This window comes from Saccopteryx bilineata, chromosome 5 (genome assembly GCF_036850765.1).
Source record: "Saccopteryx bilineata isolate mSacBil1 chromosome 5, mSacBil1_pri_phased_curated, whole genome shotgun sequence".
NCBI classification, from domain to species: Eukaryota; Metazoa; Chordata; class Mammalia; order Chiroptera; family Emballonuridae; genus Saccopteryx; species Saccopteryx bilineata.
Genome location: NC_089494.1, coordinates 236,778,889 through 236,845,127, shown reverse-complemented (window position 1 = coordinate 236,845,127; position 66,239 = coordinate 236,778,889). Strand labels below are relative to the sequence as shown.

Here is a 66,239-nt window from a genome sequence, read left to right as displayed (position 1 = left end):
GCTTAGTGCCTATGTTTTCTTCTATGTATTGTATTTTGTTGTTTCAAGTCTTACATTTAAGTCTTAATTCATGTTGAGTTAATTTTTGTGTGATATGTCAGATAGGAGGTTAGTTTTATTCTTTTGCATGTGGCTATCTAGTTTTCTCTTTTTAAAAAAAAAATTTTTTTTTTAGTGAGAGGAGGGGAGGCAGAGAGTCAGACTCCTACATGTGCATTGACCAGGATCCACCTGGAAAGCCCACTAGGGGGCGATGCTCTGTCCATCTGGGGCCGTTGCTCCATTGCAACCAAAACCATTTTTTAGAGCCTGAGGCAAAAGCCATGGAGTCATCCTCAGCACCTGAGGCCAACTTGCTCAAGCCAATTGAGCCATGGCTGCAAGAGAAGAAGAGAGAGAGAGAGAGAAAGGGGAGGGGAAGAGGTGGGGAAGCAAATGGTCACTTCTCCTGTGTACTCTGACCAGGAATTGAACCCCAGCCGCTCCACATGCTTGGCCAATGCTCTATCACTGAACCAACTGGCCAGGGTCTAGTTTTCTCAACATCATTTATTGAAGAGACTTTTTTTTCTTCTTCATTGAATGTTTTTGGCTCCTTTGTTGTAAACTAGTTGCCCATGTATGTGTGGATTTAGTTCTAGCTTTCACTGGTCTCTGTGTCTGTTTTACCGGCAATACCATACTGTTTTGATACTATATCTTTGTAGTATAATTTAAAATTAAGGAGTGTGATACCTCTAGCTTTGTTCTTTTTTCTCAGGATTGCTTTTGCTATTATAGGTCTTTGGTGGCATCCTACAAATTTGAGAATTTTTTGTTCAACTTCTATGAAAAAATATGCCTTTGGAATTTTGATAAGGATTATATTGAATCTGTAGGTTGCTTTAAGTTATATGGACATTTTAACAATGCTAATTCTTCCAACACATGAACATAGGATATTTTTTCATTTCTTCTTCAATTTCTTTCAACAATGTCTTATAATTTTTAGTATATAAGTCTTTTACCTCTTTTGCTAGGTTTATTCCTAGCTATTTTATTATTTCTAACAACTTGAATAGATCTTGAGGTATTACACTAAGTGAAATAAGTCAGATGGAAAAGGACAAAAACCATGAAATTTTACTTATGTAGAATATTAAAAAAGTAACAAATTGGCCCTGGCTGGTTGGCTCAGTGGTAGAGCGTTGGCCTGGCATATGGAAGTCCCAGGTTCAATTCCCAGCCAGGACACACAAGAGAGGTACCCCTCTGCTTCTCTACCCTTCCCTCTCTCCTTTCTCTCTCTCTCTTCCCCTCCCACAGCCAAGGCTCCATTGGAGTAAAGTTGGGCTGGGCACTAAGGATGGCTCCATAGCCTCCAACCTCAGGCACTAGAATGGCTCCGGTTGCAATGGAGCAACACCCCAGATGGGCAGAGCATCGCCCCCTGGTGGATATGCCAGGTGGATCCTGTCAGGCACATATGGGAGTCTGTCTGTCTGCCTGTCTGCCTCCCTGCTTCTCACTTTAGAAAAATACAAAAAAAAGTAACAAATTAACAAAACAAAACAAACTTGTAGACACAGATAACAGAATGATGGTTACCAGCCCTGGCCAGTTAGCTCAGTGGTAGAGTGTCAGCCTGGCATGTGGATGTCCCGGGTTCAATTCCCAGTCCAGGCACACAGAAGAAGCGACCATCTGCTTCTCCATCCCTCCCCCTCTCCCTTTTTATCTCTCTTTTCCCTTCCCTCAGCCATAGCTCAGTTAAAGCAATTTGTTCTGGGGCGCTGAGGAGGCTTCATCTCACCACAGGTGCTAAAATAGCTCAGTTGCTGAGCAATGAAGCAATGGACCCAGATGGTCAGAGCACTGCCTCACAGGGGGCTTGCCAGGTGGATCCCAGTCGGGGTGCATGTGGGAGTCTCTCTCTCCGCCTCCCCACTTCTCACTTGAGAAACATAAAAAAATAAAAAAAATAAAACAAAGAATGGTGGTTACCAAAAGGGAAGACGAGAGGGGGGAGGGAGAATTGGGTAAAGGGGAGGGGAAAATATATTGTTAAAGAAGGAAACCAGACTTTGAGTGGTGAGCACACAATAGAGTATACAGATATCGTATTATAATTTGATACACCTGAAATTTATATAATGTTATTAACCATTGTTACCTAAATAAATTTAATTTTTAAAAATTTGGGAAGTACAGAACAAGAAAAAGGAAAACACAAGAATCACTCTATCCTGTCACTCAGTTACGTCTATGAACATTTGTGTATGTGTATATAATAACAAATTGAATTCACACTCAAGTTTTGTATCCTGCTTTTTCCACTTACCAGTAGTATATTGTGAGCATGTCTTCATGTCATTAAATATTTTTTGATTTGGAGTGAGCTGAAATTGTCTGCTTCTGAGAACTGAGCTACGAGCAACAAAGAAATGAAATCAGTGCCTTCTAGAGGAAAGTGATTTCCTCACTGTCGAACCCATCTCTCTTTCTTGATCCCATAACTATTTTTCCTGATAAATAATGCCAACAGGTGTCAAGTCTCAGCTGGATGACATGATTTTTTTTTAAAACCCATGGGCCTAATTGAAATTTATAAATAAGTACAAACATTCACACAGTTGTTTCAAGCTAGTTCTCTCCATGAAGGTTGTATCAGCATTAAAGTGAATGGAATTCACAATTTTACTTAGTTAACTCAACTTTTACTATTTGAGCAAGTGGGCATTTCCAAGACAAGAAGTTATTGATAAGGAAGAAGGAATCTGGTCATCTGAACCTGGCTTCCCAAAACGCAGGCCAAATAATTTCAGATTTACTAACAAGTCAAATATAGATTTTTGATTGAAGTAAACAGCAGCATAAGGAGAATACTTTTTTCTGGTAAGCTTAAAGAAGTCCCCAGTTTTCTTAACAATTTTAAATATTTTGAATGGAATTTTAAACAAAAAAAATTACATTTGTCTAAAGCCAGAAATCTACATGTATTCTGGACGTTTGTGCAAAAAATACTTAAAACTGCTATATATAATTAAAATGCCACTGGGCATCTTATTTTCAACCCCATTGTGTAGTTATATGTTCCCATAAAGGTATTTTATTCAGTTTTAGTTTTGTGTAATTTTCAGAAGATAGTGCCATGTCTTTTCTATAACTCAGTATATGTCTGTGATAGCTTCCAGAACTTTGTTCAGGAGTGCACACGAATGCCATCTTTACACACGTCTTTCACACTCACGTCCAGCACAACTATCCAGCAGTGGGTGAAATTCCTCTTGCTTATTTGTACAGCGGCAACAGCTAATAAAACAGCGTCTAAAAACGAACATGTCTAAAATTCATGCCTGGACACTGAAGCAGGAAATCAGATGTATCTTAGAAAAAAAAAAAAAAGACAAAAAGGAGCAAAGAACTAGTGTTTAAAATTACAAGGGAAATATTTGTTTTATTTTTTTTAAAAGAGAATAATGGCAGATGTAGGTAGTTTAAAATTACTCTTTGTCAGTGAACCACGTAGAATTCAGGATCAGGCAAACAGGCTTAAGATATTGGGATACCCACCTGGTTTGAGAGACCTTCCAAATAATATTTAAATCAGTGGTCCCCAACCCCTGGGCCACCAACCGGTACCGGTCTGTGGGCCATTTGGTGCTGGTCCGCAGAGAAAGAATAAATAACTTACATTATTTCCGTTTTATTTATATTTAAGTCTGAACGATATTTTATATTTTAAAAATGACCAGATTCCCTTTGTTACATCCATCTAAGACTCACTCTTGACGCTTGTCTCAGTCACGTGATACATTTATCCGTCCCACCCTAAAGGCCGGTCTGTGAAAATATTTTCTGACATTAAACCGGTCCATGGCCCAAAAAAGTTTGGGGACCACTGATTTAAATGATATAGCTGTATTCTGTAGTCAAAGGTAGCAAAGACATTGGCAAAACTCAACTGGCTACTATTATAAAGAAATGTAAAAATGGACTGTGGAATCAGTCTGTACCATTTATTGCCTGTGTGATCTTGAGGAAGATACGTAAGCTCTCTGTGCCTTAGTTTCCTCCTTTGCAAAAAGCGATAACAGTGGTACCTACCTCATAATTGTTGAGGTGGTTAAATAAAAAAAATATATAAAGTGCTTAACTGACACATGTTAAATACTCAATAAATGGGAGGCCAGTGTGAGTGTTATTATTATGTTATTATTATGGCTTGGCAAAAAAGACAAAGGAGCAGTAACTAGCTGAAGAGCAAGACAGCATAGTGACACCGTGTCTGAAAAAGCTCCTACTACCCTAGAATTTTCCACCAGGTACTCAGCTCTGGTCATATTTCTCTTTAGATGCCAGCATCCATCATGAAAATGACTTACAGAATTCAGAGAAGAGGCTCAGAAAGGGTTAGAAAGGTGGAGAAGCGAGCAGCTGATGGAGGGCTGGGGCTGAGGAGTGAACCTCACAGCTAGGGCAGTGCCGCACCCAGAGGTGAGTGGTCACTCCTCTGTCCCAGGTCCACGCAGAAGAGAAAAGAGCTCTTCTTAGTGTGGAGGAGTCAAGTGATTCTTAAACCTGGGGGTGTATGCTGATGTTAAGAACCGTTAAACATTAAAATGGCTCTTGGATTTTTTTTAAAAAGACTGACCTCTCTCATCTCACCGAGGACTTTCCTGACCACCCTATTTAAATACGCACTCCAGCCTAGCTGCCTATCCCTTGTCCTTGCTTTTCAGTACCCTGAAACATACCGTATTACTAAATTATCATGTCAACTGCTTATTTCTCTGGAAAATGTGAACTCCTGAGAGCAGGTTATTTTTAATTTTTGTGATTATTGTTCACATCTCCGTAGCGCCTAACACAGTGATCAATAAATAGTATAGCGAGTGTTCAATAAATATTTGTTGAATGAAGAAAGAAAAGACAAATTCTCATCTTAAGGCATTTGTAGTGCAGTGAGCAGATGACTTCAGAAGGCATTTCTGAAGTTTCTGTAATTGTTCATATTACACATGGGGAATAAAGTACTATTAACAACTTGATTTTAATACTTCTAGATCCTTTTAAACTGCTGAGATAATAAACACATGGATTAGAATCTTAGGCATGATGTGTAAGCTTGTATGGCTTTATAAAATGAGAATCTGGGCAATGGAAACCCTTCTCAAATTCTGAAATTCAACAGTGTTATTCAAAGAGGAAGTAAGAATGGAGGGAAAAAATTACAGAAGGCAAAAGTCCAAAACACGAGAGGCTGATAATAATGTATTGAGTGTCAACTGTATTCCAAGGACTATATAGCTTTTTTTTTTTTTTTTTTTTTTTTTATGAAGCTGGAAACAGGGAGAGACAATCAGACAGACTCCCGCATGTGCCTGACCGGGATCCACCCGGCACGCCCACCAGGGGCAACTCTCTGCCCACCAGGGGGGCGATGCTCTGCCCCTCCTGGGCGTCGCTCTGTTGCGACCAGAGCCACTCTAGCACCTGGGGCAGAGGCCAAGGAGCCATCCCCAGCGCCCGGGCCATCTTTGCTCCAATGGAGCCTCGCTGCGGGAGGGGAAGAGAGAGACAGAGAGGAAGGAGAGGGGGAGGGGTGGTGAAGCAGATGGGCGCTTCTCCTGTGTGCCCCGGCCGGGAATCGAGCCTGGGACTTCTGCACGCCGCGCCGATGCTCTACCACTGAGCCAACCGGCCAGGGCCTATATAGCTTTTTTTTATAAAACTCCTCCAAGACAGATATTATTATACCCATTTCCCAGATGGAAAGATCAGAGCTGCATCCTTGTTCACAAGTGGAGCTGGGATTTGAATCTTGCTTTGTCTGAATCTAAATTTATGCCTTCTCTAAAATTGCTGATTGTCTTTGGTTCCAAAGTTCTGCCTCTTCTCTCTGGAACTGTGTAGGAGATCTGTTATTTTCAAAAGATGACAAGTTAACACTCACTGGGCTTTGCCTTATAACTGAAACATTTGCAACTCCCTGCTCTGAGCAGGTGTGCTGAGTTGCAGTTACCCTGTGATGTTTGTGCCCAAACCGAAGATCCCTATCAAGGCAACGGGTAAAACATGAATGCAAGAAGAAGCAATGATGGCTTTCTCCCACTTCTTTTTTAAACAAACCAGAATTTCTGCATCAGAGCGAAGGTTGCGTGCTTTGCAGGAGTCTCCTGGGAGTTGGTGCACTTGACTCAAAGGTGCTATTCTTACGTCATGTTTCAAACTCCTCTTCTGGATTTGCTCTCAGAGCCCAAGGCAGTTTCTTAGAAATTTCTTCAATGATAGCAACTCTCTGCCCTTTTTGAGCGGATTTGATTTGGGCAGACCGCCCCCGGGAGCTACATTCAGTGAATAAGGTGGGTGACCAAGTCAGGTTATATTTTGAGACAAAAACAAGTTGTGAATAGAATGCAATGATACTGTTTTCTTTTCTGCTTTTCTTTTTTCTTTTTGTAGCTTAGTAAATTGTGTCTGGAGGATGCTGTAAAAAGGTTCTAGAAGTGCTCTGACTGGTGTCTGCAATGTTGGAAAAGTTCACCAACTACCAAGGGGCATGGAGATTTGGCTATGTTAGCTGTGATCTGACAGATAAAAAGGATACTTTGTACCTTAACTTTAGAGCCACATCTTGCATGATTACTTTGGGTGCTATCATCTTCTGCAACAAGACCCTGCATTGTTATGAATTATAGCTTTGTAATAAAACAAACCAGGATGTAAATGTTTGCTAGGTAAACATAGTTATGCAGGGCAAACAAAATGGCAGTTGAGAACCCTAAGAACCTAACATTCACTGAAACAAAAAGGAATATGTTACCTTACGTTAAAATAGTTAAAAAGAATATAGATGATGAGAATAACAGCAGGGGAAATGATGTTTTTATGGTTATAGCTAGAAGAGGAAGCTAGAAGATGTTTGAAACGATATTCTTATCTGGTTCGGGAAGCTATTTGTTCGTAATGGATTAACATGCAGAAAGAGGAAATCATTCATGTGATTTCTAGCCTGTGGCATTTCTAAGATATTTTAACATGTAGAATTTTACAGGGTATTTTATATGAATATATTTTAAAGTGATGTATTATATATCAGAATTAAGTGCTTTCTTTTATGAAAAGCTAACATTTTACAATGCCCATCACGAAATCTCTCAATTAGAAGGAATGTGTATTTTGCTTTAATACAGTTGTTCATCACTTAGTGGGGAGCCAGGTAAGAATAATTACAGTATGACTAATGCTCTGGGTTTGAAACTCAAAGCCTTCAGACAAGGCTTTAGTACGTATTTTCCATCTTCTGAACCCACTGAGACATTTTATTATATTTGTTGGCATATCACAAATGAGGGTCTATATAAACATTAAAAGCTACCCACCAAATCAAAAGCATTTCAGTTGATAAGCTAATAGTAAGAAGAAGGGAGGCATCTTAGTAACCCAGGGTAACTATTCATTCCAGTTGTCACTGTCAGTAAGAGTTCTCTCTAGTGTAAAGGGCAGAACATCTTTTCACTGAGCAAGAATACCACCTATGCGTGAATTCAGGGTACACAGACAGTTGTGATATTATTTTAAAATCCTCAGTAAAAGAGGCCCCTGAGCTTAGGAGACTGTTACAGAGAAAACACGCCGTTCTTCTGCTGTGTCAGAGGGCATTTCTAACAAAGGCGTTTTGAGAAAGTGAGCCTCTACCTTTAGCCGATTGTCTTTGCCTGGGAATCTCAGGGGAGGAGTGCAGGAGAGAGGAATGGACCCACGGCCTTGGACCCGGCTGCCTTCCCTCCCACAGAGCTGCTCCCTCCTTTGGGAGACAGTGGCATGAAGAACCAGGACAGATGGGTGCCGTTAATGTTTGTTTTGCTTTTTGTATGCTATAGAGTTTCATTTAACCAGTTGTGGTCTCTTTGGCTGTAAAAGGCACTTAATAATGCTTACCACATAGAGCTATTGTAAAGATTAGATGAGAGAATCCTTCTAGCAAATGGTTGTTGAGTGAGAGTCTGAGATGCACCAGCGGGCAAGGCCAGGCCTAGGGCCTGAACGCCCCCCAGCTGGATGGGGCAGGGCTGTCTGGTGAGCGCCCCCAATGGCTGTGGGAGCCCATGGGTGGGCCTAACCCGACTGACGATGGCGGAGGTGGTGGTCATGGAAGGCTTCCGGAAATATGGCTTATAGTAAGGTCTGGTTCCTGCTAGCAGCTCTGTATCTAAAGTTTCCTTGCTTCCCGCCACTTTGAATTCCCCGGGATTCTCCCCCACCTCGGCCGCAAGGTTGGGCTGTTACCATCAGAACCGACACATCAGGACGTTTGGATTTGTTTGTGTGTTGTCTGTAGGCCCGTTGTGTGCACACATAATTTCAGTCATTTGCTCCTTCCCCATCCCGTTAGTCCTGTCTGTTACAAGAACGAGGGGATGGAGGGAGAAGAGGAGGGGGAGAGAAGCAAAAAGAGAGATTTCCATGAAAGGAGAAAAGTTAAATAGCTCTCTGTCCCCACCTCTATCCCACCCCCCACCAACACAATCCCCTCTGCAATGGAATTTCACGTGAAGATCAGTAAGGAGCAGAAGGAAGCCCATAGGCCGGCTATCTGAGAACATCTAAAACTGCAGTCATACACACAGAGAGCCAGTCCTTCAGATGGGGAAGGCGGTCAGGTGGGCAGCCAAGAGGGAAGGGGAGCTTTCAGGCAGACGTGGCAGTGCCCTTCCCGGCAGCACCCGGCACCCGGGACGGACGGGGTGGTTGTGCTTGGCCTGCAAACACTCCATCTGTCCTGACTCTGGGGGAGGCAGGGGCTTTTGGGAAGAAAACGTCTGAGGCCCCGAGGCCCTGAACTTAGAAGCCATGCTTGTGGTGCCTCTTGCTTTGTTCCCCAAAGGACACCTTCTAGGGAAGGCGGAGGGGTCTGTGCACGCAGGCGAGGTCCCAGGCCAACTCCTCTGCCTTCCCAGGGGACCCCAAGACACAGACCACTGGGTCTCCTGCTAGAAGTATAGTCAACTTTGAACTCTTTGCTGCCTCAGATCTTTCAGAAGCCCCGACGAGAAGACTCATCATTTATCCTGAAATTTCTGAAGCATATGAGAAGTCACTCTCCATCTGTGTATTAACTTGGCGCACCAAAGCCGCGTCCTGGGCTAGAAAACACCGAATTAATCCCCAGGGACACCCTCCCCTGCGCGCTCCCTGGAATTCCTCTAAGTTGACTCCCTTGTGGGGTGAAATCGGCCTCACTGAGGGGAAATACAAGGGCCCTCCGGCTTAGACTTGCCACTGGCTGTGTTTACTCCAAGGATGGTATTTCACAGTGGTTGCGATGTTCTTTCCAGGAGAGTTCAGGCACCAAGTTTCTCTTTAGTTTCAACACTGGAAAGCCAGGAAGACCCCCGCCATCTTGAGCGTTACACTCATTTTTATCCAGCGGGCACTCAATTTTTTATGTGGTGGCGTTTGCCGCTTCATACTGGTTGATTACAAGCTTAGGAACCACATGGCGTACGTTTTCTGTATCAACCTCACCCTTGGTTTTAGCTTAATTTTTGTCTTTATTTCTTTTGGCCTCAATTTTTCATTTCATTTTTTTAATCTGTTTTATCTTACCAAGGTGTATGTATTTTTATTTGCTGCCCTAAGTTTTTTGATGACCAAAACTGAAGGCAAATAAAGTACTCACCAGCCATGTGTTCTGCTTACCTAATAATATCATAATGGTGATCTGGCTTTCCATGGAAAATTTTCTAGAAGATAATGCACTTGTCAGAGGGCTCAGAGATCTCCCCTGGAGACTGAGTCCTTCCTGCACATTAACAAACTGACACTTGGGCTCATATAAAAGTCTCTTATGGGCTTAGTAATTTGTATGTCCATCTCTGAGAGTGTTCATCTTGCTCCGTATATTCCTGCCCCCGTGACACACCAGATACATTAATCCTCTTTTACTCCCTTGAACATGCCAAGCTCTTCCCTACCGCAGGGTCTTTGCACATACTGTTGCCACTGCTTGGACTGTTCTTCCTTCTACTCTCCTTAGGCTCCTCTTTCTCATCTTCAGAGTGGTAGTAACATATTAGAATGATTAGGGGAGTTTGTATTGATGACCAGGCCCCAAGCCAGACAAATTAAACTAAAATCTCTGGGAGGGTGGAGCTTAGGTACTGGTACTTTTAAAAGCTTCTAAGATAATTTTAATTTTACCTGGGCTGACAGTCACAGCTTTAGGTCTCAGCGTGATTGTCAGTTGCTTAGAGGCCCTCCTTGACCACCTCTAGGGTGTCGATTTTGTCTTGCTCTCTAGCTCAGCTTCTTCTCTGATTCCTTTGTACTAGTTACTATAATTTATAATTGTTGCATTTATTTGAGTGTTTTTGTTTGCCTCCCCCACTCGAGGACACAGGTACTATGAGACAGGGAACATGTCCGTTTTGGTCTTAGCACTATTCTTTACTGCACAGTGTCAGGCACATACATGAGTCTACAGCAATGAAGATGGCCCACAGATAATGGTCTGTGGAGCCTCCTGGAAGCCAGCCAAGTCTCCTTGAATATTATGAGAATTAATGTCAACCTTTAGTGGCTGTTTTAACTAGGAAAGTGGTTGTATATACTTCCCTTTTACCTGACTCTTGTGTCCCAGGATTCTTTGTGTGACGGTGTAAATAGGTCCTGACTCACAGCATCTCCTCTATGTACATGTTTTTCTCTTTCACTTGATTTGACCATTTTGAGTGAGAAATTTCATCTCATTCATCTTTGTTCCTCCCCACCCCGACCCCAGTACCCAACACTGGGTGTTGCACAGAGTGGGGGGCTCTATAAATATTTGTTGACTTGAATGGAGTTGACCTGATCCTTGTGGCATATAAGTATTTTGACCAAGATTTCACCCTGGGTAGTAGCATTTGTGATTATTTAGGGATTAGAGGCGTTGGGCATTGCGAGCACATCAAGAAAGTTAAATTTGTTGGTTTAGGCAATTTAGCCATAATCTAAATGCAGATGGTCTCTACACCTGGATTGCACTGGAGGACAAAACAAGTAAATTTGGTTTTGAAGGCAAATAATGAAACTCTGAGGAGTCTGAAAACAACTCATGCTCATGTCCCTCACAACACAGGTGTCGGTCCATAAGGGGCCGAACACATGGCAGGGCTGCTTGAGCTCTTGTGACGGCTGAGTCTGGTTTTTTCCCAGGTTATTATTTGGTAGTTATTAATAAAGCAAAGCAAACCAAACCACCCACCTACTGTTTTCCCTACATAGTATGTTCATCAAGCTGACTTGTAAATTATAAGGTACTTTTTCCCAAGCTTAAATGAACCAAGACCAGTGAGTGGAGTGGACCACTCCTCCCCACCTTTTTTTCTGCTTTATTTCACTTCCTTAAGAAATCATGTTGGTTTTTCACTCTTCCTTTCCTGTTTTATGTGGGTGGTTTGCTGGTGGGAAATGGATGGCCGGGGGAGGGGAGATGGTCCCGGGAGGGTTAGTATATGAAACCCAAACCACGCCATGCAGCAACGCTCTTATTTTGCCTCTTATCTGGGGAAGTTTTCATATTGTCATGGAGAGAAACGCACGTGCAACACCCCGCCCCCAAACCCACACGAATGAAACCCCTTCTTCGGAGAAGCCAGCTACAGGAAACTGACTTATGCACAGGAACTTGCTAACCTCTCTTGTCACATTCGGACGGTTCCTGCTGCCTCAGTCACCGTGCACACGCCACCCAACTGCCTTGGGTAGGACTTTTCTCCAGCCCAACTCTGACCTATCTAGTTCGTCCGTGTGAATCGGTTATCTTCTCAGGGAGGAAGGAAAGGTTGATCTCAGAAGGAAATCATCACAGCGAAAGAAAGGGCTTGGCAGCTTTTGTTTTTACTTACCTGCCCCGAACAACTTTGACTTCCGGAGGCAGTCATTTTGGTATCAAGAAGTGTCTTCAGCATTCTACAACAGGTAAGACTTGCTTCTTTAAAAATATCCCATTGGTATCAAAAGACATTTTTCTAATTTTATTTAGCTTTTACTTTAGGCTAAACATAGTAATTATCCTGTTGTAAAGTATGGAACAACATTATGGGAGAAAGGGAGGTTGCTCTGATATATGACTTCCCTCTCCAAGTGCATCTAACAAGACGAATATAGTTTTTGAGACATTAAATGTTATACTATTTGGCTTTTGGTTCAGATATTATTCTAGAGAACTGATATGCTTGTGATTAATTATGACTGAGCTCAAGTACTTTGCAGTGGAGGACTGTGTGGGCAAAGGCACGCAGGTGAGCGGCACTCCGAGACGGCCAGTCCAGTTGACGGGTGTGGCCCAAGAAAAGCAGGAGGTCTGCTTTACACATTGGCAGGAAACAAGCTTGGGAAGTTAACATGTAGACAGGTTATGGAGAGCCTTCAGAAGGTGTTGAGGAGAGCAGACTCCAGTCGGTCGTTTTCTAGTGTTCTCATGTCCTTCGGCTTCTCTTCTCAGCTGTCACGGCTCTAACAGAATTGCGTGTGGAGGGACCTTGGAGGTGCTTGCCTCTTCATCCTGGGGACTGCTTGATGCATCTCCACATCTGTGGTCCCCCATTGTCCTCTGCTGTCTTCCTTTAGTACACCATATCTGTCAAGCAAGGGGGGTTGGGTGGCCTGGGGTACCTATAAGACCTCCATTTTTGGTTAACCTTTTAAGGAGGCAATGAAAGGTAACCAAAGTAGCCTTCTTCTTGGGAGGACAAGTTGGTTGGCTGATTAGAAGCAAAACTCGATTCTTTAAAAGCTAATCCAACAATTCCATAAAATGTGTTATTTTCTTTGCATGTCTGAATGAGATGTTATGGATTTGCTGCTGCTCTTTTCCTAACGATGTGGAGCATTTCCCCACCCCCCGCCCGGACCATGGGACATCTGTGTCCTCATAATAACAAAAGCACAATATGGTTAATAAGGACTCAGACTTGGAGTTGTGTTGAAGCCTGGTGCTATTGCTTCTGAGCTATGGGAAACTTGAACACAGTATTTATCTTCTTCAATTCTAAAAAATTTATCAAGTAGTTGTAAAAATATCTAAAAATAATACATACTTCAAAGAGTTGTAAGGGAGAATGTGAAATAAAAATATGTAAAGCATTTAGCTTAGTAGCTGGCATAACATTAACTCTCAATAAATTATTCTTATTAAAGACTTGGCTGGGGACACAAGGATGGGATGGTCCCTGGTCTAGGATAAGATACCCGTAAAGTAAATGAAACTGATGGGCAGAGGCTGGGAATTAATATTTTTGGAGGACCAGGTATGGAGGCACAGAGTTGGATGTTTAATAGGTATAATGCATATGAAAAAGAGAAAAGATTAGAAACTGATATTTTAGGCCTTCCCATCTCAGATTCTCAGACTGTAAGACAAGTCTCTGAGTGACTGCCGTGTTATTTTGGGCATCTGTGGCTGATGTGTCTCTCTGAATGCTTTGGGTGGAATTAAAGAGCTGCTTAGAATTAGAGACAGAAAGGGTGACTCTTTTTCCTTGGCAAATTTAAGTTAAATTATTTAATTTCATTATATTTTAATTTTAGTGCTAGCAAGGCATAGCTAAAAATTTATTTCTATTAAAGAGTTGGGACCATGTTGACAATGACTGCCCAAAGTGCTTATTTGGGTTCTAGATGCTTGGGGTCTGAGTAAAAGCCAAGATTAAAAAGCATCCTGCTCTCCTGTTCCATTCTCCAGATAAGAGATTGTTTTGGGTTAGTAAACGTCCTTTAAAAAATGCAAATACGGCCTGTATGTTCATTATGTGGGAGATTCTCAATTATACATGCATATTACTTTAGTCAAATGGTAATATTGTTTTCCTAGAGCCCCACCGATAACGTTAGTGAGGGATGTTTGGGGCTTCGTGTATGGAAAAGGGATGGACCCAAGTCAGGATGGGTGCCTAAGTGGAGCATGCTGGGAGGCAGTGTGGCAGGACTGGGTGCTGGGGTGGGCACTGAGGGATGGACAGGGTGACCAGAGGGAGGTGGAAGGGTGCTAGAGACAAGGGCTCCTCCTAGCTCTGGAATCATTTGATTCTAGCAGCTGCTTGAATGCTATGAACTACTTCTTGATGCTTTGCATAGGAGATGTCATTCTATCCCCTCGAAATAATTCAGGGGGACAGTTGTTCAGAGATGATTTCATTTGTCTGGTTCTGGCCCAGAATTGTCATTCTTTAAGTCACTTGGGGAGCTTTTAAAATCTAGCAAGTCTCATGTGTCACCTCCGGGCTCTGGAGTGGGGTCCAGGAACGCATGTGATAACAAATGCAAACTCTTACCCCCAGGTGATTTGGAGGCAACTGGTCCACAGATGAGCAGCCAGGAGCCATTAATCTGGACCTCTCCTACTGGGGCCCCCAGCAATGAGATGGTAAGTTGAGTAAGGGCTAGGATGGGTAAAATGATCTTCCCTCTATTGTGATTATATGGTCACACAAAAGTATTTTCCTTTGTTTTGAATTAATTTCTTAGGAGTGTTCCCAGGAGTGGGATGACTAAGTCAAGGGTGAGAGCACGTGTAGAGCTTTTGTCAGCCATATTTACATTTTAACATTCATAGACAGGGTGCCACTTAAAGAATTCTAAAGTGTTTTACCCATGTAGAGGCTCCTCGTTATTACTCAGGAGGAGCCCAAAGAAAGAACTTGCTTTCAGTGGTGAAAGTGCCAAATCACTCTCCCATGTCTCTTTTCCAGTAAAGCAGGATACTTATGAATTATTTTCGGGAGAAAATTTCAAAACATTGCGGAATGCTCAGTAGCGTCTTAGAGCACTGCATGCGCGTGCGCGGGGGGTGGGGGGTGTTCTTATCTCTACACTTAGTTTCTTGTAAAACTGAAGTCAGCAGTGACCTCTTCCCCATTTCATAGAAAAGAATATACCCAGGAAGAGACTGGTTAAGTAACATGTAATACAGTTTTTATCACATTTGCCATGAGAACTATGTATAATCATCCATTCAGCCATTGCTCAGGTACATAAATGACCAAGTAGTTTTTACAGATGATCCCATGGAAAAATGCTAGTAAGATGAATGCTGAAGAGAGTATTGTCTAAATTGAAGGAGGGTGGGCAGAATTAATTGACCCAGACAGACCTTCTTCTTTAACTTTTATTTGCATTATGTTTTATTCATTATGTATTTGCATAATTTGCTAACCTTAAAAAAAAGCATGATTATAATTTGTGATACAGATGAGAATAAGGTGAATTTTCAGTGGCTTAAAAAAAAAAGATATGTTCTTTCAAAATATCAAGGAGATATCTGCGGTGGTGTGCGGGAGCCTGCCTGGGCTTGCTTGAGAGACCTGATTGTAATATTTTCAGAAAATGTGCAAGCTAGTTGTTAAACATATCCACCACTAAAATTAAATTAGATACCTCAGTTAAATGAGTTACATTAAAAATAAAGGTAACAAACACTCAAAACTTATTGCTTCCTAATTATTTACTACCTTTTACTATTATCTATGCTCTTGAAGTTATATGTATAATGGTGAGTGACTGAGCATCTCTTTCCAACTTTGCATCCAGTGATGTAACGTTGGTGGCTTGAAACTGGTCCTGGTAGAAGCGTCTACACCACAGAAACTGGCGAACACTGTGAATCAGGCCCCTCACACTTTTCTTTTTCTTGAGGAGAACCTATTAAACATTTATCGGCGTACCACCAAGGAATTGTGTAAAATACAAATATGGCAACTCGGCAATATGTGTCAGGAGACATTAAAATACTCATATGTTTTGATCCATTAATTCTATCTCTGGGAATTTGCTCTAAATAAATAATTCAAAGAAGGAGAAAACAAGTTGTGTAAACACATTCACGGATTTATTTATAACAGCAAAATCTGAGAATAACATAAATCATCAAAAGTTATTCCAGCAGTGTTAATTTCACGGAATATTTTGTAGTGAAAAAAGGTCATTGTTTTGAAAATATATTTGATATGGTGTTAAATTAGAAAATTTGGGATAAAAATTTCACATTCTGGTTTTGTTATGAATGAAGTTAAACGTGAGGATGAAAAAATGAGAGCATTTGGTGTATTAGGTGTGTTACAATGGTAAAAGGGTAGCATTCTGTTTTTACTTCATTTATTGTAGTAGTGGTGTGTGTGCTTTAAAAAATGTGGAGAAAGCCTGTATAGAAATGATCTTAAGTAGTTTTAATATGTATGAGGAAAGCTACGAGGAGTTTTGTGGACCAGATGGCGGTCTGCCTTGGACAGGCAGTTCTGTTCCGTGACTCGGTGGGCAGGGTACAGTGAAGGGAGACGGGGCCCCGGCAGTCCGGGGTGATAGATGAGGAGGGTACTTCTTTAGGGCAGCTCAGGAAGGAGGAAGAAGTGGCTGACTGGGTACTGAAGACTTGTCAAGGTGGATCGCAGAGGCTGAGAATAGGCCACAGAAGAGCCACTGGCAAAGAGAGAAAAGAGAACATTTCTTAGGAAGAGACGAGAGATGCTGATCTCAGAGGTGAACAAGATGGATGTGAAAATAGTTTCACTTAGATCCGAGAACAGTACGGCTCAAACCAAGGAGAAAATAAATGATTCTATTAACATGTGTTCTGAAATTTTAGTGTGTCTAAGAATCCTCTGGCCCTGGCCAGATAGTTTGATTGGTTAAAGCATCAACCCGAAGTGCAGAGGTAGCTGGCTCGATCCCCGGTCAGGGCACATACAGGAATAGATCGATGTTCCTTTCTCTCTTTCCCTTTCTCTTCCTCTCTCTCTCAAATCAATAAAATAAACATTAAAAAAAAGAATCATTTAGATGGATGGGGGACATGTGAACAAATGCAGCTTGCTAGGTTCTGCCTCCATGGATTCTGATCGAAGTGATCTAGGGTTGGCAGGAATACACATTTTTAATGAGTCCCCCACCCAAAAAAGATTCTGATACAAATGGTCTGCAGGTCACACTTTGGGAAGCACTGGTGCTAGTAGTTTGGATTGGCCCAGGCAATGTCTATCTGTGTGTGGGTGTTTGTGTGAGTGTGTATGTGTGTGAGTGTGTATGTGTGTGAGTGTGTTGGGGATGAGGTTGTTACCTTGAGGCTTAGATATGGGGGCTTTAATATTAAAGGGATGTGACAACAGAGAAAGCTCAGAAAGAACAAGTTATTGGTTAAATGTACAGTAACAAACTAAAAACAGAAGGCTGTACTTAAAGTACCCTTTAAAGGAATACTGTTTATACCACAAAATTCCCTTACGCAGGTAAACAGGCTTTGAACCGACTGAAGGTAGTTGTGAACAGAGGAACTACAAGCAAGTAGCACAGAGAGAAATGATCATAGGGAGAGTCTACGACCCACAGACATTCTATTGCAAGCCACGGGGAGGTGACAATTAAGAATGAACTTGGGTGGAAGATGCAGTACTTTGTCCAGAAAACATTTTGGGAAGGGGAGTAAGTCTAATTGTTGATTAAATATATTTTATATAGAGAATCTTAGCACTCAAGACAGTGATAGCGATTAGACATATGCCGTAATAGCAATACATCACAAAATGAACACACCGAAAGTGAATGACAAGGCCGTAGCAGAAGCCATGGTACTGAGCTACTGCCTCCACCTGGCTTCAGGGGAACTTCAGTGACAGTGGGAAGCTCTCAAATAGCCTTTAATGTCTTGAATTGTTCCAACTTTACACTGAAGATGATTCTTTTACTTTTAAATTTTTTTCACATTTCCTGTTATCAGGGTCACTAGTCTCTTGGACATGGTGTGATGATAATCAACAACCTTTCTTTAGCACCAGGGGTGCAACTCGGGCAGTGGTGGGATTCAAATAATTTCCCAACCTGTTCTCTGCCCTAATGACCATTTTGAGTATAAAAGAAATGATATACTGAAAGGCAGTTTATTCTTTCCTGCATTTAATACTTAAATAAGAACAATAAAAGAGGTACACAAAACTAGATTATGTTATAAGAGTTTTAAAATATTAATGAAAAATATTAAATATTTATAATACCTGACAAAGAACATAAAACTGTTATTTAAGATATTTCCATATTGCTGCTTCTTTTTTTTTTTTTAAACAGAGACAGAGAGAGAGTCAGAGAGAGGGATAGATAGGGACAGACAGACAGGAACGCAGAGAGATGAGAAGCATCAATCATCAGTTTTTCGTTGCGACACCTTAGTTGTTCATTGATTGCTTTCTCATATGTGCCTTGACCATGGGGCTACAGCAGACCGAGTAACCCCTTGCTTGAGTCAGCGACCTTGGGTCCAAGCTGGTGAGCTTTGCTCAAACCAGATGAGCCCGCGCTCAAGCTGGCGACCTCAGGGTCTTTTTTTTTTTTTTTTTTTTTTTTTTTTTACAAGCTGCTTTCAATAAGTTTTATTTATTTATTTTACAGAGACAGAGAGTGAGTCAGAGAGAGGGATAGACAGGGACAGACAGACAGGAACGGAGAGAGATGAGAAGCATCAATCATCAGTTTCTCGTTGTGCGTTGCGACTTCTTAGTTGTTCATTGATTGCTTTCTCATATGTGCCTTGACCATGGGCCTTCAGCAGACCGAGTAACCCCCTGCTGGAGCCAGCGACCTTGGGTCCAAGCTGGTGAGCTCTTTGCTCAAGCCAGATGAGCCGGCGCTCAAGCTGGCGACCTCGGGGTCTCGAACCTGGGTCCTTCCGCATCCCAGTCTGACGCTCTATCCACTGCGCCACCACCTGGTCAGGCGACCTCAGGGTCTTGAACCTGGGTCCTCTGCATCCCAGTCCGATGCTCTATCTACTGCACAACCGCCTGGTCAGGCCATATTGCTTCTTGATTGGCGTCCTCACTTGCAATTTTTTTCACCTATGGATGAAATGAACTTTACTACGGGTGCTTTGAATAAATACGCTGTTGTGCAGATGATCGTTAAAAAAGAGTAAGGAATATAAGTTTGTGATTTTCACATTGGGCAGCTGCCCAGGCACCCAACCGTAGAGAGAACCTTGATTACAATTGCCATTTTAACAACCAGTTCACCAAACTTAACAAAAAATTAGGTATCCGTTCTGCCGAACCGGTGCAAACCGATTGAATCCCACCACTGAACTCGGGCTCTGTGAGATGGGCAAGGGCCTGACACCTTCCACAAGCACCTGCTGACTGTCCTATCCCCACTTAACAGGGTTTTTTAATGAGCTGATTAACTTACACAGAGCAGTGTTTCCTAATCACTTTTTGGTTACAAATTCCTTTGAGAATCTGATGAGAACCAAAGAACTTCTCCTTGACAAAAAGCACACATACAGAAACATGCACATTTATAATGTTTAAGGGGTTTAAGGAGCCTTTAAAACACACCCACGGGCTCCTCATATAAATAACTCCTGCACGGAGGTCATCAGTACAGCCAAGTAGGCCTTGCAGAGGTTGAGAGAGTTCTGGTTGTTGCTGGTGTCGGATTTAGTTGCTTAAGAGAAATGCTGAATCTTCAACTGACGGTTAAAATGAGAAGAAGATGGCTAATGCGTGTGTATTTTTATAGCAGCAGATCCTTAAGTTGAGTACACATGAGGGCTAGAGTTGCTTCTTTTCAGAGAATATGTGACTTAATTCTGAATTCTCTTGTGTTAAGCCAGGGCCAGTTCCTACCAGGGAAAACCGACCCTCAATTTCTACTCTAATGTCTTACCTACTGCCGTGTGGTGCCTGGACGACAGAAGAAATGCAGGCAGGTGTAAATACCGAGCTGGTCAACTCCAGAGTGAGTGCAGTGAGGCACTGGGCCGCCCAACACTCCTCAGTGTGTACCAGACACCCAACCAGGCTGCTTTTAGAGGCGAAAGACTTTAGACGGTGTGTGATATGCTTGCTTCTGGGTGTAAAATGTAGAGTTTCTTATCTGAAGCCAAACTTGTGCTTGGACCCTGATGACTTTGAACATAGTCCTTTTCCTGTGTAGTCTTGCACAGAAGACCAGTGAGCCATCTTCCGTTAGTGGGTTGGCCGAGTTGCATTTTGGGAAACTGAGTGTTTTCAGCTGAAAGCTCATGTTAACCTCCTGTCCACTTGGACTGTGATAGGGACTCAGGCAAGATATGATTTACCCCAGACCTGTCTGTTTAGATAAGCCAACTCTGTTGAAATGAAAAAGACCGTGCTATCGTGTCTGGGTCATAGAGTGGGGGAGACACGGGCTGGAGACGCATGCCATCTTCAACCCTCCAAAGGAAAAGTATGTGCAGATTGGCTGAATAAAATAGATGATAAGAGATGAGTCAGGCTTCTCTTGATCTGTCATAATGTAACTCTTCCTTTGAGGCAGAAAAGGAAAATCTATAACAAATATACTCAAGTAATTATTACACCTAAACTTCTATAACCATTTTAATTATTGTTCACCCATGACTAGGTCTCCTGCAAATTTCAATTCAATGTATTTTTCAATGCATTTTAATAATAATAATACTGTATCACAGATTCCTCGGTGATAGTCTACAAAACAGAAATATTTCAGGTACACCAAAGGCAAGTGCATTTTAATAATAATACTGCAGCATAGACTCCTTAGATACAGTCTGTAAAACAGAAATATATATTCCATGCACACCAAAGGCCAGTAGCAAACTGTCCATCTTTCTTGTCTCCTGGAACTAGCTCCTCCTGCTTTGTCATTACACAGAGTAACCCAGGGACTGATGAAGAAGCTGACTGGCACGTATATCTCCCTCGATAAGTTTCCTTTCTTCCAGGAAACTCTTTCTTGTGGGCAGGATTCCTTCTTTTCCTTTGCTTTCCCCACTGTTCTAGCTGTTGCCTACCTGAGCACATCTAAACATACACATATCTCCTCATGAACCTTTTTCTCAGTTGCCACAAAAACTTCTGCCTGTCTTTGTTCCAAGGTGAGCTGAAAACGGCCTCAACCATGACTGAGAGGTGTAAGAATGCCTGTGATTATTCTAACAAGTAAAATGAAAGCCAGATATTTTGACTCAAATTTAAATAAGGTGAAGCTCCTGCCATCAACTACGAAAGCCCTTCAAGGGTCTAGAGATCTTGTGTGGTGTATATGTTCTTTTGTATGCAACCTGATTTTCCTCAAGCTCCAATGTCTTTGGGTAGCAACTCGCTGAACTTTACATGGATTGTCTCTCTCTGGTTGTGACGAGGGTCTAGAAGGGAGTGCTGGATGTATATAAAGGAAATAGGAGGGGGAAAGCTAGAGAAACCTTACATATTGACAGTACCACAACTTCCTCCATCTGCTAGAGTAACGTTGTCACTATATTCCTGCATACAGAGTACCTGGTAAGATCAGAGAAATATCTGTAATAATCTTGAATTTAAAAATAGAATAGTAATACATGCACATTGTAGTAAGTGTGTGGCATATGCTGTTTAATTTAAATACACATGTATACATTTTATTTGTAAGTAATGAAGCTTATATATATATATATAAACAATGCCATCATCTTAGTGTTTTCCCTCCAAAATGTGCAAAATCAACAGAAAGAAGCTTAATGTAAACATTGTTTCCTACTATAATAGAAATAGAGCTGGTGCTTACAAGGATCACTTGATTAATGAAGGGCAACTATGGTATTTTTGCTGAGTCCATAGCTACCTTTCCTTTTTTTTAATCCTCTACATCTTAGGAAAAGCAGTTTAAAAATGTAGATTGTGGCAATGTTTCTATTAAATTCTAGAGCCATAAAAATACATGGACTGTTTTTTCACAGCAGCAGGGGAGTTCTTCGTAAAACTTGGATCAAAACTTCAAAACCCAAAGCAATAGTTTTGGATTTCCCCAAGGGCTACCCATTCAACATCTCATACAGGAAAGACCCAACACGCATATGTGGAAGGGAAAATAAGTTTCTCTGCCAGTAGGGGCCAGCCTCTTGTGGTTTTCAGTTTAAAAACTAGATTGTGCAATAGATCTCATGAAAAATAAATCACCAGTGTTTTCAACCTAAGTTTGTGTTCACTTAATTTTTGACCTGTGACCAACCAATCTTTTTTTGACCAACCAATCTTATGAAATTACATTATCTCAAAGCTCCCTCTGATTTATTGGTCTTTTCTTTAAAGAGCTGAAAGGATCAGACTTTTAAAATTCTCCTATGTTCATTCATACTATTTGGAATTTTAATGTTAGTGCCTCTTTCTTTCTACATTTGATCATGACTGTTTTACTTCCCAAAAGGTATGTAGCTTATTATTTTATATACCAATTATAATTACTTTTTATTTCTTTGCCAATTTTGAGAGTGTTTAATAATTCTTAGATACTACATCTTTAACAAACTTATTACCAAGGCAACACCCAGAATAAATAACAAAACAAATTCGGTTACGTTCAGTTTTTTAGTCTTATCAGGATCTTTAAAATTATGATCAAGATTTTTCATTTTCTATAAAATATTAGCCAATGCACAATTTATAAACAGTATTACCAGTCAGAAAGAGTTGAATGATCCCTTGTTCTTGCCTCTTCATATACTCAGTTTCTAAATTATTAATTTAAATTATTTTGGATGGCTTTAAAAAGGCCTCTTATCAGAAAAATTGCAAATACCTGAGCAGTGTGAATGAATAACTTAAAAGGTTCATAGTCTTTAACCACTCGTAAGAATTATTCTGTGTGTGTATGTTTTCACTTTTGTATTTTCAGTGCCAAATATAGTGTCTGGCATACTATAGGGATTAGATATTTATTTAATTAATTACTACATGGGGAAAACATCTCACCTAATCTAAATATCTAGCATTAAGGCATTGAGTAAAATAAGTAATTATATAGTTTTAAAATGGACTATTATATACCTTTAGAAAATAATATCAGTCAATACTTATTGACATGCAATGATAATATATATAATGAAGTCTTCAAGTTACAAAACAATATGATTTAATTTTGTAAAAATAAATTCTAAAATATTTCTGGAATATATACTATAATATTGAGAGTGATATATATGAGTTATAAGATTCAACTGTTTCTTTTTTTAGTTTGTATTTCAAAACTTTCTACAAAGGCTGTGTACTAAAATCTTAGAACAAACTAAGTACATTTTTATAAAATTATAAAGAAAAGATTGAAGTTAGATAAAAATGGAAATTTTCTCTATATCATAATACAATGTTTTGAGGCTTCTTGAAAAAGAAGAGTCTTTGTCTTTTATTGAAATATTTACAGATTAAATGATATGAAGTATGAGATTTTCTTCAACATAATCAGAAGTTGGGAAGAGGTAGAGTGTGGTAATTGAGTGGAGGGAGGTCAAACAAGATTAATTGTTGAAGCAGGATGACGAACAAATAGATTTTATATATGTATTATCTCTACTTTTTGTGTTTGTTTTAAAGTTTACATAATATATAATTAAAAAAATTAAATGTAACACTGGTTAATAACATTATATAAATTTCAGATACACACTTTATAATACATTTGTGTACTCCCTTATGTGCTCACCACCCTAAGTCTAGGCTCCTTCCGTCACCATATATTTGATCCCCTTCACTCTCTTTGTCCTCCTCTCACCCCCCCTTCCCCTCTGGCAACCACCATTCTGTTGTTTGTATCTATGGCTTTGTTAGTGTTGCTTGTTCGTTTGTTGCTTTTTAAAAATATCCCACATATGAGTGAATGAGGATTATTCTTAAGAAAACAATAACAGGTGTTTTATTAAAGCAAAACTTTTCTTTAGTATTTCTATAAATTTATTTTTAAAAATAACAATTGCAGTGACATCAATGATCAAAATACCTGTATTTCCCCTACTGCTGAGGGGAAAAATATATAACTGAGTCCTAAAGGAAAACCAAGATATTATTATCAGGCACTCAATAGCCAGAAAATGTTAAACAAAGTGGTTTTTTTTTTAAATATTAGAAAACCCTAAAAAACACCTAAAATGTACAACAGAAAGGTATAATGAAATATATTATATTTCAGTTTATTAAATATTCATTAAAATATTTTAAGACCCTATAATGACAAGTAAAAAAAATCAGAGTATATAATTATGTATTTTGGTTTAAAAAGACCTATATATATTTTATATAAGAATTCAGAATATGAAGACAGGTAAGCCAATGTTAAAAGTTATCAGCTAGTGTATAAGATTATATGTGATTTAATTTAAATAGAGGGTGATAGGCGGTGATGGAAGGAGACTTGACTTGGGGTGGTGAACACACAATGCAACAGACAGATGATGTATTGTAGAATTGTGCACCTGAAACCTGTATAATTTTATTAACCAATGTCACCCTCAATAAATTTAATAAAAAATGCCAAGAATCATATATGATTTAAAAATGATTTTTTTTCCTGTATTGTCTACAATAACCATATGCTATTTTTATAATAAAAATGGCAACAAAAAATCCTTCTTAAAAGAAAGCCATTTTATGGTATGAGGTTAATAATTAAATTAGTAAAATAATTTTTCTATGAGAATTATTTTGACATTTTGAAGGAAACATAATGCTTTGAAAGCTCTAAGCCTATAATTAAATACTGTCTTTTAAGATTTAGAAGATCTTTAGAATTAGTAGGATCTGTAATTTTTTTATCTTGAAACTTGATAAGCCATAGAAAATTATTTTTAATGAGAGATGTTATTGAATAGTATGTGAATAGTTTATGTTTTTAAGATAAGAGAGAATTAGCTTTAGCTAGTATCAGAATTTAAGTAAAATATAAAACATTCAGGTGAAGAATATAGATCAGGGTCGGGAACTTATGGCTCGTGAGCCAGATGTGGCTCTTTTGATGGCTGCATCTGGCTCACAGACAAATCTTTAATAAAAAAAATAATGTGAAAAATATAAAACATTCTCATGTATTACAATCCATTCATTTCCTACCGCTCATGTTCATGGTTGCGGGTGGCTGGAGCCAATCACAGCTGTCCTCCGGGACAACACCAAATTTTTATTGGATAATGTGTAAGGTACACAGGTTGTTGTATGGCTCTCACGAAATTACATTTTAAAATATGTGGCATTCATGGCTCTCTCAGCCAAAAAGTTTCCCGACCCCTGATATAGATGATTACTTAAAACATTTTAACATGCAAAAATATCCCTAAAGGGATGCTTTAAGAAAGCACATTTTACTTATGCATCTTAAATATCTAATTTAGAAATAATTGACTTTCAAATATTATCTTGTAGTTTTTGATGGCCATTTTTCTATACAGTAATATCAAATATCTAAAAATTTATTAGTTTTAAATGCCAAATATTAGTTGGAGTATTTTTAAATTATTTGGAAAGTTGATTAGTGAAGGAAAAAATTTTCCTCTTAAATATGAATAAATTTCACATTTGATTTGTATAATATTCTCGATTACATTCTTTGTTGTTCTGGGGCATGCTTCTCTCTGGTTTCGGTTTAACAATAACTCATGGTCATGTCAGACTGCTATTGTTCATGAGACTGACATCCTATCAGTTAGCAGTGCTTTCAGCTACAGGTTATACAATACATGACTAACAGTAACTGTAAAAAATCTGGATGCATTTCTCCCACATGACAAGAAATCTGAATGTCTGTGTTTTGGTCCCTGGTTCAGTTACTCAATGACACTGTCTCTGCACTTCTCTAGTCTTTCATCATGGTTGCAAGATGGCTGCCGCTTGGAGCCTTGTGCCTCCATATAGAGATGTCGAGTTGGGTAAAAGTGGAAAGGAGGCTGACTTGGCAGTGGCAGTAGCTTTTTCTAGGAAACAGGGTTCTCCCAGTGACCTCCAAAACAGTTACCAGCTTCTGTGTCATTGTTAGGACTGGGTTATATGGCCACCCAGCTTTGAGGAAACTGAAGAAGAAATAGAATTGTTATAATTATTTTAAACTATGCATTCTTAAGAGGAGGGAGGGTGAGGAATGTGGTAGGGGTGTGGTGCAGGGTGTGGGGGTTTGGGGTGAGGGAGGGTGGGCCACTGTCATCCCTGAGGGAAGGATATTATTGGGGGTGGGAGGAGAAGCAGAAGATAATCTTACTCTTTTTATGTATAAAGTACAGACATACATACAATACATAAACAGACATATAGTGTATCTATGGCAGTGGTTCTCAAACTTTATTTTTTTTATTCTTTTACAGAGACAGAGAGTGAATCAGAGAGAGGGATAGATAGGGACAGACAGACAGGAACAGAGAGAGATGAGAAGCATCAATCATTAGTTTTTCGTTGCACATTGCGACACCTTAGTTATTCATTGATTGCTTTCTCATATGTGCCTTGACCGTGGGCCTTCAGCAGACTGAGTAACCCCTTGCTCGAGCCAGCGACCTTGGGCTCAAGCTGGTGGGCTTTTTGCTCTAACCAGATGAGCCCTTGCTCAAGCTGGCGACCTCGGGATCTCGAACCTGGGTCCTCTGCATCCCAGTCTGACACTCTATCCACTGCGCCACCACCTGGTCAGGCTGGTTCTCAAACTTTTTGAAGTTGGGATGCATTTACAATTTTACAAATAATTGTAGGTGCATAGGTGCACTATACACAAATTTCTGAGAAATATGTTATAATAATTAAGTCAAATATTAAAGAAATAATATATAAAGTCCAAGCATGCTTTTATGGTAATTAAATGAAATAAATACGACAAAATTAAATTTATTCTGACATTAAAAAACATTTTTATGTTACATTTTTTGAGTTATACTTTTTAGAATTCGTAAAAAAGAGAGGTTAAAAAATTTTAAAATGACAAAAAAGTTATCTTTTTATATATACAGATACATTCTTAGTAAGATTTAGTAAATTCAGCAGGTCCCAGCACGAATGTGTTAAGTTTTTTCATTCTTGTGTTTATGAGAAACATGAGCCTGATGTGTCCTAGCAACTTCTTCAATGTTTGGACATATATTTGAAAGGCAAACTCTCATTTTCTCATCAATACATTGAAGAATTCCTCCCTTTTTACTCTTAATTGTGTTGAGTGCAGAAAACCCCCACCATACATATCATCTTAACTTTACACCAAACAAAGGATAGAAGAGCCTGACCTGTGGTGGCGCAGTGGATAATGCATCGACCTGGAAATGCTGAGGTCGCCGGTTCAAAACCCTGGGCTTGCCTGGTCAAGGCACATATGGGAGTTGATGCTTCCAGCTCCTCCCGCCTTCTCTCTCTCTCTCTCCCTCTCTCTCTCCTCTTTAAAAATGAATAAAGAAAAAAAGAAAAAAAAAATTAAAAAAAAAAAAAAAAGGATAGAAGAAACTTGACTCCAGTCTTTCCTGGGAACATGGGGGTAGTGTAAACAATCCAGCACCACAGCTTAACAGCCTTTTGCAACCTAATCAGGCAAGTGAGGTAGGGGATTGGGCAGACTGTCAGTTTACAACCAATTCCCCACACCTCTGTCCCCCCAAAATTTAAACTCCAAAAACCCTGTTGGTTTTTTGATCCCCAACAGGCACGTATTTCTCTGGAATACCATAGCGCACACCTGGAAATCTTCTAGGGTGCACAGTGTGCCCTGGAGTACACTTTGAGAACCACTGTTCTATGGTATTAAAATTTCATGGGTGGGTGATTAGGAAAAAAGTGTGTTAAAAATGCTCTTGGGAGTGTAATAATGAAAAAAGAGTTGAGAGATAGTGACCTAGACCAACCATGATTCTTTTCCTGAGGTTTTTACACATGGTATCACAAACAAAATTAATGACAAAGAGAGGCATGGTAATGGAGTAGAAAACTAACAATGTCTGCTAAAGATAAGGTCATAAATTAAATTAATAAACAACTCATACTATCTTGTAACAGTGGTCTTTCCTCATTGGACTATGAACTTCTTAAGACTAGGAACTGTGTCCTATTCATTTTTGAATATTAGTACACCAGGCTCTCAATATATATATTTTGTAGATTGAATATATGTACCTAACATATATTTTATAGCTGAACCAGCTACCCTCAAATATTAGTTTGAGCACATTACCCTGCCTGCCCCAATGCCTTTAGTAACTTCCGATATCTTAGGTTCAACTTCTCATTTTCTATCACTTTCTCAACTATAGCCTGGAGTCCAGGCACACTGATTTACTTGGTCCCTAAACACATCTTTGGTTTCAGTCCTCTGCTTTTGCATATTCATTTCCCTCTCTTGTTACTTTTCAGACTCCTTTTCTCGTGAGACCGCTCGAAGTCACTTCCTCTGGGAATTCTTAGGTGGTTCCACTTGCCTAGAGGACCTTTTCCTTCCTCTCCAACCTTTCCAAATCTTTCCCTTCACAGCCTAGTTTTAAGTCCTGTGTCCTCCACAAGTTCTTTACAGGGCTGCCAGCCCGTGTGCACCTCCATCCTCTTTATATTCTGTTGTGTTTCTGGCCTGTTTTCATTCTTTGGTGTATCTAATTAAGTAATTAGGTGTACCCAATGTCTTTACTTGTTAGTTGCCTGACAAAAGCATCTGTATCTTACCTCCAAATAGGCTAATTCCAGGAGAGCAGGGAATCTTTTCCAATGTCCAGTGCTGTGCATCTAGGAAGCAGTTAATAAAGCTGGTTTACTGATTAAGAAAATCAATAACTACCGAGAGATGAAATCAGAACCAGTGGTTGGAACTTTTGTTTTCTTTGCAGTTCTAAAACCCACTGTATTTGTACTTCAACATAAAGATACCCAACATCATGGGGAGTCACTCAAAAGAAAAAAATGGAAAGGCCTGACGAAAGAGCTAGAAGCTGTGCACTAGTTTTGCTCTGCCTTCCAGTGCCTGATCCTCTCTGCATGTAAAGCTCAGGGCTTTGAAGTTAACAAGAGACAAGTTATTTAACTTCTCTGGGTCCCAGTCATCACATATGTAATATGGGGATAATATTCTCTACCCTGTGGGAATGTTGTGAGCTGCTTCAGAATCCGACACCTAGTAGCCCTCAATAAATAATGCTGCAGATGGCTTGGCTTATCAGTCTGATGTTTGAGGGACAATATGCTTTTCCTTTACTGAGTTCCTCTCTTTCCTATTATTTTTATTTATTTTTTGTATTTTTCCAAAGTTAGAAGTGAGGAGGCAGGCAGACTCCCTCATGCACCCAACAAGGATCCACCCGGCATGCCCACCAGGGGGCAATGCTCTGCCCATCGGGGTGTTGCTCTGTTGTAACGAGAGCCATTCTAGCACCTGAGGCAGAGGCCATGGAGCCATCTTCAGCACCTGGCCAACTTTGCTCCAATGGAGCCTTGGCTGCGGGAGGGGAAGAGAGAGATAGAGAGGAAGGAGAGGGGGAGGGGTGGAGAAGCAGATGGGTGTCTCTCCTGTGTGCCCTGACTGGGAACCGAACCCAGGACTTCCACACGCCGGGCCGATGCTCTACCGCTGAGCCAACCAGCCAGGGCTGCTGAGTTTCTCTCTTAACATTCCCTTGAAGAGAGGAGGTCACCTAGGTCCTAGGTGTATTTGTTTAAAAAAACATTTCTATCCACAGGGTCGGAATGAGAGTAATATCCACATTTCATTGCATTTTGAGCTGGAATAAAGCAGTCTTGCTTTATGAAAGATGAAAATATGCCCAGAGAGAGGGAGTAGCTTGCTCCTGGTTCCAAGGCCAGTGGCAGAGATGACACTGAACCCAGGTACCCTGACTACTGATTAGGGCTTTCCCCTCCCGCCTAGGGTTGCCAGATCCAGCAAACAAACAGAATGCAAGTTAGATTTTGAGTTTTACAAAGGTATACAAAGATATGTTTTTTTTTTAATTATAAGTATATTCCATGGCCATTTGTTAAAAAAAAATACACCTATTTGAAGAGTAGATTTAAAAAGAAAACGATGTGCGGGGGATATCTGATATGTCCTTATGCTTATTAGCAAGCTGTTATTATAAGCATTGAGAACCTGCGTTTGCCCGGGGAAAATGGCACTTTGGGGAAATGATGTTGATTTTTAAAAAAGTTATTTTATAATAAAAATTTCTAACACATCTAAAAGTCCCCATATGTCCATCACCCAAATTTAGCAATTGTCAAAGATATTGCCATATTTATTTCCTCCATTTTTTTCCCTTTGCGGAAGTGGTTTCAAGTAAATCCCAGACTTCATATCACATATGCAACAAAATGGGCAGTAATCCTCGGGAATCCTCTCATAACCAATCCATAATCATATTTCCCTGATTGTCTCAAAAACATCTTTTTACAATTGAATTCAGTGTTCAACGTCCATCCATTATATGGTGGTTATGTCTCGTATCTTTCATGGTACCATATTTTTCGCTCCATAAGACTCACCTAGGGTTTTAAGGAGGAAAATAAGAAAAAAAATATTCTGAACCAAATGCTGTGTTAAAATATTTAATTAAAATACCGTAATTTTTGCATAAGATGCACGGGCATTCTCCTCTCCACTTTTTGGGGAAAAAAAGTGTCTTATGGAATGAAAAATACGATATTTTTAATGACAAAAATGAAGTGATGAGGAAAGACACCGGTTGACGTCTTGGGGAAGCTTCATTAGACTCCTCACAAGCTGTTTGGGTTGCTCTGATGTCAGTGGTGCGAAGGAAAGAGGTTTTGAAAACAATGATGTCATGAATGATTGTTTATGAGCTAATCAATTATGGTAGTTCACTTGCTTTGTTTATACTAGATGAAAAAGAAAGTGGAGAAAGAGAAATTTTGTTTTGTTTTTTGAGCAGATAGCTTTTTTTGCGTGTGTGCCAAAGCTGCTTCCCATGTGAAATGAGCAGAATAATACGTTCATCCTCACTTCCCAGACTGTGAAGGTCAAATGAAAAGCTGTCTGGGCAAGCTGTGCTGAGCGGTGGAACAGTGTTTCTCTGATCTGACTGTGCTGCTGAGTCATCCCAGTGCTTTCAAAATAGTTTCTCTGGTTCTTCCCAGGCCACTCAATGAGAAGGCCCAGGACAACATTTTAAATACCTTCTCAGGGTAATTTGGATGATGGTCAAATTTGAGGATCAGCAACTTCACCCCCTCCACCCCAGACCTCGATTGCTTTATAAGTTGTGAATAATGATACTTCTCAGGGCTAATGACTCTTCACAGCACTGTGGGGGGAGTACACCTTAGTCATGGTCGGTATTATATTTATATATATTATGTTTATATATATATAAACATAAACACAGGTGATCCTTATCCATATGTTGGACACTCGACTTTAAGGATGGGTTAGAATTCCTCAGCTTACTTGGTCCCCTGAGCCACATTGAGTATAGCGCCCAACACATAGAGTACAGTACATGTTGGGGAAATGAACACATGAATGGTACTACTGAGAATTTAGATCAATGACTTTTCAGATCATCCATCCACAGACAATACAGGAAGCTGGTAGACCACCTGCATTCTAATTTAGGAGGGACCCTGTCACCAGGGATGGCAGCAGCTGCTGCTGGATTGAGGAGCTGCTTCCTTTGCCATCTTCATGTGGGGAGGGTTTCTCAGAGCTGGGCCTCTTGTTTACCCCAGATCAAGAATTGTGCTTGTCAGATGCTTTCGGACTACAGGTCTTCCTCAAAACGAGGAGCCCAGAAAACTCAGTTCTGTGCATAAGTAGCAGTGTTGATGACTCATACTAGAGAAGACACTGGGATTCGGCCAGGAGAATGTTATTGCAGGAAGAAGACAAGATAACAGTCTTTCATGTGATAGAGCAAGGAAGCCCTTTATCTCATTATACGCCCAGTCATGTAAAAGGAGGGGACATAGTTCACCCACCGAGAGTTGACTCTACGACAATGAAGTTTTCTGGGACCTTAGTTTAGAAAAACAGCAAGTGTGAGTCTCACTTTTCTAGTACCTGATTACATACACACACATCTTGGGCCAGGCTGTTAAAGGCTCCTGGGAAATGGAACACTGAAGAGTTCACTGGGAGGTTTTCAAGTTTAATCTTTCTAGAAAGTACTTTGGAGACGATAGAGCAGAAGGTGGCTTTCTGATAGATGTCCACACAGCATACATGATACGGTTGGGTAAAAGTACAGATGGTTAGAGGAAGATGGAATGAGTTACGGGGTTTTTTGGAGCATTTCAGCTCACTTTGGGATTATAGATTTAAGAAGGTTAGCTAACGCTGATGTCCTGGATGGTTCCTAGTGGAGCCTTATTATTGTCTCTTGAAAATACTTTCAGGTGGGATAGCATCACTAAGGCAGAACTAGGGTAGCCTAGTACATGAAGATGACTAGAGACTCATCTCCTGAGAAGCTGGATTTATATGAAGAGGTATTAATCAGGAAGAAGAAGGTTGGTCATCCAAGGAAATAGAAAACAAGCAGGCCTGGGAATCATACTTCTGCAGCGTTTACTCAGGCTTTGTCAGTGGAGAGAGAATCTTGGCTAAAGGAAGGCCTGTATTCTGATCTCATTTGCAAGGCCATAGGGAGGAAGTGAACCAGTGAACCTTAGGTTAGAGCGTGTTCTTCCCCATGCTGGTGCTCGATGACAAAAGGAAAGAGTTCCCGTAACCCCTAGCAGTGGCACTCATTTCTATTACACAAGAAACTTCTTATCTTAGAATCTTAATCCCCCCCCCCCCCCGGAGTTTTTCTAGCCTGCTGAGCAGGGTGCTGTGAGCACCATCCAAATCACTGGAATATTCCATTTTTAAAAGCTTTTATTTTTACTTGAGTGGCATCTGAAAAAGCCCTGCTGTGAAGAGTACCAGAATGAGTAAGAAGGGGACTTACCGTATTTCCCCATGTATAAGACACACCTTAATTTTGGGGCCCGAATTTTGAAAAAAAAAACACCGTATTACATAAAGTTATTGAACTCAGGTTTTAGTCATCATAAAATTCACACAACTCATCACTGTCAAAACTCCCATCCATTAGCTTGTCCTCATCTGTGTCTGATGAAGAATCACTGTCTTCAACAATGAGCACAAAAACAAGCACGAAAAAGCGGGAAATGCATGTTAAAAAAAACTACAACAATTATATAAGATGTACCCTGTTTTTAGACCCCCAAAATTTTCAAAAAACGGTGCATCTTATACATAGGGAAATACAGCACAAATTTAGTGAGACCTGCTCACCTGACAGATGAGGTGACTGTGGCAGGAGAGAGGTCCTGGATTTATTCAGGGTCATTTCATTAGTCAGGGGTCAAGCCTGGCCTAGGAGCCAGGCCTCTTGTGCCATCTTTCTTGAATGTCACTATCCAGTAATACTAGTAAATGCTACTTCTACCCAGGAACAAACTGTAGGACGTATTTATATTTCCTTTGACAAAGAATCGTAAGTTATTTACAACTTTTTTTTTGTTATAAAAGCAGTGTATGTCTAGAAAGAAAATTTGGAAAATATACATAAGCACAAAAAATGAGGGGGGGGGGCCTGGCCGGTTGGCTCAGTGGTAGAGCGTTGGCCTGGCGTGCAGGAGTCCTGGGTTTGATTCCCGGCCAGGGCACACAGGAGAGGCGCCCATCTGCTTCTCCACCCCTCCCCCTCTCCTTCCTCTCTGTCTCTCTCTTCCTCTCCAAGGCAGCCAAGGCTCCATTGGAGCAAAGTTGGCCCGGGCACTGAGGATGGCTTTGTGGCCTTTGCCTCAGGCGCTAGAGTGGCTCTGGTTGCAACAGAGCAACGCCCCGGATGGGCAGAGCATCACCCTCTGGTGGGCATGCCGGGTGGATCCTGGTCGGGCGCATGCGGGAGTCTGTCTGACTGCTTCCCCTTTTCCAACTTCAGAAAAATACAAAAAAAAATGGGGGGAAAGTATGTAATTGCACCAATAAAAACATTGTTATCATGGTATTCTTTCTTACACCTCTCTATTTCTATTGAAAATCAAGATCATGTTGCACATACTATTTTGAAGTTGCTTTTTTTTTTCCATGTAACTTTGCTGTTGTGTATTTTCCCCCACATTTTATTAAATATTTTTCTAAAATAAGAAGGAATTCAGTGATAAAAGAGGTATGTGATATTTCTTTTTTGAAAAGTTATTAAGAGTGGCAAGTTGCCTTGTTTTTAAAAAGTGGAGACAAATGAAGGCAAAAAATGAATAGATGGCAAGTGAATTCCACAAGGAGTGTGTTTTCTGAAAGTCTCTGCTGCCGGAAACAAATTTAGGATTGTGCCTCCTGGTTTCAAACACATTGATAATAGCTGTGGAGAGAGAGGCATGACAGTGGCATAAAGGATGAATTCAAACTCCAGGTAGGAGCTATGGATAATCTAGCGAGGTCTGCAAGTCACTCTGCCAAGAGCAGATGGTTATTCGGCAGCACTCTGTGATAGGACCTGTACTAGTTGCTCCTCCATGGATGTCTGGTCAGTGATTTTTTAGTTGTTTCAAGGTTGTAGGGAATGCTTTTACCAGGCCTGAGACCTTCTGTCTGTGATATGGGCATTTGGGAGGCTAATGAGTGATATGGTCAACAGTTGCTTTTCTGTCCAAGAAAGCTATGAGGATGCCTTAAAGGCTTAAACTGCAGTTCACCTTTGTGCCCCTTGGCCACCTTGGCCGTCTGACTGTTTTGCTGTTCAGGTCTGTAAATGGGTTGGTGTTCTCTCCATTCAGACTCTGAAAACTCTCCAAGGCATCTGGTTCTTCCTGTCACTAATTATGCCAGTGAAGTCTAAATTGGACTGGGACATGTTCCCAGGAAAAGAGATCCAGATTCTGTTTCTGTCTTCTGTAAATCCAAGATGGTTGCCTACTGAACAGTCTTGACATCAGACTTCTGCTAGGGGTGGGGGGTTTGTGCTCAGCTTGTCTGATGAGCCCATCCTGAGGGCTTTTTAGTACATATGGCCTTGGGTCATGGTGGGCGGCGGAGAGGGAAGGACAAGCAAGGCAAGGCAAGAGGAGAAGCCTGGGAGTTGGGAAAGGTCACTTGTGCCAGGAAATTTGAGCTGTCAACACCTTCACCCTCTTCTCTGTTGACATGTACTCTCAAAGCAGGTTGTGATATCACTGCTTTCATAGAAGCATGAAATATTAGCACTGGAAGGACCCTTAAAGCCAATTGAGTTCAATGCCAAATTTTACAGATGAGGAAATAGTTAATGGTAGAGCTAGAATCCAATCCCGATTCTCTGTCCAGGGCTCAGTCCCTGCAAGCTATATCTATATACAATACTGACCTTCCATTAATATTAGTATTTTATTTTTATTTTCAGATTTATCTATACTAGAGGAGGAATTGCTTAGTCTTCTATTAAGGAAGTTAGAATCAGGCAGCTCAAAATTTGCAGCTAAGGAAAAAGGTTCATGGTATATTATTAAGTAAAGAAAGCATCATGGAATGTAGTACAGTATGCTGTAGTTTATATATAAAAAAGTGTGTGTGTATGGTAATTATGCATATGCATTCATACATACATGCATATGACTACATGTCATAATTAATAGCTTTGGAAAAATGCATAGGAGGCCCTGGCCGGTTGGCTCAGCGGTAGAGCGTCGGCCTAGCGTGCGGAGGACCCGGGTTCGATTCCCGGCCAGGGCACACAGGAGAAGCGCCCATTTGCTTCTCCACCCCTCCGACGTGCTTTCCTCTCTGTCTCTCTCTTCCCCTCCCGCAGCCAAGGCTCCATTGGAGCAAAGATGGCCCGGGCGCTGGGGATGGTTCTGTGGCCTCTACCTCAGGCGCTAGAGTGGCTCTGGTCGCAACATGGCGACGCCCAGGATGGGCAGAGCATCGCCCCCTGGTGGGCAGAGCGTCGCCCCTGGTGGGCGTGCCGGGTGGATCCCGGTCCGGCGCATGCGGGAGTCTGTCTGACTGTCTCTCCCTGTTTCCAGCTTCAGAAAAATGAAAAAAAAAAAAAAAGAAAAATGCATAGGAAACCAGCACAATGGTTGCCTCTGGGAAAAAGCCGGGGGCCCTGGAGGGCAGCAGGTGTAGGAAGCAGACTTATTTTTCACTTCTGTACTCTTTGAATTTTGCTGTAGGCATGTATTAACTATCAACAAAGTAAATAAACATAACAACATTTAAAGTTCACATGTGAGTTCAAATAAGGAGAAAAATAATGCTTACTGGAAGTTTCTGGAAGGCCTCTTGGAGGAAGTGTCATTTGAGCTGGAACTTTACCAGCTCAAAGAGTCTGAGCAAGGAAGGTCATATTTCAGGAGAGGAGAAGGGCACACTATGGTTCCTGAGTCAGGAAAGGCTGGGGATGTGACAGAGGCTGGAGAGATTGCGGCCACAGGCAGGTGAATGGGGCCAGGGGAGATGAGAGAAAGGTAGTGAGAAAAAGATGGCTGGCTGGCTGTTATTTTATTAATATATTTAATGTGGCATAAAGGGGCCTTTACAGATCAGCCCCAGTGTCCCTTTCTAAGGTCACCTTCATCCTGTGCTTTGGCCACAAAAGCCAACTCTCAGCCCTCCAAACACACAGCCCTTTCCCACGTGCACACCTGGGCACTGGCCGCTTCTGCTGTCTGAATTCGGTCCACCACTCCCATTTCCTTTGCCTCCTCCCAGACCCGTTTCAAATGCCACTCCCCGCCTCCCCTGCTGCTCACAAGAGTGTGAGCCCTCTGTCCTCAGTGTTCTCTGGCATTTTCCATTTGCCTTTATTTATAACACTTGTTCGTTGAAATTTTAATTTTTTGTGGGATGAAGTTGAACGTGAGGTCATTTATATGCAGAATGCTGCTTCTTTCCCTTCAAATTTAGGATTTTATTCTCTAAGGTCTCGGCTATATGGGATCTTATTATGATAAAGTAACAGCCACGCTTTGTGCCTCTGCATGACCATCCCATTACATCTCCCCATGAAGTCATTTCTTTTAATAGAGAGAGAAAAAAGTGAGGGTCAGCGACACTTACTTATTAACTAAGTAAGAAAAAAAAATTTTTTTTAAACCTTTAGGCTTGGTCTAAAGTATATTAACTTTTTTTTATTATCTCTATCCCCATTTGGTTCTTTAAAAGTAGGTCTAGTTTAAAGCCAATTAAAGGCAGAGATCCTGACATTTCTTTCGAGACCTCTATGGAATTTGGAATTTATTGTTAATAGAACGTCATTACATATGCATAAGCAATGAATTAAACAGTTAAAAGATTTTTCTCTGGAGTTTCCTGGTAGTTTCAGAGTTGATATGAACTTGTTTTTCCCAGTTTCTGTGAGTCCTTGATCAGAAGCTGAGCATCTAGGGAGATAGTTAATCCCACTGCTGTGTATTATATCTGCAGTAAATCAATATAGAAACTACATGAATCTATATTCCAAAAGCGGATATAAAAAAACTAACAGAGGCTGTACAAACTTGTGTTCCTGGGTTCTCTCTGATCTTTTTCTCTCTTAGACAATTTAGGGAGTAATGGCTGTCCCCTTAGTATAGTTTTATCAATAGAGGGACATGTATAAGAGGAGCTGAGAATTCACAGTGAGCCGGGATTTGCCCACAACGACACAGATACCTTCCTTCTGCTTGGATCAATGTCCTGGCCATTCTGCACAAATGGGATCCTTTACCAAATTGTTCAACTGCTTGCTTTTTTAAAATTGCTAGTATGTCGTGGATACCCTTTTTGCTCAGTACATAGAGGCTGACTTAATTCTTTTTGAAGCTGTATTAGCCTCTCCCAGATGGAAACGGCAGATTTAACTTAACCATTGCCTCTTGATGGAGACCTTCAGTGTCCCCAGTTCTTTTATGGCTGTTATGAATAACGCAGCAATGAAATTCTTACACATACGTCTTGTATGTAGGTACAACTGGACAATGTGTTTAAAGAATTGGAATTGTTGGGTTAAAAGTTTTATGCTTTTAAAAATGTATTGTAATAGCTACTGGAAAGGGCATACCAAGGGCAGGGTGGTAGAAAGGGTCCACCCTGGGGCAGGCAATAAGGGATTATTGCATTGTCTGTCAAGAATTCAAAAAGAATAATAAGACCAATATGTGTCTGCTTGTTATTACCGCCATGAGCTGGTGGTGATGAAAAGTCAAGTCAGTTCTTAGCGGTGACTTTGGGGGCAGATTGCAGTTCCCACCCCTGTGGCACTACGTATATATTCCCGCGTTTAAACAGTGGATCAGAAATCCAGAATGACAGCACAGTGATTACAGACAATCTGAAACAGAACTTGGTTTACTTTAATTCTGCTATTCTATGTACTTTTGGAGTTTTGAGTTTCAACTGAAAATAGCGAAGCAGAGTGCAGACTGCAGAGTATAATAGCATCTCGGTTGGTAAATGCCACTTTTAGTTCATACATGAAATATTTTACTGCATTTGAAAAATAGTTTTAAAATTGTAACTTGATCCTGGGTGACAAGTACATTAAGTAGGCAGCAGGATTCTGTCTAATTGCGAAGATGGCATGCTTTTGCACATCTCCCAGAGGCGTGAGGGGCCGTCCGCTCAGGGGAGGCGTCCTCAGATGTTGTTAGAAACCAGGCCTGGAATAAAGACGAAATGACCCAATGGCTGAAAAATGTCTTTCCAGTTCCAGCCTTCATTTTAGCATGGTGTCTTAGTCTGCTTGGGTTTCTTTTTTAACAAAACGTCATAGATTGGGTGGCTTATAAACAATAGACATTTATTTCCCACATTTCTAGAGGCTGAGAAATCCTTGATTATGGCCGTGGGCAAATTTGGTGTCTGGTGAGGGCTCAGTTCCTGAGTCCCAAGTGGCGCTTCTTCACTTTGTCCTCCTGCAATGGAAGCTGTCGGGGTCTGTTTCATAAGGGCACTCACTTCATTCATGGAGGCTGCTCCACACTCAGACCTAGCCACATCCCAGCGGGCCCTTGGGGTTAGGATTTAACGTCTGAATCCCAGGGACATGCAGACATGGGAGTCATAGCAGCTTGCTAGCTTCATCAAGGTTGCGAAGGGAGGTGGGCTTCCCCCAAGGGAGAGCCAGTGGGATGAGAGGTAAAGATGGCCTCGGGAACGGGCTTGGGGGCCTGGCTGCTGGTGTTCAAACCCACAGCCCTCCTCGCTCACTGTCATCTTGGGCAGGTTACTTTAATTCTCTGTGCCTTAGTTTCCCCAACTGTGAAACGAGAGAACAATGATATTGACCACATAGACTCATTGTGATGAGCTAACGTTCATGAAGAACTTCAAACAGTGTCTAGCTTATGGTAAGTACCATGTGAGTGTTTATTGTTATCCTTATCAACTAAGGGTCAGGCATTCTGCTAGGGATAGCTTCTCTTGAACTGCCTTAAAAATCCTATAAGCTAGCCCTACCCGGGTAGCTCAGTTGGTTAGAGCATCGTCCGGTCAGGGCACATACAGGAACAAATCGATGTTCCTCTCCCTCCTCTCTCTCTCTCTCTCCCCCTTTTCCTCTCTCTCTAAAATCAATAAACAACAAAATTTAAAAAGCCTACAAACTATGCACTATTATCCACATTTTGTAGTTCTGGTTAAGTGACGTGCTCAGGGCCATACTGCTAATCAGTGATGATGATGAGCACCTGACTTCGACCTGACACTGTAGCCAGGGCCCTTTGCAAACAATGGTTTATCGGCAATTTTATATGTTGAACCTGAAACCAAATCGCCTCATTTATTCAGTGCTCTGGGCTAAATATCCAGAATCAAACACCTTGAGTTTCACAGTTAGAGCAGTTTGTAAATTAAAGGTTTATCTCAATTCTAGAGAATGTTAGAAGGCTTAATGACTGCCCCTAAAGAGTGGTGATCTATCTCTCAAAGGATGTTCATGAGAAAGGGAACATCTGTTTGGAAAATATTTTTATATTAAAACTGGGAGCTATCTTTTGAGTATAAAGTTGCTAGTTTGGAATATCTACCTAAGCTATCTATATATGCTTTGTATTTAAAATAGTAAGGAAATTAAGTATGGGACATTAAATGTAGACATAATAGAGAGCATTTGGAAAAATCCTGTGGAGATGGAAAGAGTGCTGACTCAGCTGATGCAATTTCGGGGCCCCCAGTGGCCAAACCACTTCTTCCTCATGGGGAAATGAGTGGGTTGAACTAGGTGACCTTTCAGTCATTTAACCATGCTGTTTCTTTCCACGTCAGGAGACATGCTATTTTACATTCTGTTTAAGAGTTCTCAACGATGGGAGAGTGCTGGGAATTTGGGGGATTCCCAGAATATAAAATACATATACTGACAGCTGTCAGAGGGGATGGGGGTTAGGGGGCTGGGTTGAAAAGGTGAAGAGATAAAGCAAAAAAAAAAAAACCCTCATAGACACAGACAACAGTATGGGGCTTACTAGAGGGAAAGGGGTGGGGGGAGGTGGAGGAGGGCAGAGGGGGATGGATGGTGATGGAAGGAAACTGGACTTGGGGTGGTGAACACACAATACAGTGTGCAGATGGTGTGTTATAGAATCATACACCTGCAACCTGTATAGTTTAATTAACCAATGTCACTCTAATAAACTCAATAAAAATACAGTAAAATAAAATGCACATAGAAAAAGTTGCAACATGTTTATTTAACTAAGAAAAGATTAGTATCTTTAATATTTAAAAAGATTTTTAAAAATCATTAAGAAATGACGATCACTCCTTTGCTAGAAAAGGAGGTAGAACAGATGACTTACAAAAGAAAATGTAAGCAATCAATAAAAAGAATTTTTATTTTCACTAGTCATAAATGAAATGCAAGTGACAACAGATCAAACTAGCAGATATTATACCCAGTGATTGATTGTTGGTGGTATGATAAAATGAATACTCCTGTACACTGCTTATAGAATATAAGTTGGTCCCACTTTTTTATCTCTTTTGTTCCAGTAATTACACTCATATCTATTTGTACTAAAGAGATAACCATGTATTTATACAAATTTATTTTTAAAATATTCACTCAGATTATTATGGTAAAAATTAGAAACAATTGAAATGTCCAACAACAGGCAAAATGTCCCTAAAAACTAAGTAGTCAGTTAAATTCATTCATATAATGAAATATGATACAGTCATTAAAATGATATTTAAAGACTCTTAATGTATAGGAAATATTGATGATTAAATGTTAAATAAAAAGCAAGATGCCAAACTATATAGAAAGTATGGTATTGAAAAAAGATGACACACTGAAAAAAAAGAAACAGGAAAAGGTACACTAATATCTTACAGCTTTTGGTTCTAGGTGGTAGTTGGTTTTTTTCCTTTAGGGCCTTTCGATAGTTCAGTGTTTTTGAAATGTTCTATAGTATGAATATATTACTTTCACAATCAGAAGAAAAGGGTGTGTTGAAATAGTCCAGAGAAAATGAGGGGAGACGTTAGTCCGAGTGGGAAAGAACATCTTCAGCTCGATTGGGTCAGCAAATAGGAGAGGATTTAGAGCTGTTCACTGCCAATGGCGTGAACATGTGTATTGAATGATGATGCTGGCGGTGGTTCTGGCGTGGGGGTATGGGAAAACCCTGGAATATGGTGGAGAACCTCCCAGAGAGCAGGCAGATTTCGTGTTTATAGTGTGTGAAGATCAGACAGGGAGCTACTTGAAGTCTAAGGAGAAAACAGCATCCTAAAGCAGGTCCTCCCCCACGGCTCCCTCTTCTTGTCAGACAGCAAAGACCCGCGGGGCCGAGGGTCTTTCACACTCTCAGAGTTACTTTGATTTGTGATCTGGTTTTGTGTGTGTGATACATTTTCACTCCTGAGTTTCTTTTCTTTTAAGTTATTTTCATTATGACTTGTTGCTCTTTTGCAAAACGCTAATTCTGCAGAATTGGGGCAAGGAGGACCAAGAGAAGTTAGTGAAGGTAATTATGCCACTTAGGAAACTAAGAATGCAGGGAATTTCAAAGTAGCTTCAAGAGTATCCTTTATACCTTTTAAACTAAGATTCCCAATCACCTCTCCTTTCTCCCACCTCCCGAGAGTTCATTGCTGCCTCTTCTGGGTTTTATAGAACTGGCTCATAATAATATGGCTCTAGCAGTTGCTGTTTGTGAGTGCCCAGTTGTTCCAGACACTGTTTGGACATACACTAGTTTTGATAATCTTACAACAAAACTTCAAGGTGAATAATAATAACAGTTAATACTTCCATAGTACTTAGTATGTGTCTGGCACCGTTCTATGTGCTTTGTATGCACTAACCCATTTAATCCCATACAACAAATTTGTACAATAGGTGCTATCATAACTCCCTTTTTACAGTTGAAGAAGCTAAGATTTTGTAACTTTCATGAGATCACACAGCCAGTAGTTAGTGGAACTGGTGGTGGTATGGTTCCAGAGTCCATGCATCACTATGCATACTGCTTCTATTGACAAAAGACCAAACCTCAGAGAGGTTAAGCAGTTTACCCAAGGTCACACAGTAAGTCACTATATTAGAGCCAAACCCAAGCTGACTGAACCCAGAATCTGTGTTTTCCTTCATACTCTGAATTGCCTCTCTTTATATAACAGGAGTTGTCAAACTTTTCATATAAAAGACCAGATAGTAAATATTTTAGCCTTTGTGAGCCATAAACTCTCTGCTGCAACTCTTGAGTTGTAGCAAGAAAGCAGCCATTGACAACACATGAGAGAATAAGATGTTATTTTATGGACACAGAAATTTGAATTTCATTTAATACACACATGTCACAAAATATTATTCTTTTGTTTTTTTTGAACCATTAAAAAAGTAAAGACCGAGTGACGTCACGGAAATGGCGCCGTGAGAAGCGCGTCCGACAGCTCTCCCCTAAATCACAACAAATTTATCAACTAGAAACAGAAAAATTTATCCTCGGAGCATTCCGGAGTTCCACACAAACTGAAAGCAAAAGGACTGTTATCACTTGAATCTGAGAGACAAGGGTGTGGAGGAAGCTACCACAGCGACGCTCATTCAAGCCGCGAGGGAGTGCGCCTGCGGTGAGTCAGCCCATATACTTGGGAACCGCGAGCCGCCCTGAGCGGCCGACGCGAGCCGCCGCGCCACGAACCGCCACCGCGAGCGGCCGCCACGAGCCACCGCCGCGAGCCGCCGCGAGCAGCCGAGCGTGCGCCCGGTCCGGTTGAGCACCGCTGACGTTCCCAGCGGCCCGCACACTGCGAGTGGGGGTCGCTGGCCACCGGTGCCCGGAGCGCCCCATTCACGCGCGTGCCTTGGGCATTCCACGCGCCCAGGGCGCCCTGCTGGCCCGCACACCCAGGGGGCTCCATTATCCTGCGCCTGGTGCGGTCCAGCCGCCAGCGGCAGGGCGAGCGGGAGAGGCTTGGGAGATTCTCTCTGTGGGCGGGGCACCTCACCCAGCCATTCAAGCTAACAATCAAGCGTTGGGGGAGGGGTGCGCGCAGGCAGCCTAAAATACCTTCGGAAGCACAGCTGCGACCCAATCACTGAATTAGCTTAACCCATAAAATCTGCGCACCCTTGGTTCTAATTGATAAGATCTCTCTCAGTTCAGCGATCCAAGACAAGAGGCGTGATATTTTTTAAGTGCCTCTCGCTAAAGGGGCGGGGGCAACTTCTGATTTATAGAGCCTCCATATTCAGGGATAAACGCTAACAAGAAGGACTTGGCAGATAATAAGGTCTATACTACACTAGTCGTAAGCAGAGACTAGTGCCTCTTCTTCCCTGCAAAAACAGGCTACAAAGTGTGGAAAGCCTGGGTTGAGAGGTCCAACTAAATGATAGGCGCTGAACAGTCACCTTGACAACAATTGACTCCCACCCCCGCCTGATTACACTGGAGGCCCTGACTCTCAGAGCCTTTCCCAAAGCCTTGCACTGAGTGGGGATAGAGTGGGGATTTCCCAGCTCTTTGAGCCTCTTACTCCCCAGGCAGAAGCAGTTGCAGTCTTATAGCTGGATCACCAGGCTGCTAATTCAGAAAGGGGGGACTAGGAGAGAGAATCCAGGAAAGCAAACTCTCTCATCGTTGGACCCTGCAAACGCCAACAAGCCTTTACTTCCAGCAAGACTAAAGCCAATTATATGACATTGCCATAGAATCCCATCAACTGCAAATCCCTACCTAAGAGTGACACAGGGGCAGAGCCTGGGGTACAGAGTCACCGACTAGGAAGAGGGAGAGAAAAGAAAAAGGAAGAAGTTAACCTCTCAAAATCAAGAAAAACCCACAGACTTTACAACTTGATCCACTAATTTTTTGTTGTTGTTGTTGTTGTTTGTTTCTTCTATCTTTTTGCCTTTATTTCCTCCACCTCGGTCCTTCTATTCTCTGCCCATCTTATGCTTCCCCTTTCTTGAACTACACTACCCATGAGTGTTGCATTTTATTTTTCTTCTTCATCCTCACGCTCCTTTAAGGTTATACTCCAAAACACTTAACTCTCACTCTCTCCTCTTTTGTTTTTTTTTTGTTTGTTTGTTTGTTTTTGTCTTGCTTTATTTTGTTTTTTTCTCCTCCTATTTTATTTCTTCCTTCGTTTTTCTCTTTTTCTTATTTTTTCCTTTCTATTCGTTTTTTCTTTTCTCATTTTACTTTCCTCCCATATAATCCTCAATCACGAACAAATTAGTTAATTTGGGACTCAAGGCTTTTTTTTGGCTTTATTTCTCTTTTTTGCTTTTGTTTTTATTTTATTTTTTCTCTTGTTTGTTTATTTTTGTGGCATTTTGGGTCCTCCCAACCCAAGGTCTCCATTGTATTTAGTCTTCGCTCCACTTAATACAACAGATTTTTACTTATTATTTTTATTTTTTCTTCTTTATTATTCTTTTTTGGTCCTTTTTTCTGATTCCCTCTTATCCCTCTCATTATATCTCTTAGTTGGCCATCACTTACAAGCAAATCATCTTATGATTGTCTAAGATTTTCTTCCTTTTTTTTTTTTTTTTTTTTGCATTTAGTAGGTCCCTACTCCCTTTTTTTTGCCCCTTGAACTCTTCACCCCAAATCAGGCCCTCCATTATAGGCACAATATTTCCCTGAGGAGGGGAGAGGAGGGAAAGAGAAGAGAGAAAAAAAGGGGGAAATAATAAATTATTACTGTTTTTTTTTGTGGGGTGTTTTACCCTTTTTTTTTTTTTCTTTTTACTCTTTATTAATTCTAATTAGTGCTATCAATAAGACCACCCTCAGATGCCGATAAGAAAGAGGAAATAGAATATTATGGATACAAAAGAAAGAGAGGTAACACAAATAGATGTGGAAAAATCTATGGAGAAAAGACTTAACATATTGGAAGCCTTGGAGCTAAATGACAGAGAATTTAAACTAGAAATCTTAAAAATACTCAGAGATATACAAGAAAACACAGAAAGGCAATATAGGGAGATCAGAAAACAACTCAATGAACACAAAGAATATATTACCAAGGAAATTGAAACTATAAAAACAAATCAAACAGAAATGAAAAACTCAATTCACGAGCTGAAAAACGAGGTAACAAGCTTAGCTAACAGAACAGCCCAGATTGAAGATAGGATTAGTGAAATAGAAGACAAACAACTTGAGGCACAACAGAGAGAAGAAGAAAGAGACTCAAAAATAATAAAAAATGAGAAAGCCCTACAGGAATTGTCTGACTCCATCAGAAAGAATAACATAAGAATAATAGGTATATCAGAGGGAGAAGAGAAAGAAAATGGAATGGAGAATATACTCAAACAAATAATAGACGAGAACTTCCCAAGCCTGTGGAAGGAACTAAAGCCTCAAATTCAAGAAGCAAACAGAACACCAAGTTTTCTTAACCCCAACAAACCCACTCCAAGGCACATCATAATAAAGATGACACAAACCAATGACAAAGAAAAAATTCTCAAGGCAGCCAGGGAAAAGAAGAGTACAACATATAAAGGAAGGCCTATTAGATTATCACAGATTTCTCAGCAGAAACTCTACAAGCTAGAAGAGAGTGGACCCCAATATTTAAAGCCCTGAAAGAGAGGAACTTTCAGCCAAGAATACTATACCCATCAAAGCTATCCTTCAAGTATGAAGGAGATATAAAAACATTCACAAATACAGAAAAGATGAGAGAATTTATCAACAGAAAGCCCCCACTCCAGGAAATACTAAGGGGGGTTTTCCAACCAGATTCAAAGAACAAAAGAAAACAACACCACAAGTAACAGCTCCACCAAGAACACAATAAAACCAAACTTAAACTGTGACAACAAAGGAAAAAAAGGGGGGAGAGGATGGAGATTAACAGTAGCAAAGGATGATGAAGTGCAGAAATACTTATAAGATAGGGTACTACAATGAATATGGTAGGTACCCTTTTCATTACTTAATGGTAACCACCCTTAAAAAAACCACCACAAAAACACTTGACTTAAAAAAGGTAGCAACAGAGGAAAGAAGTATGGAACACAAACAAACAAAAACAAATGATAGAAAAACAAAAGAGAAGAATCAAACTAGATACAAAACTAACAGAAAGCAATTTATAAAATGGCAGTAGGGAACCCACAAGTGTCAATAATTACACTAAATGTAAATGGATTAAACTTACCAATAAAAAGACACAGAGTAGCAGAATGGATTAAAAAAGAAAATCCAACTATATGCTGCCTACAAGAAACACATCTAAGCAACAAGGATAAAAACAAATTCAAAGTGAAAGGCTAGAATACAATACTCCAAGCAAACAACACCCAAAAAAAAGCAGGCGTAGCAATACTCATATCTAATAATGCTGACTACAAGACAGAAAAAGTACTCAGAGACAAAAATGGTCATTTCATAATGATTAAGGGGAAGTTGAATCAAGAAGACATAACAATCCTTAATATATATGCACCAAACCAAGGAGCACCAAAATATATAAGACAGCTACTTATTGACCTTAAAACAAAAACTAACAAAAATACAATCATACTTGGAGACCTCAATACACCGCTGACGGCTCTAGATCAGTCATCCAAACAGAGAATCAATAAAGATATAGTGGCCTTAAACGAAATACTAGAACACCTGGATATGATAGACATCTACAGGACACTTCATCCCAAAGCGACAGAGTATACATTTTTCTCTAGTGTACATGGAACATTCTCAAGAATTGACCATATGTTGGGCCACAAAGACAATATCAGCAAATTTAGAAAAATTGAAATTGTACCAAGCATATTTTCTGATCATAAAGCCTTGAAACTAGAATTCAACTGCAAAAAAGAGGGGGAAAAACCCACAAAAATGTGGAAACTAAACAACATACTTCTAAAAAATGAATGGGTCAAAGAAGAAATAAGCGCAGAAATCAAAAGATATATACAGACAAATGAAAATGAAAATACGACATATCAGAATCTCTGGGATGCAGCAAAAGCAGTAATAAGAGGAAAGTTCATATCACTTCAGGCCTATATGAACAAACAAGAGAGAGCCGAAGTAAACCACTTAACTTCACACCTTAAGGAACTAGAAAAAGAAGAACAAAGACAACCCAAAACCAGCCGAAGAAAGGAGATAATAAAAATCAGAGCAGAAATAAATGAAATAGAGAACAGAAAAACTATAGAAAAAATCAATAAAACAAGGAGCTGGTTCTTTGAAAAGATCAACAAAATTGACAAACCCTTGGCAAGACTCACCAAGGAAAAAAGACACAGGACTCAAATAAATAAAATCCAAAATGAAAGAGGAGAGATCACCACAGACATCATAGAAATACAAAGAATTATTGTAGAATACTATGAAAAATTATATGCCACCAAATACAACAATCTAGAAGAAATGGATAAATTCCTAGAACAATACAACCTTCCTAGACTGAGTCATGAAGAAGCAGAAAGCCTAAACAGACCAATCAGCAGGGAGGAAATAGAAAAAACTATTAAAAATCTCCCCAAAAATAAAAGTCCAGGCCCAGACGGTTATACTAGTGAATTCTATCAAACATTCAAAGAAGACTTGGTTCCTATTCTACTCAAAGTCTTCCAAAAAATTGAAGAAGAAGCAATACTTCCAAACACATTTTATGAGGCCAACATAACCCTCATACCAAAACCTGGCAAGGATGGCACAAAGAAAGAAAACTACAGACCAATATCTCTAATGAATACAGATGCTAAAATACTAAACAAAATACTGGCAAACCGAATACAACAACATATTAAAAAAATAATACATCATGATCAAGTGGGATTCATCCCAGAATCTCAAGGATGGTTCAACATACGCAAAACGGTTAACGTAATACACCATATCAACAAAACAAAGAACAAAAACCACATGATCTTATCAATAGATGCAAAAAAGGCTTTTGATAAAATACAACACAATTTTATGTTTAAGACTCTCAACAAAATGGGTATAGAAGGAAAATATCTCAACATGATAAAGGCCATATATGATAAACCATCAGCCAACATCCTATTAAACGGCATAAAACTGAGGACTTTCTACCTTAAATCAGGAACAAGACAGGGTTGTCCCCTCTCTCCACTCTTATTCAACGTGGTGCTAGAAGTTCTGGCCAGAGCAATCAGACAAGACAAAGAAATAAAAGGCATCCATATCGGAAAAGAAGAAGTAAAGCTATGACTTTTTGCTGATGATATGATCCTATACATCGAAAACCCGAAGGACTCCACAAAAAGATTATTAGAAACAATAAACCAATACAGTAAGGTCGCAGGATACAACATTAACATACAAAAGTCCATAGCCTTTCTATATGCCAACAATGAAATATTAGAAAACGAACTCAAAAAAATAATCCCCTTCACGATTGCAACAAAAAAAATAAAATACCTAGGAATAAACATAACAAAGAACGTAAAGGACCTATATAATGAAAATTACAAAGCATTGTTAAGGGAAATCGAAAAAGATACAATGAGATGGAAAAATATTCCTTGTTCTTGGATAGGAAGAATAAATATAATCAAAATGGCCATATTACCCAAAGCAATATACAAATTTAATGCAATTCCCATCAAAATCCCTATGAGATTTTTTAAAGAAATGGAACAAAAAATCATCAGATTTATATGGAACTATAAAAAACCCCGAATAGCCAAAACAATCCTAAGGAAAAAGAATGAAGCTGGGGGCATTACAATACCTGACTTTAAACTATATTATAGGGCCACGATAATCAAAACAGCATGGTATTGGCAAAAAAATAGACACTCAGACCAATGGAACAGAATAGAAAGCCCAGAAATAAAACCACATATATATGGTCAAATAATCTTTGATAAAGGGGCCAACAACACACAATGGAGAAAAGAAAGCCTCTTCAACAAATGGTGTTGGGAAAACTGGAAAGCCACATGCAAAAAAATGGAACTCGACTACAGCCTGTCCCTGTGTACTAAAATTAATTCAAAATGGATCAAAGACCTAAATATAAGACCTGAAACAATAAAGTACATAGAAGAAGACATAGGTACTAAAATCATGGACCTGGGTTTTAAAGAACATTTTATGAACTTGACTCCAATGGCAAGAGAAGTGAAGGCAAAGATAAATGAATGGGACTACATCAGAATTAAAAGTTTTTGCTCAGCAAGAGAAACTGATATCAAAATAAACAGACAGCCAACTATATGGGAACTGATATTTTCAAACGACAGCTCAGATAAGGGCCTAATATCCAAAATTTACAAAGAACTCATAAAACTCAACAACAAACAAACAAACAATCCAATAAAAAAATGGGAAGAGGACGTGAACAGACACTTCTCCCAGGAAGAGATACAAATGGCCAACAGATATATGAAAAGATGCTCAGCTTCATTAGTTATTAGAGAAATGCAAATCAAAACTACAATGAGATACCGCCTCACTCCTGTTAGATTAGCTATTATCAACAAGACGGGTAATAGCAAATGTTGGAGAGGCTGTGGAGAAAAAGGAACCCTCATTCACTGTTGGTGGGACTGTAAAGTAGTACAACCATTATGGAGGAAAGTATGGTGGTTCCTCAAAAAACTGCAAATAGAACTACCTTATGACCCAGCAATCCCTCTACTGGGTATATACCCCAAAACCTCAGAAACATTGATACGTGAAGACACGTGTAGCCCCATGTTCATTGCAGCACTGTTCACAGTGGCCAAGACATGGAAACAACCAAAAAGCCCTTCAATAGAAGACTGGATAAAGAAGATGTGGCACATATACACTATGGAATACTACTCAGCCATAAGAAATGATGACATCAGATCATTTACAGCAAAATGGTGGGATCTTGATAACATTATAAGGAGTGAAATAAGTAAATCAGAAAAAAACAAGAACTACATGATTCCATACATTGGTGGAACATAAAAATGAGACTAAGAGACATGGACAAGAGTGTGGTGGTTACCAAGGGTGGGGGGGGGGGGGAGGGAGGACATGGGAGGGAGGGAGGGAGAGAGTTAGGGGGAGGGGGAGGGGCACAGAGAACTAGATAGAGGGTGACGGAGGACAATCTGACTTTGGGCGAGGGGTTTGCAACATAATTTGATGACAAAATAACCTAGACATGTTTTCTTTGAATATATGTACCCTGATTTATTAATGTCATCCCATTACCATTAATAAAAATTTATTAAAAAAAAAAAAAAAAAAGTAAAGACCATTTTTAATTCATGGGCCACATAGAAACAGATGTGAGGTTTGGCCCGTGGGTGAGTCATAGGTTGTCAACCTGGATTTATAGCATCATTACATCATGGACGTTTAGATATGTGTGTCTCTGCCTCTTTGCTCTCTCTTTCTCAAACAATTCAACTTGGGCCCCAAACATGCAGAGCCAACTGAGAAAATATGAGTCCCTTGGTAAATGAAACTCACATTCTTTGGAAAGAAGTTCAGAGACCATGTAACCTTTTTTGAGCATGTCCCATGGGGGCTGTACCCTGGACTCCAAGCAGTTTTTCAGAATATTCTTTTTGTTACTTTGAGAGAAGTTATGGTAACTACATTTCCCTACCACCTTAGTTTTGAGATGAGGTTCTGGTGTCTCTTAATGGTACCTGGGCAGCTGGCAGACTGGCTGTCCTTGTTTTTGATTCTGTATTTGATTCTGAGAACTCTAGACCCGTGGTGACAATTATTTCATTCTCAGGATTGGGAGGGACCAGTTAGGGGAGGGGTTGGAACAGAGGAGGGGAAAGGTGGGTGCCACGGTCCCTACTTGGCCTGGGGGTGGGTGACCCAGGGCTCTGGCTCAGAGAAGCTTCAAGTATTAAGGTTCTGCGATAATAGAAAGCCATGAGACTTGGTGATGTTCCATTTTAATTCAACTGTGATGGGGCTAAATAGGGCTTAGGCTTGGGAATGTCAATATTGCTTAGATCTTTGACTCTGGAGAACATGTATTAAAAGTTGCAAACCCGGATCTTGCAAGCAAACTTTCAGAACAAAATCCATTTGGAATTGAGATGATATGTGTACAAAAATAAACTGATTTGAGCCTGACCAGATGGTGGCTCAGTAGATAGAGCATCAGACTGAGACACGGAGGACCCAGGTTTGAAACCTCGGGGTCACCAGCTTGAGCGCAAGCTCATCTGGCTTGAGTGAGGGCTCACCAGCTTGAGTGCGGGGTCGCTGGCTTTAGCCCAAGGTCCCTGGCTTGAGCAAGGGATAACTCGCTCTGCTGTACCCACCCCCCTCGTCAAGGCACATATGAGAAAGCAATCAATGAACAACTAAGGAGACTAAGGAGACGCAAAGAAGAATTGATGATTCTCATCTCTCTCCCTTCCTGCCTATCTGTCCCTATCTGTCCCTTTCTCTGTCTCTGTCACACAACCCCCCCAAAAAACAAACAAACAAACAAAAACTGTTTTGAAAGTGATTTCCTTTTGTGAGTTTGAGGGGGAACTTACTCATTATTTGTAGCAATTGTAAACAAGCAGTGAGGAACTAAAGAAAGTTTGAGAGTTAGTGGAATGAACTTTTGCAAGAGGAAACAAAATAAACTAATACTTGAGAAGATGTTCACTGCAAAGGCAATGACCTTAATTTAAAAAATACAATACTTTTACTGAAGTTTGATCTACATACAGAAACACGAGCACATCGTGGGTCTACAGCTTGATGAATCCTCACACTGAACACACTTGTGGAACCAGCTTCCAAATCAAGAAATAATTACCTTCTTGTAACATATCAAGACCTATATAGTTTATGTGTAGGAGGAATGGGGACCTGGCTCGCAGGCATGGCTAAAACACGTGTTTCACACTGGGTCTGCATAGGAAGCACAGCTTTATCTGAGTTGCACTGGACAGGGCTGAGGGGCATTACGGTGTGGGGGTGATGCAGGGATCCACTGCGGCTTTGGAGGCCGACTCTGGTGTGACTGTAGGCAAGATTCTCACCTCCTGAAATCTCTGTAGTTGTGAAATGTAATCTCCCTGAGGACAGCAGCGATCTCCTTCGTTAATTATGCCTCAGGATCTGCCGCAGGGGAAGCCCTAAACTAAATTTTTTTAAAAAATGAATGAAACAACTAATGAATAATACATACCAAGTACTTTGTACCATCCCTGGAAGATGCTAAAAAATGTAAATAAAAGTCACAGAATGACCCACTGGCCCAGTAATGCCACATCTGTGAATATCTCCCCTAAGAACATATTTCACATTGTCCACTGAAAAGTAACTTGAGTCCATATACGATCACGCATGGCGCAGCTGTTAATGATGATGAGATGCTGGAACTGGCTCCAAGACTGCTGGCAATGGACTGGCTGGGCAAGTGTGAGTTGTTAAAACAATGGAAAGCTATTTTATCTCAAACCTGGCAAGTATGTACTCTATGCTGAAAATAAACATTTTTTAAATTGTGAAAATATGTTTAGATGATATATACAAGTGTATATTATTAGAGAATTAAAACTGAGTAAGAGTATGGAGTGTAACATTTAGAGATGGTTACTGGGTTTTTAACATTCAGATGCATACAAATTTTTGAATTTTCTCTGTCCTGTGGGGGGAGGGGGGGGAAGAACCAAACAAAGCACTCACTTTCTCTTGCCACATAGGGAGCTCTCCAATAGCTCCCCAAAGGGAGCAGGGCCTGCCCCTGCTGTGGTGTTTCTGCCAGGCTGTGGAGGGGCCGCTGATGGTGGGCGCTGGACGGGAGATGAATTGCTGAGGAGCATGACGGTTTCCTAATCATCTAAATGTGCCAGGTGTGTGGCACAATCTATTTCCTCAGTGGAGGAATTGACGGCTGCCAGTGCAGGTCCTTGGCCCGAAGCTCTTTAGAGGAGCATGAATTTAGATGTATTCTCTGTAATCGACAGTGCAACCCTGGCCAGTGACTAGCATGGGTTCCTATATATTTTTAATAATATTTCCTTATTTTTATTTAAAATCAGGAGAATTTCAAATTTAAAGGAAAACATTTACTTTGTTTATTATTTCTATTGGGGGGACATTGTTTCATAAGATTAGATCACTTGCAAGTGTGCATTTCCATGATACATGATCTGTCTTTTGCACTGTGTGCCCACCAGCCGAAGTCACACCATCTTCCCTCACCATGTATTGGGCCTCCTTTACCCTTGACTACCCCAACCCCTTCCCTCTGGTAACCAACACACTGTTGTCTGTGTCTATGAATTTCACATATGAGCAAAACCAGGTGGTTCTTAGGCTTTTTCTGACTGATTTATTTCACTTCGCATAACATTCTCAAGGTCTGTCCACGTTGCCGCAATGGCAGTATTTCATCTTTTTGTATGACTGAATTGTATTCCATTATAGATATGTACCACATCTTCCTTATCTAATTCTCTATTCAGGACACTTCAGTTGTTTCCATGTCTTGGGTACTGTGAATAATGCTGCAGTGACCAAAGGGGGGCACATATACCTTTGTGGATAAATGTTTTCAAATTTTTCGGGTACATGCCCAGGAAAGGGATTGCTGGGTCACATGATAATTGTATTCTTAATTTTCGAGGAACCTCCATACTGTTTTCCATAGAAGCTGTATCAGGATTTACATTCCCACCAGCCATTCTAACAGGTATGAGGTAGCGGTATCTCATTGTAGTTTTGATTTGTATTTCCCTAATAACCAGTGAAGTTGAACATCTTTTTATACACCTGCTGGCCACTTATGTGTTTTCTTGGAAGAAGTGCCTGTTCAGGTCTTCTGCCTAATTTTAAACTGGATTGTTTGGTGTTGAGTTGTATGAGTTCTTTATATATTTTGGATATTTATTAACCCCTTATGGGAGCTTTTACTTGAAAATATCACCTCCCATTTAGTTGGCTGCCTTGTGTTTTGTTGGCAGTTTCTTTGCTGTGCAGAAGCTTTTTAGTTTCATAGAGTCTTATTCATTTATTTATTTTCCCCTTATTTCTTCCCTAGCCTTTGGAGTAAAATTCATAAAATCTTCTCTTTGAACAAGGTCCATCAGTTTAATACCTATGTTTTTTTCTATGTAATTTATTGTTTTAGGTCTTATATTTAGGTCTTTGATACATTTTGAGTTAAGTTTTGTATGTGGGGACAAACCAAGGGGTTATATTTAAAAAAAAAAAAAAAACAACAGCTGAGGATTCCATCAGCATTTTGAAGTAAGCCACTCCATAAAGACCAGATAACTTAAAACCTGCTATAATAATTATTAGTAAATGATAGTCATAATTTCACCCAAGTTTTATATTGTGCTTTATCATTCTGCAAACAAAAGAGTATTTCCAAACGTACAAACCTTTGTAAAAGTCCAAGCACAAATTATGGCCATATTGTTATTATCTCCACCTAGAAATTCTAAGTGCCCTGTAAGGAAGGTAAGGCAGACCTTATTCCAGTTTCACGGATGAGGGATAAACACAAGAGGACCAGCCATTTCAGCAGAGTGTGATGATGATGATGTCAGAGGTGCGGTGCGGGGAAAGAGGCTGAAACGGCAACACAGAGGGGGCGTCTAGTCTACCAGTGGGTCAGGTGATCCAAGAAGATTTTCAAGAAGAGGGGAGAGTTGGGGGTGGGTGTGGTAAGTGCAGGGCTGCTCTTGCCAGGCAAATAGAGAAGCACAGAGTGTCTCTGAAGAAAGAGTGGTAGTGAGGGGTGGGTATCTGTTAGTCGTGATGAGCATCGAGGCTAAAATGACAGCGGGATTTCCTGTTGGACTGCCCTCAGCTCTCCAGAAGATGAAACGGACTAGGCTGCTCATCCCTGAGCCCTCCCTTTTATCTGCCTTTGTCCCTTCGCTATGGTAGACAGAAGCACCCAACACCTTTGCCTTTGCATGATGAAGCCTCTGTTCCATCCTCTCCGTGTGTGAACTGTGGGGGCCTATTGAAGACATCCTTTCTGTGAAAATGATGAAAAGAGGAGAAAGGGAAGAAAAATCAAGTTATTGAGACCTGTGAGGTTCCAACATGGAAGGTTCCTTAATCCCAGTCTGCTTTAAGACCTAAAAAAGTCACTCAGTGGTCCCACATGGCGCTACCTGAAGTCACTCTCAGTAACATATAATTGAGGCCCCCCTGCCAGATCATCACATGTGAAAGACCACTGAAAACCACTTCTGTTTTCACCCAGTAACCCTTTTAGGAAAGATTTCTCTCTTTAGGAGAAATTCCAGTGAAATCAAGCTTATGAGCCTTGCCCACTGACGATGTGACCCACAGCGGCTCCATCTTGAGCACATGTGACACACCATCTGAAGATGATTCTATATAGGGTATTTTGCTCTAACCTGGACCAGAGCTCCGCCCCTGCCCTCCTCTCCCAGCTCCATATTTAGCCATCTGCTGAAGGCTACGCATGTTATCAACAGTTTATCTTCCGCCCTTACCGCAACAGAATAAAGTAGAGGTTTATGTTCTTGTATTCACTGTAACAGGCAATAAAGCTTTCTCTTTTGGGTTCAGTTTTAACAGAACCACAGAGAAAGCTAATCTTGTTTAACCACTTTACTGTTTGGGAAACTGAGGCCCTGAGAGCTGACGCGATGTGCCTCTGAGGGTCAGAGCGGGCCAGGGAATGAAGGTCACTTGATGAACAGAGCCTGTTTCTCCAGTCTGACTCTTAGGAGTTCTCTAGACAGCAAAGCTCTGACAGAACTCTTTGTTCACATTATATTTATATATATTTACACTACAAGAATAACCTCCCTCTTTTTGTAGTCATAACTGAGTATAGGATACATAGAGTATCCTTTGCCAGAAAAAATCCTCTTTAGTGCTACTTCAAATTTCTCAGTTATCATTTATAATTTTTTGTTATTATATTTGGTAATTATTGTCTAACAGTAATAATAATAAGGACTAGTTATTGTGTGTTTGCCTTGTGCTGACTATGTACATATCGTATGTTTATATTATGCACTATGCTAAGGATCTTATACATCTAAGCACACTTAACCCTCTCAACAACCCTGTGATGTAGGCATGATTACCTTGATTTTACAGAGGAGGAAACTGACACTTAGGGAAGCTAAGATAGTCTTTTAAGGTCATCATACAGGTAGTCCCTTCGGGCAGCCCAGATTTAACACCAGATCGACATGACTTTAGAGCCTGTGTTAACAATCTGCCTCATTGATTTCTTTCTGCGGTATTTAGTCAGGAAATTTGGCTTTTATTCCAACTATTAAGATTTTACTTTATAACCAAAAGTCTGGCACATGTACATTTTTCCTACTTCTGGTCCTGCTACACTGGGGTCAAAATAGAGCGTAAAAATGTCTTAAGAGGTCTTAGTGTTGAACTAAGTAACAAGGAGGTCACAAAAGCGTATATTTAAGTTGTCTGTAAGTCTAAGGATCTACAGTGTGAGGCCCAGTGGAGCCCCAGGGAGACCTTGCTCAAACGTCCAGGACCATCAGGCATGAGAGTGACCCAGTGTGAGCCTTCACATAGAATCCAGCTGAACATTTGACACCCCGACCCCCATGCTATGGACTTTCAATATTTAGTATTTTAAATAAGTAGGTAACACGGTGGCTTTCTATAAATCCCACGTGCCGGGTTCTGTGCTCAGCCAGACTCACCACATGCTGAATCCTTACAATAATTACATGGAAAAGGTGCTTTTCTTGTTCTCATTTTTATGAACAAAGCCAAGACTCAAAGAGGTCAAGTAACTGGGCTAAGAACACTCAGCTCTCGTGAGGTTAAGAAAAATAAATATGTAAAAATCATATAAATTATTTATTTGATTAACTCGTTTGCAAAGGCTATTCTAGTTAATTAAACAGAGACTGTGGGTTGACAAGGATAGAAATGTCCTGGAAGAAAGTGTCGGTATTTAGGGGAGTGACTTTTAAAAACTGAAGCTGACCTCTTAGGCCTGCTCTACATCATTTCTTTATGTGTGACGTGTCAGGGGACCACCAGCGGAGAGCCGATACACCCGGATTGTATGGATAACCTTTACTCTGCATTTTGGTCTAAAGGACTTTTCCTCTCTCTGAATGGGGCTGGCCTTGCGATGATGTCCCTTGGCAAACAGGCCACTGTCTCCGTAGCTGATCTCATTGTCTAGAACTCTCTCACCTGCAGTGAATGAGAATTCACTTGACCCTTCCATGAAGTTCAGAGTCTGTCATATCTATGCACCCCTGTGTTAGTGACAGGCACTGAATGTGGTTACTGTTAAGCAAGTTATTTTGCTTAACCAGGGGCCTAGCAGAGTCCTTGATATATAAGTAGCTATCCAAAAACGTTGAAAGAACTAAATAATTTAATCCTCACAACATCTCTGAGAAACAGTTCCTAAATGTATCATAATCTTGCAGACGTGCAAAGTGAGGCTTGGAGATAAGGAATGTGTGGTCAAAGCCAGGTTGTTGTGAAAAGAATGGAGTCTGATCTCAGATGCAGAAGACGCCAAGGACAGTGCCTTTTTCGTTACATCAGTAGCCTATGTTTGGAAAAGCCTCGAGGGAAAAATAAATAGCAAAACTTTAGAGTTCTGGTAATCTTTTCTCTGACCTCAACACAAATTCCCATATAAACCAAGGACTGGCTGATTAATCAATAAATGAGAGGAAGTACATCTAATATCATTTGCCCATTACATTTCTCTTCCTTGCAGTTCCCAAAGTGGCTGCGATCCGTTAGAAACTGAAGACAGAGCGTGCTGTCAGCTGCCTTCCCTGCTGCTTGGAGCGGAAGCCAGAGAGAGCTGTTTGAAAACGTCTCCATCACACACCAGGTTGCTATTGAGGTCTTTTTCATGTTGTGATCAGAGCAGTTGCCTGTGTTTTTATCACTAGGCTGATTTTTGAGATAAAATCAGCCTCTGCTTCTTGACTGGGTGGAGTTGTGGGTGCATGAGCTGGGGGATAACACATCCCAGCTTTCTTTGCTGGAGAAGAGTGGGTTAGTAACAAACTAGAGAAGTGATCCCTGAAAGTATAGTCTTTGGAGAAGAGTGGGTTAGACGGGTGTGGCAGGACGGCGACCCTGAGGTGGGCCCCGTGTTTAATCAGCTCGCCAGTGAGGAGGTGCCCAGTCGTCAACAAAGGAAAGACTCAATTTTCCCTCTTCTCTTTCTGTTCCAGTTGAAGACCAGGCTTTGGAGGTTTTCAAAGTAGCTGAAGTCTCAGTCGGATGGACGGAGAGAAGTAACATTCTGCACACTGCTGTTGGAGGTCCTGAGAACACCAACCCCCCTCTGGTTTTCATTCCCTGTGTTGCATGGCGTTTGCTTCAGCCATTCAGGGATTCTGAACTTGTAACTAGGGGTCCAGGCTGGGAAGATGCTGAGTTCCATCAAGTGTGTGTTGGTGGGAGACTCCGCTGTGGGGAAAACCTCCCTGTTGGTGCGCTTCACCTCAGAGACCTTCCCCGAGGCCTACAAGCCCACGGTGTACGAGAACACGGGCGTGGACGTCTTCATGGATGGCATCCAGATCAGCCTGGGTCTCTGGGACACAGCCGGTAATGACGCCTTCAAAAGCATCCGTCCCCTGTCCTATCAGCAGGCTGATGTGGTCCTGATGTGCTACTCTGTGGCTAACCATAACTCCTTCCAGAACCTGAAGAACAAGTGGATTGGTGAAATCAGGAGCAACTTGCCCTGTACCCCTGTGCTGGTGGTGGCCACCCAGACTGACCAGCGGGAGATGGGGACCCACAGGGCCTCCTGCATCAGTGCCATAGAAGGGAAGAGACTGGCCCAGGACGTGAAAGCAAAGGGCTACTTGGAATGCTCAGCCCTTAGCAATCGGGGGGTCCAGCAGGTGTTTGAGTGTGCTGTCCGAACCGCTGTCAACCAAGCCAGGAGACGCAACAGAAGGAAGCTCTTCTCCATCAATGAGTGCAAGATCTTCTAACCTCCAAGAGACTTCACCCAACACTCATCTACTCACCCCAAAGGCTAAGGGGAACAGGAAGAGCAGGCAGACCAGCAGGGGGTGATGCTCTCTCTGGGTTTCCCGAGCTGCATTTCCTTTTGGATGTGGTTGGTTGATAGGAGGACTTGGCCACTAGATGTTGTTTGTATTAAGTATACTCTGTAAATGAACTCCTCATCCAGTCCCACTAGAAGAGCCCTCGGGAAGCTGTAATGAATATTCTATCTCCGATTAAAAAAACTAAAATGGTCTCCATAATTTTGGAAAACAAAGTGAGTTTTCCAAAGAATTCTATATATAATGACATTTTATTTAAATAATAACAAAAGGTAGAGCTCTTGTATTATAGTTAGTTTTCATGCTTGGAAAGTCTTTCCTACATAGAGACACACACTGCTATATGTGCGAAACAACCTTAGAGGACTCCGCCGTACGTTTGTTATGTTATTTTCACCTGAAGTAGTGATTATGTTGAAGCCACTTGCCTGCTCAGTTTGACTGGATAATCGAATCTTAAAAGGACCATCAACTAGTCCTTGGTATTAATTTTCCACCCAGCTGTTATTTAGTTTGTATATAAAATACATTCGATAACATACGATACTTGAATACTGCTTCATGATTTTAAACAGTTATCGGTCTATTTTTCTGCAATCATATAAAAAAGCATTTTTTTTTCGCTTTTTCTGAAGCTGGAAACTGGGAGAGACAGACAGACAGACTCCCGCATGCGCCCACCAGGGGCAACGCTCTGCCCACCAGGGGGCGATGCTCTGCCCCTCTGGGGCGTCACTCTGCTGCAACTAGAGCCACTCTAGCGCCTGGGGCAGAGGCCAAGGAGCCATCCCCAGTGCCCGGGCCATCTTTGCTCCAATGGAGCCTTGGCTGCGGGAGGGGAAGATAAAGACAGAGAGGAAGGAGGGGGTGGGGGTGGAGAAGCAAATGGGCGCTTCTCCTATGTGCCCTGGCCGGGAATCGAACTCGGGACCCCTGCACGCCAGGCCGACGCTCTACCACTGAGCCAACTGGCCAGGGCTAAAAAAGCATTTCTTATTTATGATACTACCTTTCACCCAAAGAACTCCAATTATGCACTAAATATTCCTCTTTTGTTTACCAAAGCGGATGAAAAGAAAACCTTTCGGGTAGAGGATCAGACTGCCCCAAGTAATAGCAGCAGAAATTGAAACAGCATTGAAAAATCTCTCTTTCCTTTCAGAAACTTCTCCTGGGTTTTCAGACACTGGCTCCCATCTGGTGGTAGGCCTGTGAGCGACTGTGTGGTGGCCATCTGGGGAATTTGTTATTGGATCTCTTAACTGAGCTGGCACAGCAACATAATTATTAATTTTAGGATCTAATCAGAATAATTAGTAAGGTGTCTACGTACCTATGTGTATATAAAAGAAAAAAGGTTGAATTTAGAGCTTCTATTATTTCATGACTATGAAATACCTGAGTAAAAAAAAAAAGTCATAAATTCTAAGTACAAGAAACAGGAAAACCACATAATTTTTTTGATAATAAAAAGTTATCGGGGAAAATACTGAACTAATAGGGACCCCCTCAAACCCCACTCTATCTAATAGCTTAAAAGCAATGGTATTTATTCATCATTTGTTAAAGCTGAGAAGACTATGTAACTTGAGGAAGAAAATGCGAAGGCTGGTGCCCAGGAACGTCATTTACTCACCTATCAAATAAAACTCAGAACTACTCTGAACCAAAGTACATCATTGTTATGGTATAACATGGCCATTACACGTAAATGGTAAAGTAGTTGGCATAAATGACTTGTGTTGACAGAACTAAACCAATTTTTCAGTTTCCTTATATGGTCAAGTCTTTATACTCGACATCAAAATCAAATTTGTACTCATCTCCACACTGTTTTCTTGTCTCATCCACGTCTAGTAGAAGGCCTGGGACCTAGATCTTGGTCTCTGGTGGCCGAGGTGCCCTCGATTCCCTGGGGCTGATGTACCTACTTTCACCCAGCCCTCTCTAGTCTGCTGGTCTCATGGCTTGTCCTTCCCTCTGTGTTACCTGTGGCCCTTGCCTTGAGAGCCCCTATATCCGGCTCTCCGTGTTGCACATCTGGAGGCTTGGAGGGGTTAAAAGCTGTCCGGGCAGGGCAGGCGGGGGGAGCTCACCTTCCTAATGTCCCTGTTGATCCTCACTCTCTCCATCAACACACAGTCTTAATAAGTCATGCGGCTGCCCCTTCAGGGCCAGTCTTTAGTGTGGGGACTAGGAACTTGTTAGCAGGAATGAATCTCTGTTTATTAAAACTGGCTGTCCCCAAGCTTTCCTTTCTTTTTTGGTGAAGGGGGTGAGGGGTGGAGATGTCTCTGAAAATGGGAAAACCCGGGTACCTGATTCAGAGTGAGGGAAAAGAAGGCAATTCTCTTCCCCCAAGGGAAGGGGGGGCCAGAGAAGGCATAGTCCCCGGGGGAGACGCACAAATGAGCCTTCTGCCTGCTGGCCAGAGCCACGCCTCACAGTTTCCCCTGGGAACCCTCACACCTGAGAACAGGAGTCCATATGGAAACCCTCCCTAGTGATGAGACCTGGCAGAAATGAAGGCCAATGGATGTCTGTTTCCCCTACTACACCATGAGTTCTTGAAGACAGAGCCACTCCCTATGTGTCTCGGTGTCCCAGGGCCCAGCACAGGGAAGAAACCATAGCTAAACAAAGGTGTTGAATTCGAGAGAGAATAGGCCTTGGGCTCCTGTGCCACAGGTGGGTCTGGGAAGGAAGTGGACCCCTGCCAGCCTTGCGGGGGTAAGAAGTGAAAGGAGGTCGTTTTTGTTGGAACCCATGTAATATATGTTCTCTGTGAGTGAACGTTTATTTTTGCCCGCCTAGATTCAGGTGCCTGTTTCTTATACTTGAAAACTTGCAGGGCCTCTTTGTAGACTATTGTATGTTGATTCTTAACTATTCCAAGCAACAACATTAAAAATGCTCTTGTTTATATTAAAGAGTTGATTTGAGTGGTTGAATTATTCCTCCTCTTTTTTTTTTTTTTTTTGTTTTTACTTGACACTGACTATGTAAAGGGGGCCAGAGAATCCAGTGTGATAAAATTAGGCTGAGGGACAAGAGAATTGAAAGCGCTCCTGGTTATTGTTGGTTGAGTGCATCAGATGTGCCAGTCACTGTGCCCAGCACTTGAGTGTGCATTATGTCACCACACGGTGTGCAGCACTGTGATGAGTACCACCTTGCTCAAGGAAACTGAGGCTTGGCACTTTGACGTGACAAGTCCAGGCCATGCAGCAGCGAGTGGCAGCACCAGGACGCTCCAGCAGGCCTGTCTGACTCCAGAGCTCTGCTTAAACCGCTGCGCTCCACTTCCTCCCAGAGCGGCCCGGCGGCGTGGCCTCGCCACATCCGACCTCCTGTCGCCTGTCGGCTTCACCCCCACCAGTCAAGTGGCCTGGGTTTTTAAAATCATTTTTAATATAGTATTTCAAGTCTGAACTTACTTCTCCCTTTTCATTTTTCTTTGTGGCAATGAGAACAAGGACCCTTTAAATCACAGAGCGTCATCATCGGCAAAGTTCCCTTAAAAAGCCCTGGCTTTTAAGTATAATTTCATAGGTTGATTACATGTGAACCGGCAGAGATGAAATACATCATGATTTGGTACTTTAAAAAGCTTGGAAAAAATATTCTTTGTTCCTTATCTCACTTTTCTATCCCTCAGGTTTCAGGTATTTCCTTTGAATGAGGGAGTGAGAGCAGAACTGGGCTCTTTCCTTTTAAGGGCTGGGGACCACAGAAGGGCACTTTACCCAGCATGAGATGTGGCAGAAGGGTTCCATTTCGGCACATTTGTGGTGTTATGTTACGACGGAGGGAACAGGGATTCTGTGAGTGTTACGTCTTCAATGCAGCCAAGGCCATCAATCTTGCGGGTTGAGTCAGTTCGGAACAACTCAAGCGTAGGGACCTGTTTTTCCTTAAGTTGTCGCTCTCTTGATAAAGCGAAGAAACATAATCACTGGCTAAGATCTCGAGCAGTTTTTCACCAGAAAAAAAAAAAAAAGTCATAGTAATTATTTGTGATGTAAGTTCATAAAGAGTTTTTGATTAAACCCCTAAATTCTACATTAACTTTTTTAGTTGATTCTAAAATATATCCTGACATGGAATTTAATACTTAATGGTAATTAGAGAGCCGTAACGAGGGAGTAAGAGACCAGACAGTGGTGATGTATTTGAAGAGTCAGAAAGTCTGGGTCGTGTGTCTTTTGGCCTCCTCAGCCCCTCTATCTTAAAAAAGCGACGATTCCTGGGTTACTATGAGAATTAATTCAGTGATTGTGGGAGTGCTTTATATCTGTAATATTGTGCAAATGGTGGTGTTATTATGTTTTTGGTGAATTCCTGTGCAGATACATAGGCCGAATATACTAGATCAGATTAAAATGTTCTAGAACTATTGGGCCACACGACAGGATGCAGAAACAAGCTCCATTTGTAGCGATGTTAAGTAGAGTAAGACGAATAAAATGACACATAATGATAACGGCCACAACTGCACTTGAATGCTTACTGGTTGCAGGCCTTGTGCTAGGCATTTTATATACATCATCTCATGTAATCCTCGTGACATGTTCATAAGGTAGATGTTATTCTCTTTCTGTTGATAAGAAATTGACAGATAAATGGAGATATTTCCCTTGTTCATTACTTTTCAGAGTGTCCTAGTTTCACCATGTAATTTTGGTATAATTAAACTTGAGCAGCTAAAAAGGATTTGATGAATTGTATTTAATGTTCATTACACTTGCTAATTTAGCTAAGAAGATGAGAATGACCCGTGTGACACACTGTGTGGGTGCAGTGATGATTAAGCCTCAGCAACCTTCTTGTGTATCTTTCTGGGCATTCTTCTTGTGAAGTCTCAGGTGGTTTATAGACCACCGACCTGGCTGGGCTCTGCTGGCTGTCCCCACGCCTCCCCTTTCCACTCCCCTACACTTTGCTGCCCTCCTCTGTGCGCGGGAGGCTCCCCCTGCAGACTGCATCACCCAGGATCTCTTCCTGGCTGCTTTCACTTGTGTTCAGCTGATGGGAGACTGCCTGGAAGTCAGAAGGTGGGAGAAGTCAGAAGGGAAGAGGTGAGTTTTTATCCCACTCCTTTCCTGCTTCCGTGATGTTATCCATCAATAGCTGTGACTCTGCGTCAGAGGAGCTGCGGCCCGTGCTGGGCAGCTTCCTCCGCAGCTCTACTTTTCCCTGGGCTCTGGGACGGTATTTCCTCACCTTGCCCATCAGCCCTAGAGAAGATAATGGTCTCATGCTGGTGTAGTGTTGGGGAGCACTTAGTCCCCTAACCCAGACCTCAACCAGGAGTGTCTTCATTCACATCTCTTCATCTGAGCCATCCTTGAATAAATTTGGTTTTCTGTGGGATTCTGACTGATACACTATATGTTCTGGCATTAAGTGATGACTCAAATTTCTACTGAAGGTATAGGCTTGTCAATCTGGGTAACTGCTCTATCTTAGCCTCAAACCCCAGAAAATATCACTCTCTACATCTATTTGCTTGGAAGAGAAAATAAAAGTATATTGATTGATTCTAATGTGAATAAGCAAAAGAATAGTTCTGGGGTAGCAATATTCAAGAAGTGTGGGTCTTTTAATAACATATTTAAGAAGCTCTTCTATTAGCTATAATATATATAATGAACTGCTATGAATTAATAAGAAAAATAACCCAATTTTAAAATGAACATTTCACAGAAAAAAAAAATTTATGAGCAATAAACAATAGAAAAAGTGCTCAATCTCACTAGCAGTCAGGGAAATGCAAACAAAACCCATAATGAGATATCATTTTCATACTACCATATTTACAAAGAATTAAAAAGTATGACTAGCAAGAATATGAACAACAGGAAATCTTATATTTACTCATGGGGGTATAAATTGGTATAACATTTGGACATTATTTAGTAATGCTGAATATCCTATACCCTTGACCCAGAAATTTCATGCTGTAGAGATATACTTGCTCAGATTTTCTGGGAGACATATACGAGAATGTTCTTAGTAGCATTGTGGGTAACAGCAAGAATTAGAAACAACCTAATGTCATCAGCAGAGAATGACTAAATAAATTTTGGTGTATTCACAGGTGGAATACTATGCAACAATGAAAACAAATGAATTATAGCTATACATACCAATATAAATAAATGTAGACAATGTTGAGGAAAAAAGGAAGTAGTGATAAATGGTATAATTCCATTTATATGAAGTTCAAATGCATACAAAATTTAATAATATAATATTTAGGATCAAAAAAATTTTAAAGCATGAGAATGATTAACATAGCATTTAAATAAGTAGTTACCTCTTTTAGGGAGGAAGGGAATACGATTTAGCAGGGTCACCCAGGGTATTGGTAATGTTCCATTTCTTATTTGGGAAGTGAGTCCGTGAGTGACCATTCAATTGTTTTCTGTTAATTTATCCTCCAAAAATATTCATATGCGGGTTTTTTGTGTGTGTTTTTTGCAATGAAGTTATGTATTTTAACAGCTTTACATGTAATATTCATATATAAAAAACTTTAAGTGCTTTTCTCCAATTTAAAAATCTAAAGAATTCAAAAATAAGGCATTCAATATTTGAAAAAAGTATAGATTTACAAAATGTGTATATTCTGTCATGAAAACTCCACACCAACATTAAACACTTGGAAAAAAATACAAACAGGATATATTACAAATTTATGTAAGCAATAACTTAGTTCACACCATGCAATAAAAAGTACATTAATCAAGATACACAAGCTTTTGTAGGTTCTAAACGGAAGGGCCTTTTTTTTCTGTAGAATCCTTAAATCCTGTGGCACTTAAAATTTGTTAGCCTTTCTACTGAGAGGTAAATTATACACAACAATGATGAAAAAGATTAACAGACCAGTTGTCTATTATTATGAATCATTCTAGCTTTGTTCAACAATGGCTGAAACTCTTTTCTCATATTCTCGTTTGTTTTCCTGATAAAGTTGTGCTGCCTGGCTATTGGCCGGACTGTTTGGATTTGGTTCATCCAGCAGAGACTGAATTGATGTTAAAATAGAAGATACATTATATGTTGGACTCCATGGATTCTGAAGGATATCTAA

At 40.8% G+C, this 66,239-nt stretch overlaps 1 protein-coding gene and 1 pseudogene across 9 annotated transcripts; one reads left to right on the top strand and one right to left on the bottom strand.

Moving 5' to 3' along the window:
* Positions 1 to 6,017: 6,017 nt before the first annotated feature.
* RHOH (ras homolog family member H) lies at positions 6,018 to 62,070 on the top strand. 9 transcript variants are annotated; one of them, XM_066281260.1, is made up of 7 exons: positions 6,018 to 6,185; positions 11,539 to 11,946; positions 14,307 to 14,392; positions 42,528 to 42,759; positions 53,749 to 53,790; positions 57,820 to 57,939; positions 58,289 to 62,070. In XM_066281260.1, the coding sequence occupies exon 7, from the start codon at positions 58,487 to 58,489 to the stop codon at positions 59,060 to 59,062; it is 576 nt and encodes a 191-aa protein (XP_066137357.1). In that variant the 5' UTR covers positions 6,018 to 6,185; positions 11,539 to 11,946; positions 14,307 to 14,392; positions 42,528 to 42,759; positions 53,749 to 53,790; positions 57,820 to 57,939; positions 58,289 to 58,486; the 3' UTR covers positions 59,063 to 62,070. The 9 variants fall into 9 exon arrangements, with proteins under 9 accessions (XP_066137357.1, XP_066137355.1, XP_066137354.1 ...); XM_066281258.1 differs by lacking the exon at positions 53,749 to 53,790 and having other exon boundaries at positions 42,533 to 42,759; XM_066281257.1 differs by lacking the exon at positions 53,749 to 53,790.
* Positions 62,071 to 65,819: 3,749 nt separating this feature from the next.
* Positions 65,820 to 66,239, bottom strand: part of LOC136338341 (ubiquitin-conjugating enzyme E2 B pseudogene) — a 599-nt pseudogene continuing 179 nt past the window's right edge.

Excerpts from the sequence above, each read along its gene's own strand:
- RHOH (XM_066281254.1), top strand. The coding sequence starts at position 58,487 with ATGCTGAGTTCCATCAAGTGTGTGTTGGTGGGAGACTCCGCTGTGGGG.